Source organism: Amblyomma mixtum, chromosome 3, assembly GCF_055824585.1.
Source record: "Amblyomma mixtum isolate Tamu chromosome 3, ASM5582458v1, whole genome shotgun sequence".
Classification (NCBI taxonomy): domain Eukaryota; kingdom Metazoa; phylum Arthropoda; class Arachnida; order Ixodida; family Ixodidae; genus Amblyomma; species Amblyomma mixtum.
Genome location: NC_143014.1, coordinates 106,514,624 through 106,586,156, shown reverse-complemented (window position 1 = coordinate 106,586,156; position 71,533 = coordinate 106,514,624). Strand labels below are relative to the sequence as shown.

At 50.9% G+C, this 71,533-nt stretch overlaps 1 protein-coding gene across 1 annotated transcript; it reads left to right on the top strand.

Moving 5' to 3' along the window:
• The first annotated feature begins 32,229 nt into the window (after positions 1-32,229).
• Positions 32,230-66,571, top strand: LOC149351270 (uncharacterized). The gene is made up of 9 exons (XM_089580557.1): positions 32,230-33,774; positions 35,189-35,440; positions 36,571-36,754; positions 37,538-37,795; positions 38,075-38,245; positions 58,956-59,102; positions 63,045-63,169; positions 63,392-64,663; positions 66,323-66,571. Exons 1-9 carry the CDS (start codon positions 32,230-32,232, stop codon positions 66,569-66,571), a joined length of 4,203 nt encoding a protein of 1,400 aa, XP_089436683.1.
• Positions 66,572-71,533: the final 4,962 nt, after the last annotated feature.

Sequence of the window (71,533 nt, the reverse complement as noted above, 5' to 3'; positions counted from 1 at the left end):
ACTGCGAGGGGACGAGGTCGCCCAAGGCTGCGTCAGGGCCACCAGAGCGGGCGCGCGGACCCCGTGTGGTTTGCAGGAGAGTCGCGCGAAGTGATTGCTTCGGGCGGCACACTGCCCGGCGGACCAGATACGCCGGAGACGAGCCGCGAGGGCTGAAGGCGCGGACGGCGGGTCGCGTGGTGCCCGACTGCGAGGTTTGCGTTCCCTGTGTTTCGGGTGTCGTTTTGTGTGTTTGTATCTGTGTGCCGAGTGGAAATGCGCACGTCTTCGTGGAATTTGCGCGGTGCTCTCCAGTAAACAACCTCGTGGGCACCGGCGTGCTATTGGCTGCTTCTGTTTTAAAGAAATCCTTCTCATTGGCTCCGACAGCAGCATTTCCGATTGGCTACTAAAAGTGTCCCCAGAATCATGGGCAAACGTATTTAAGAGCGAGTTTTGGCGCGAAGAGAGGGGAGGAACGGCTGCGGTCCTGCTGCTCGGGACCACTGCTCGGAAGATGTTGCGCGCCCCCTTGGTATGACTGCCCACGTTATTATTTACTCTTGTGTATCAGTGTGTTCAGTTTAAATGATGTTTTAGACCCATTTTAAATAAAGCGACTTAAGTCATGCTACCCATCTACACCTGCGGGTCAACTTCTTCGAGGCGGTGGAGCCACCGGTCCGTCCCGACTTACGCTTCGTTACAAGTGGTGGAGGTTGCGTGGTAGCGACGACCCCGCTCTACTCGAAATGCGCCCCAATCTGAGAAGTGAGCAACGCCTGACGCCCGCAGACATCGCCACGATGACGAGCCACCAACCGAGACCATCTATCGCCCCGCCTGTCTTCAAGGGAACCCCGGAGGAGTCAGTGGCGGAGTGGCTGACCTGCTACGAGCACGTCGCTTCGCTCAACTCATGGGACAACGACACAAAGGTGAAATTCCTCTATATTTCTTTGGACGGCGATGCGAAAAAATGGTACACTACGGAACTACTGACTGGTGCGCCAAGTTCATGGATCGAATGGGTGGCGAAGCTCAAAACTTGCTTCAGCAGCCGCTATGCTGCGGAAATCGCCTACTTGCGCCTGCAAAATCGAGTGCACCTGCCGTCAGAGTCTCCGGAGCAGTATTTTTATGACATTCTGCAGCTGTGTGCGAGGTTGGACGCCAAGATGCCAGAAGTGGATCGACTGCGTCATTTGCTGCGGGGCCTCCAACCGGCGAGCATGGAGAAGATGATAATCGTCAACCCGAGCACATGCGCAGACTTTTTGCAGACACTGCAGCGCCTCAGCCAAGCTGCGCTGATGGGATTCACTGCTGGAGGGCTGTCGACCCAAGCTCACGCCGCCTACCTGACGACCGAGTATAACGCTCACAGATTGGCCATCCCTGCGTCACACACCGCTGCTACCTGCCAGCCAAGTCCTGCATCACTTGTCTCCGGAGAGCCTCACCTTCTGCCATCCTTCACAGCATCATCCCACGGCCAACAACAAGCGGACGCAGGTGAGAGGAGATTTGAGTCAATTGCCGCCTCCTTGGAGTCGTTATCCGCGCGGTTAACGACGATCGAGGAAGAACTCTTTCGTGGCCGTGCCCCGTGGCCCCCGAGAATGTCACATGCTGCGGACGGAAGAACACGGTGCAGCTACTGCAATCGAAGTGGCCACATAGCTCGTAACTGTCGCCTGCGATGGAGAGACGAAGACCGCGAGCAAAGAAATGTGCGCGCCGATCAAGCCCCCAGTTCGGGAAACGGGAACGGCCGGGCCTAGGTGGTCAGCCCAGCCGGTCAGTATGTGCGATGAATAAGGAACAGCTTCTCACAGTCCCAGTCGAGGTTAATAACTCGAAGACCACCCACTTGATTGACACCGGCTCCGACAACATTAGACCAGATCCGGAGAAAATAGCCGCGATCGAAGAGCTCCCAGCCCCGAAAAACGAGAAAGGAGTTCAGAGTTTCCTGCGAATCTGCAATTATTACAGACGCTTCATCAAAGACTTTGCTCTAATTTGCCGGCCTTTGACTAACTTGACCAGAAAGAATGTTCCGTTTGAGTGGGATGCGGCTTGCGAGGCGGCAATGCAAACGCTCAAAGAAAAACTGACTTCGTCGCCAGTTTTACGCCAATTCGAGCCCGGCAAGCCCGTCGAGATCCATACCGATGCCTGCGACTACGGCATTGGTGCTGTGCTGGTCCAGAGGGAAGACGGTCGAGAGCATGTTGTCGCGTACGCCAGCCGTCATCTTAACAAGGCAGAGACCAACTACAGCACAACAGAAAAGGAAGGCCTGGCTGTCGTCTATGCCTGCAAGCAGTTCCGCCCGTACATTTTTGGAAGCCAATTCACCGTGGTCACCAATCAAGCCAGCCTGTCATGGCTGATGAATGTCAAGAATCCGAACGGACGCCTCATGAGATGGTCCCTGCTATTACAGGAGTTCGACATGACGCTGAAACACCGCCCTGGTGTGAAAAATGCAAATGCCGACACCCTTTCTCGCCTGCCACATGAACCGGCACCGGTTAGTGAAGAAAACTTTGCACCGCTGCTTGTGCTGGGTCGCGTGGATTTAGGTAGGAAGCAGAGGGAAGACCCTTGGATGAAGGAGATGATTCAACACCTCGAGAACCCGGATTCACCCGTTGTCAGAACACTGAGAAGAGCGGCACGGTGTTTTCGAATAATCGATGGTGTGTTGCACAGGAGGGCGAAAGGATTCGAGGAAGACTACGACGCAATGGTCATTCCAAAAAGCTTGCGAGCTGAAATATTAAGAAGCTGCCACGATGATCTCACAGCAGGCCACCTCGGAGTCAAGCGCACCTGGGAGAAAATACGTAGGCGCTACTTCTGGCCTAAGATGTTCGCATAGGTGACGAACTACATGCTCTCTTGCCCTAACTGCCAGACGCAGAAAGCCCCACCTGGCAGGCCGATCGAGTTTCTCCAGCCTATTCCTCCGACAGAGCGGCTTCACCAGGCGCGCGAAGTAGTCGCTCAGCGCGAGAAGCAGCGGCAGCAGAAGAACAAAAAGGCGTACGACTCGAGGCGACGTAATGCTGCTTTCTATCCGGGAGACCTCGTGTACGTGTGGACGCCCTCTCGGTCGAAAGGGAAGACCACCAAATTGCTCCACAGGTATCACGGGCCGTTTCGTCTACTTTGGCAAGTGGCAGAGAACAACTGGGAGGTCGTCAATCGCACCGGTCGCAAGCGAGATGTCGTCAACGTCGGCCGTCTGAAGCGCTGCCACACTCGTCTGGATTCAGAAGAGGACGCCGACGACGAGTCACTAGACAGTGATTGTGATGATGGTTGTCGTGAGTTCGCGCGCAGTGTTGATGTGTCTGGAAAACCAAAAAGTGCACTGTCCCCTACAGTGCAACCCAGCCATAACGAAACGTCGGATGACAGTGCGACTGAGACGTACTCTTACAGCCGGTCGTCCCCTGATTGTGGCCGAGCGGGGGCTGACACCGAGCCCAAAGTGGTCAAGACGCATGGGTATGAAAGTGACACCGAGGAGTACTACAGTGCAGATGAAGGAACAAACTGAAGTAACTGTTGGACTGCGCCTTCCCACAGACAACTTGTGTTTTGTGCCAATCTGTACATACGGACATTTTGAGAGTGCAATGTAAAGTTTTCGATTGCATTGTTAAATGTATATGTTTCTGCGTCCTGCCTATATCATGCTTATCTAAGTAATTTACGCGTTCGTTTTTCCATGCCTTGTATAGTGCAGCAGATGTATTTATTGTATTGAGTTTAGTCTTGTTGTGCGTTACTGTCTAGTGGATTTTCTTATTTTATTGCTTTGTATCAAGTGTGCACGCCTTTCCTATGTATTCGATTCTTGTAAACGAGTGGGACACTCTTTTTCGTAGGGGGGAGGTGTCGCGTAGCGAGCTTCGCAGGCTTCGCGCGCCAGTTTCTCTAACAAGCTGAATGTGTTCTTCTCCACGCGGTGCGACTGTTGCTGTCCGTGTGCTCGCTGCTGTGCGGGGAGCCATTAGAGGGGCTCACACTCCGGCATTTGGCAGAGCCGTTTTCTCTGGGGCTCTTTGTACGCAGGCATTGTGCGGCTCCCTCCCCGGCCTTGTGTGAATGTTTAGTTAGAGTAAAACGCGGTAAACTGCGAGGGGACGAGGTCGCCCAAGGCTGCGTCAGGGCCACCAGAGCGGGCGCGCGGACCCCGTGTGGTTTGCAGGAGAGTCGCGCGAAGTGATTGCTTCGGGCGGCACACTGCCCGGCGGACCAGATACGCCGGAGACGAGCCGCGAGGGCTGAAGGCGCGGACGGCGGGTCGCGTGGTGCCCGACTGCGAGGTTTGCGTTCCCTGTGTTTCGGGTGTCGTTTTGTGTGTTTGTATCTGTGTGCCGAGTGGAAATGCGCAAGTCTTCGTGGAATTTGCGCGGTGCTCTCCAGTAAACAACCTCGTGGGCACCGGCGTGCTATTGGCTGCTTCTGTTTTAAAGAAATCCTTCTCATTGGCTCCGACAGCAGCATTTCCGATTGGCTACTAAAAGTGTCCCCAGAATCATGGGCAAACGTATTTAAGAGCGAGTTTTGGCGCGAAGAGAGGGGAGGAACGGCTGCGGTCCTGCTGCTCGGGACCACTGCTCGGAAGATGTTGCGCGCCCCCTTGGTATGACTGCCCACGTTATTATTTACTCTTGTGTATCAGTGTGTTCAGTTTAAATGATGTTTTAGACCCATTTTAAATAAAGCGACTTAAGTCATGCTACCCATCTACACCTGCGGGTCAACTTCTTCGAGGCGGTGGAGCCACCGGTCCGTCCCGACTTACGCTTCGTTACAAGTGGTGGAGGTTGCGTGGTAGCGACGACCCCGCTCTACTCGAAATGCGCCCCAATCTGAGAAGTGAGCAACGCCTGACGCCCGCAGACATCGCCACGATGACGAGCCACCAACCGAGGCCATCTATCGCCCCGCCTGTCTTCAAGGGAACCCCGGAGGAGTCAGTGGCGGAGTAGCTATAGCCGCCGCGGCCGGGATCGAACCCAACTCGAAAGACGCGGGTTCGATCCCGGCCGCGGCGGCTAGAATTTCTTTGGAGGAGAAATTCTAGAGGCCCGTGTACTGTGCGATGTCAGTGCACGTTAAAGAACCCCAGGTGGTCGAAATTTCCGGAGCCCTCCACTACGGCGTCTCTCATAGCCTTAGTCGCTTTGGGACGTTAAACCCCATAAAACCAAACCATTGAAAAAATTAACGCATATATACTTAGTGATGACTTTGAAAAGAAAAACCAGGACCTGAAATTTGCATAGATGTTCAAGGGGCAGGACATGTAGTGAATGGAACAAACAGACAACTTGTTATTACATCTGACAACTTGTTATTTTTCACACATTTTCCTTCAGGAAACACTCCACAAACAGTTCTTGATTGTCATGAAGGAAGCTTTGTGGTCGGTCGGAGAAATAGATGGATATATGCTGGGCTTGCTGCACCAATGCTTGGTTCTCAAAGACGGGGTCTACGCAAGTATTTTGCGAGGTTGTCACAACCGTGGGAGGCGTTACGAGCGAAAGGAACGGGATGTTCTCCCGCATAAGTGGTAAGAAATTCCTGTTTGTCTTTATATGTGCGTTAAAGTCCCCGCCCACCTTGTCACCCTGGCAGGTGGCAGTTAACGGTTGATCGCGAGAGTTCGCTCACCGTCGTCAGTGCTAACGCATGCAGCTCACATATCTCTCTCATTACCCCATGTACCTATAAGCGCGATTCAGGCGTCCGCTGACCCAGGGAGCCAGTTATGCGCACTTCCTTTCCTTAAAATGATCAGAGTGTAAAACGTCAACGCCAATGCCAATGAACACAATGAACGCCGACGCCTAAGGCCTCAGCGCCGCTTTTAAAACGTTGTTAATGCCTGCAGCCCACATCTCTCTCTCATCGCACCACGTACCTATAAGCGCGATTCAGGCGTCCACTGACCCAGGGAGCCAGTTATGTGCACTTCCTTTCTTTAAAATGACCGGGGTGTGAAACGTTGTCAACGCCAATGAACGCCGACGACCTATGGCTTCAGCGCCGCGTTCTGGCACAACGTTGTCAATGCCTGCAGCCCACAACTCTCTCTCATCAACCCACGCACCTATAAGCGCGATTAAGGCGTCCACTGACCCAGGGAGCCAGTTATAGCCACTTCCTTTCATTAAAATGGCACAACGTTGTCAATGCCAACGCATGCAGCGCACATATACAACCCCAGGTTGTAGAAATTTCTGTAGCCCTTCACTACGGCGTCTCTAAGCCTGAGTCGCTTTGGGACGTTAACCCCATAAACCAAACCAAAAAATTACGAGGAACTTTAGCGGCTAAAGTGGTGAAAGGCGAAAGCCTGAGTGCTGCATTCTGCTGCGCGATTCACTTCACATTCTGTTGGTGCATTAATTAACTGCCAAATAATGACGCTTAACCTTTGCCTTTAGGAGTGGAACGCGACAGCGTGTTGTAGCGCTGCCAGGGAGTCCACGGAACGCCACCACCCGTTCGGCGCGATGCGTCGCCCTTTGAACGCAACGCTTTTTAAGGAAAGGAAATGGCGCTGTAATTCTCTGTCATCTCGGTGGACACCTGAACCACACCGTACAGGAAGGGAGGAAGTGGAGTGAAAGAAGAAAGAGGGGACGTAATGAAGAAAATGAAAATTGTATTTGAGGAAAGAAAATTGCGCAGTACCTGTATCCCTAACCTTCGTCATACACTTTATGCCGATGACATCACGCTATGGACCACCCATGGCAGTGATGGATACATAGAAAATACTCTACAATCGGCAGCTAACCTCATCCAAACACATGCGCGGAGTATCGGACTCTCCTGCTGTCCAGAGAGGTCGGAGCTTCTTATCATCCGCCCCACAACCCGAAACTGCCCCACAGCCCCCATCATAGTGACACTGGAAAACCGGCACATCCCGGAGGTAAACACTCTCAGGGTACTGGGCCTCCACGTCCAGAACAACGGGAAAAACACACTCACCATACGGAAACTCAAGCAGACGACGGTGTCGATATCCCACCCAATCCGCCGCGTTTCTGCACACCACCGGGGCATGAAGGAGCATGACCTATGCCGTCTCATTCATGCCTTCGTCCTCAGCCGCTTTCTCTTCACGCTCTCCTACCTGAAACTCCAGGCCGGGGAAATCTCCACCCTGGATGCCATGATCCGAACAGCATTTAAGACAGCACTACACCTACCCCTAAATACCTCACCGAAAAACTCCTCCAACTAGGCCTGCGCACAATACGGTAGGGGAGCTTATCGAGGCCCACCGACAGGCACAATACATACGTCTCGCGAAAACCACCACCGGCAGACACATCCTACACACCCTCGGTATCCGCCTACCAGCCACGGATCCCACACAGCTCCAGGTCCCCCGCCACATTCACCGCGAATTATTTATTAAACCTCTCCCCAAAAATATGCACCCTACATACCACGAACCCCGACTGTGGTCTCCAATGTGCTCCCGCCAAATCAGAGCTTCTACACGTCAGGACAAACCACAAGGACAACACGTCTCTACACATATCTTGTCGGGCGGTCCCATCACAGAAGTGGCAGAGCTCCGGATCCTGGTGTGTTCATCAATAACAAACTTAAGCCGGACTCTACTATAGCGAAACTCAAGAGCATAGGTGAACAGGTAGGGCGCATGATCCACCGTGTTTCCAATAAGCGGGGTGGTCTGCGGGGCAGGGACGCGCTACGGCTCGCCCATGCTTTCGTGACCAGCGGATCCTCTACGCCGTGCCGTACCTACGCACCACCAAACAACAAGACGAGCGCATTGACGCCATCATCAGGAAGGCAACAAAGCGAGCATTGGACCTCCCGGTGGCTACCTCCAACGCCAAACTGAAGGCGTTGGGAGTGGTAAACTCCTAACAGGAGTTGCGGGAGGCCCACCTCGTGAACCAATATACGCGGCTATCGCAGACGGTTCCTGGGCGCCGCCTGCTAAACCGCTTACACATCCAGCACACATGCATACCAGAGGGGACGGAGAACATCCCGGTGCTGTGGCGCCACATGCTCTTGGTCGCTCCGCTCCCTCGTAACATGGACATGGCTTCACATGAAGGCAGACAACAAGCGCGGGTTCGCACGCTTGAGAGGCAGTATGGATATAAAGAGGGCGTCTACTACGTGGACATCACAGGGACGTCGCCCACGGGATTCTTCACGGCTGCCGCAGTCCACCGGGGAATGAATGTCGATGGGCTATCTTTTCGGGCCACAAATTCAACACAAGCGGAGGAAGTCGCAATAGCTCTGGCTGCCGCCGATCCAAAATCGAGATCAGTTATCACAGACTCTCGCCGGGCCTGTGAACATTATCTTGCAGGCGAAATATCCCCTCTTGCCTCCCAAATTCTAAGACGCGCTCCCGCCGATCCAACTTGCACAAAAGTGATCTGGGCTCCTGGCCACCAGGGTCTACGAGGCAATGAGGCCGCTGATGCGGCCGCCCGAGCGCTCACACACCGGGCTCCTCATCCTAGCTCTCCTGGCTGAGAAGCTCATAAACCGCTTCTGCGGTTCCGCGAAATCCTAATTCATTATTGCGACAGCCACCGTCTCTACCCAGTACCTGCCAAGGGGCTGAGTAAGGCGGAGGAGCGAACTCTGCGGCGCCTGCAGACAGGAACTCTTCTCTGTCCTGCCATAGCAAAACACTTCGATCCGAACACAGATGGGCGCTGCCCGCACTGTGGAGAGATCTGCGATATCTTTCACATGGTGTGGGCATGTACTCAGAATCCTCACCTTCCCCCTTCCCCCACCCCCACCCGAGAGGCATGGGAGACTGCCCTCCTCAACTGCTCCACACTGGAGTCTCAAAGGGCTCTAGTAAAGCGGGCGCGAGACGGGGCCTCGTCGTGCGGTGTCCCGGACTAAGGATACCGACCATGTAGCAGGGTGTTTTGACCCTCAAACTCTCTTTGCATATTAAAGTTTTTCACCACCACCACCGCAGAACTCGCGCACGGGCACTCCACAAACACTATGGCACGGAACCGTATGCCGTTTGGGTGGATGCCGCATGCACGGGCGAGGACGCGGTTGTAGCCATCACGAACCCTTCCCTCCAACCGATTGCCACCCTTCACATAACCCTACTGCCACTTCGGAGGAGGCCGAAGAGGCCGCCATTGCCCTGGCCATCACACGCACGCAGGCCCGATATATTCTTTCCGACTCTAAAACTGCCATACTAAATTTTGCTCGCGGGAGAGTTCACGTCCCTGCATTTCGTATACTGAACTCCCTCGCCGCACGCCCACCCCGCCACATGGAGTTAATATGGGTGCCTGCCCACTCCGGGAATCCCGGAAACGAGGCCGCCAACGCTTTAGCCCAAGGTTCTCTTAACCGGGCACCGGCGGCCTCCGACCTGGGTTCTCGCGGGAGCGCATGTACTCATTCAGTGAAATGACGCAGGCCTGCAAACAAAGCCGAGCGTCGGCTCTACCCTCCACCCCATCCCTCCCTCGACCATTATCATCAGACACTTTGGAGGCGGCTTCAAACCCGCACCTTACCCTCCCCTTATATACGCTCGCGCTATCACCAAGTCTTCACAAACCCCTCCTGTACCCTCTGCCACCACCCCAAAGCCACTCTAGACCATATCCTTTTCCTCTGGCCGGCGGATTCTCCCCCGCGGGGCCTGGAGCACCTTACCACTTGGGAGGCTTGGGAGACCCTACTGCGTTCTGAGGACCCGGCCAAGCAAGCCATCGCCACCGGCCGGGCTGCCAGCGTCATGAGCCTCCGGGACATGAACGTTTGAGTGCAGTGGGGCCGTGCGGGGGCCCACGGACCTGTGTGTCACAAACTCCCCTGGTGTAAATAAAGTTTTCACCACCACCATCTCACATTATTGCGGTGGACACCCGTCAAAATTCATGCGCAGTGACGTCACGACCATTTCGACCAATCTGAAACGCGGACAAATTTGCTAACACGTCTTGGTCATGACAGTATGAGCAATTAAAGGCTCTCGCCTTACAAGATGTTTCGATGGAGGCGAAACGGAAGAGGCGCCCGTGTGCTGTGCGATGTCAGTGCACGTTAAAGATCCCCAGGTGGTCGAAATTATTCCGGAGACCTCCACTACGGCACCTCTTTCTCGCTTTCTTCTTTCAATCCTACCTTCCTCACCTCCCTTACGGCGCGGTTCAGGTGCCCGCCGATATATGTGACAGATACTGCGCCATTTCCTATCCTCAAAAAACAATTTACCAATGAAGAAAGAAGATAGCAAGTGTAAAAAAAACGCAGCATAACAAAAGAGGTGCGGACGAACGCCATTGGTGCAACTGCAGAGGTGACGTCATCAAAAGGTGATACATACACGGCTTTTCTGCAGGCGATTCATTGACTGATTACCCGTTTCTTTTTGTTCTTTCTGTTGACTTTTCTCTTCCCCAGCATTCTGTTATTTCTATTTATTACTTAATTTATTTATTTATTTTCCCAAGAAAAAAAATCATCACAAAAACTCTCTATGCACCCCTCCTTTTGGCCGATCCCCCTGTGTGGGTATGCGCCATTCTAAGAGGTGAACAGCAACCAGCAACCATCAGCGAGGCTGCAGTTCTAAGAAGGTGAATGCACCGCGCACACCAGTTGGAAGCGATTTTGGTTGGTTGGTTTATGGGTTTAACGTCCCAAAGCGACTCACGCTATGAGAGACGCCGTAGTGAAGGGCTCCAGAAATTTCGACCACCTGGGGTTCTTTAACGTGCACTGACATCGCGCAGTACACGGGCCTCTAGAATTTCGCCTCCATCGAAATTCGGCCGGCGGTTAGTAACGGCAGCCTACAGCGCCAGAACGGAAGTGTAGGTGTTGAGGGACGCCGTAGTAGAGGACCCCGATCTTTTTCGACGCATACGGGGTCGCCTGGGCTAGGTGATGGCTTTGTTCGAGCTATGGATATTAACTCTGACTAGTTTACTGTACGGTTTGGTGTCCAAGTGTTGGTGTCAGCGTTGGCAGCGGTAAGCAGGCGCTTCGTAAAACCGTGATAAACAGTGGAAGAATGCACGCTAGAAAGACACGCTTCTAGCTTTTGCCTTCCTGTACGTATTTTACTAGCGCGGTGCACGGGCTTGAAAATATGGGTCGTTTTTGCGACCGGTGAAGCAATTGCGCTCGAAATGGTCGAGAGTGCATAAAGGAGGTATTCACTGAGGCCGCGCTACCAGACGGCGCGAGCGTCGTCGCGGCAAGCGCGCCATGTTTGCGGTCGTTTCAGGCCAGCTCGCGCATTGTCACGGTGCGCCGTGAGGTGCCCGGCCTAACTGTTAGTGATCCGTAACATATTTGTACGTTGTGGAATACGTCAGCGACCACTTATCTTTGTGGAGCGCGTACTGTGCATGAAGTTTGCAGCAGAATTCTTCTGCGCCGTGATATACCCGAGCTGCCTCAACTCGTCAAAACTCGCTGGCTGAGCTGCACGCAAGAATGTACTACACGACTTGCAGCTTTTAATATCAGTTGATAACTGTCGGCGAGCCATGCATGCAGGGCACATCGTGGATAAACTGAACGACTAATTACCGAAATTACAAAACTGCCGCCGCAGAAATTGATAATTCAAGCGCCTGTAGTCCGCGAACTGCTGACGCTTCTCAGACGGTCTTTCAGCAGAAAGGCAAAGCGTCATAGCTGCCTTATTTACACGACGGAACGTTGAAACAAATACTGCCATGCGCTGGCAGCACGAACGGCAGACACTGCGAGAATGTTTTGCGGTTTTGATTGTAGCTACGTAGCGCTGCTTCGTAAGCACAAGACGACGTCTCGCGCTTTCGCAGCTACGCAATGTGCAGCCATTCCGCTAGATTCAGTAGCAACACGTCACTTTCAGCAGATAGAGATGACAAGTTAAGCTACAGCTAAGTGAACAGACCCTTCGAATTACTCACCTCTTCAAAAACGGCACTTCGGCCGTCGGCACCGCGGACGTCAGCACCCTCAGCACGGCTCTTGGACTCACCCGCTTGTCAAGTAATTACACCCTCTCATAGGTTTATATCCTTTAATTCCTTGGCCTGCCAGCAAACTTAAGCCGTGCACAAGGTTGGCCTCGATACCGGTGAATTCAACGCGGGGCAGCAGTCCTGTACGTCTCACACTGCGCCGGCGCCTCCGCTTTCTTACGCGCCGACCTTTTCACAAAGTGGAACCTTTTGAGCGTGGCCGCTCTTTTCTGCTTCGCGCAGTTCACGGAACACCCTCTCAGTAACGCGGTGTTACGGGCTGGACAGTAATTATCTATGGCGAGACGCGAAATACACTCACATTTCACACATCACCGGCTATTTAACGCTGCGGCTGACTGCGGCGGCCGCGCGCACGACCACCAACATGGCGAATGCCGCGCCGGCCGCTAGCGCCCCTTGCGGATGACGTCATGTGAATACCTCCTATAATTATACGACGGGTAGCGCAGTGTGGAATCCCTCGCATCGCGCTTCTTAGAGCCTCTCGAGCCCTTCAGCGCTGCTTAGGCCACGAGCACGCTGGGCATTCAGCGAATCCCAGGGCTGCCACGCAAAACGTCAGTGCTCGCAGTGTCGCTTGTACACGTCGTCTTTTTTTCGCTGTTGCCATCACTCGCCAACTTCCCGTCGTGTGGAGGGTCGTGTAGCGCGCTACTGACTACGCGTAAAACGCTTCGCCCTCGTGTTCCGGTTTCGTTGGGCTGTAATGGTTACCACTAGTGCTGTACGGTGAATCGAACGCGCCGCCCGCTCTCGCCTTGTGTCGCGATCGGACGAACGACGACCAAGGCAATGCACCATGGCCCTCGTTTTTGCACATCTATATCGTATAAGGGTTACGAACAGCGCCCTGAGCAAGCGCCACTGATGCGCCCTACATCGCATCGCATCGTAGATTAGGTTCGTATGACCTAAAAAACAACGAACTTCGCTACCTGCAGTTGTGGAAGTTGCCGCATTATTTTCAGGACCTCCTTGCTTCAGTGTTCAGGCCAGTTTTCGAACTCTCATCTCCATTGCCTGGACGATCCCTTGCATGTCCGTCTTCTGTCCCACCTACCACGACCTCAAGAAAATTCACTGCGCCGCCCGTGGCTTGTCGTTCCGTTCACGAACCGATACTCGTTTTCAATCGGCATTGCTGATAGCCCTGCCTGCGCGAGCTACAGATATGAAAAGACTGTACGACACCTCCCTTACAAAAATTTCTACCTAATTTTAGTTAAATACTTATTAAGTCTCGGCAATAAATTCTTTTGCAATTTAATTCAGAGCTTACACTTTTTGTGTTATTTCAATTTAAAATTGGCCACTGTATTCCGATTGGCTGTTTATTAACTCAACTATATAAATCCAAATTAAGATTTCAGCGACTGTCAATGCGTATTTAACTCTGTTTATAAATGTGCAGTTCACATTTAATTGCATTCTATTAACACTCAATTCATATTAATAGCCCATAAGTTGGAATCGTCTTTTCTTGGGCTAGTTGGTTTTTCATGCTGTAGGTGTTTGCAGCGCACACGAAACACGGACGGACTGAAAAGGGAACGAAACACAGCGCTGACTCATCCCAACTGCATTCTGGAAAGCTACGGAGCCAAATTTGTCGATGCTATTTTCAAGGTATGAAAGTAACTCCTTCTGCGGATGAGAGTAATACAAGTCCTTAATATCTATAGAACATGCTTGCATGTTCTTGTGATTCTGGCCTTCCAGAAACCCTAAGACATCTACCGAGCTCTTAATCTGGAAAGGATCATCAAAAGGGATGGTCTTCAGCTTGTCTTGCAGAAATTGGGAAATCGCTTTCTGCCATGAACCTGTTTCTGACACGATTACTCTGAAAGGGCAACCGAGCTTGTGCGTCTTAGCGGAAAACATGAAATGAAGGCTATTGATTTCGGAGCTGTCAATACTTTGGACTAAACGGGACAGGTTCAGCCTCTCACACAATTTTTTGGCTGTTTGTTTCAATTTTGGTAAGCGTACCTTAGAATCTTCACGGAACACTCCTCTGATGGCGTCAAGGGCTTTCAGTCCGAACATTTCCCTGGAGCACACAACAAGGCCACCTTCCTTATCCTCAGGAAGAACACGCAGCTGGTTTTCGCATAAGGATGTCACCTGCCGCACAGGTAGATGTTTTCTTGTCGAATCCCGACGAAGCACGTCCACTCCTTCCGAAACGCATCTGCTCCGTTCACTGTCTGGAGCCTTCCTCGCGACCTGATGGACCATGGCAAGCAACTCCGGTGCCGTCTTCCAAGGTTCTACCGCGAACTTAGGGCCCAATGCCAGGACATTCTTCACGTGCTCAGGTAGGTGGACATCTCCAATAGTAGTGACGTCCCTTCGAACCGTACGAGGCTTCTCCGGAGCTGTGTTCCGAAGATACTGCAACGCTTGCTGCCACAGGAACTCTGTCGTTTGTGAGGCGATGCGAAGGTATGCCTGGAAATACCTCTTGGCTTGACATTCTGGTGTGGTGGTGCGTAGCAACACATACAGGTCATTTTTGTAGATCCTTGCTTGTCTTCGCCACTCAGAGCAAAGTATCTTCATGAGGCGTATCCCATGGCCTGATGCGGGGGCGAACCCTCCTAGAATCACCTTGACGTCATGCGGGAGGAACTTGTGCCTGAGGCAGAACGAAAGAGATCGTGATTTGCAGATGGCGACGGCAGCGGGACTAACCAAGACAGAAGGATGGGGAAGAGAAGAGACAGAGCCCGATGTACTTGAAATATAGGTCAGAATCGTCTTTTCTTGGGCTAGTTGGTTTTTCATGCTGCAGGTGTTTGCAGCGCACACGAAACACGGACGGACAGAAAAGGGAAGGAAAGGAAAAGGAAGGGAAGGAAAAGAATTTATTGCCAGCTGCGTGTTCTTCCGGAGGATAAGAAAGGTGGCCTTGTTGTGTGCTCCAGGGAAATGTTTGGACTGAAAGCCCTTGACGCCATCAGAGGAGTGTTCCGTGAAGATTCTAAGGTACGCTTACCAAAATTGAAACAAACATTCAAAAAATTGTGTGAGGTGCTGAACCTGTCCCGTTTAGTCCAAAGTATTGACAGCTCCGAAATCAATAGCCTTCATTTCATGTTTTCCGCTAAGACGCACAAGCTCGGTTGCCCTTTCAGAGTAATTGTGTCAGAAACAGGTTCATGGCAGAAAGCGATTTCCCAATTTCTACAAGACAAGCTGAAGACCATCCCTTTTGATGATCCTTTCCAGATTAAGAGCTCGGTAGATGTCATAGGGTTTCTGGAAGGCCAGAATCACAAGAACATGCAAGCATGTTCTATAGATATTAAGGACTTGTATTACTCTCTTCCGCAGAAGGAGTTACTTTCATACTTTGAAAATAGCATCGACAAATTTGGCTCTGTAGCTTTCCAGAATGCAGTTGGGATGAGTCAGCGCTGTGTTTCGTTCCCTTTTCTGTCCGTCCGTGTTTCGTGTGCGCTGCAAACACCTACCCATAAGTTGACATTTAATTGCCAGTTTATTGTGACTTTTATTTAATTGATCCGCAGTTCACATTTAACTGACTGTTTATTGAAAGCTCTAAATACATCCAGTCAGGAGTTTTGGTTATTACCTTGCCACAGTGTTCAGATAGTGCATCCACTATGTGCACGTGGTAAATTCAAAATTACAACACCGTGGTACACTTGCACAAAAGAAGTGTCAAATTATCGTGTCTGGTGCTGCCAGACCAGGGTTTCAGAAGTGGGTTCTATGACATGGTGTGGTGTGATCTCATCTGGTGTGACCCGGCCATCTGATACTAGCTCTGGCATGCTTTGGTGTAGTTTTCTCGTGTGGTTGGTGTACCATACCGGGATGATGTCAAAGGAAGGAAGCATCCAGAAAGAAACTTGCTACCTAGCATGTCTTCATAGTGGTGCTCAATACTTGGACATACTATCATGAGCTAAATTAAGAGACCGCTGCAAGTGCATGCTGAAACGTGCCAAATTGCATGTGGGTGTTGGTCTCGACGACAGGATTGCTTTGTCAGGCGGCACCTGCATGCAGTTTGGCACACACTCGCAGGGGCCTCTTAACTTTGAGCATGATAGTACAGAGCAGCATGCACATAATTACGTGATTCGTGTTCTTGCCAAGCATGAAGAGCAAGCACGTATTGAAAAAAGAAAAAACTCATATTTGCCCAAGAGCATCATTAGCTTTATTGGTAGACGAAGGCAGCGATTAAGTCACGCTGGAGTCCCCTTGCACCATAGTGTGCATCTTTTCTGAAAAAGTCGAATATCTTTCATTGCCTTGATGGCAGCTTGAATCCAGCTGTATGTAGCCACAATGCCTGAAGATTAAGGGACAAAAGTTATGTTTATTATGACACACTCTACTACAATGACCATAATGCAAAGGCAACTTGAAAATGTTGCCATTTGCATTAAAGGAGGATGGCCAATGTGACAACACCCATGAATGCCTATACTGAATCAGAATCCCGTATGCCTCAACACTTCTAAAATCCCGAGCTTCACAGCACATGACTGCCAAGTACCACCAGCCTTCTTGCTAAAGCATTACAGCTAAGCACTCATGAAAAGTTAATTTCTGGCTAATTCCACTTCTCATGCACTTCCCCACTGCTCTCGGAGCCTCGTCATTTAAGCTGTGTATATTATCCCTCATAAGAGCTAGTAACTGTGCCCATCAATTAACTACCTGTGCATAAACCTTCAAATGATGACATACAACGAATTGGTCACTAGCTCCCAATCCTGAATGTTTATCATTATCCTTTGTTTTGTGCTTTCTAATAAACCACTAACAAATCCTGAATTGCAGTTCTCAAATACACTGACGGAGTGAATATATACTACTGTGCTAAAACCAGTAATTGCCTGTGAATGCATCCATTTTTCACTTGAGTGACTGCCTTTAGCAGAGCCTTTTCCTTGCCTTCCAGAGTCACCTTCCCGTGCAGTTGCCAATAACACTGTGCTGTGCCACTGCTTCTCTTGACCGTCTTGAGAAACACTGCATCTTTTTGGATTCCGTCCAGGGTGTGTACATAGCCTTCTCCATCTCGAAACAATAAATGAATGCACCTGCACGAAACAGAACATAGGCATAAAATTTTGATGCTATATTCACAGCCAGGAATGAAACGTTAATTGCTTTTGTTGACTGCATAGTGTCATATGGCACTATACTTTAATGCTTGTTGAAGTCAGAAATGATTTAGTAGTTTAAAATAAACACAAAACTTAGACCTTGACACTGATGGTGTCATGCAGTAGTAGTAGATTCTGGTATAAGAGAGAAGTACAAAAGGTAATTATGTAGTACTTTGCCTTTTTACATTTGCAAGTTTAACTGTACAAATCATTTACAAAAATGACTTCATGCTTATGAAGATCACAGATTATACCAAACACTCAAAAATAAAAACAGTATGCAACAGCAGGAGCACTGCATGTGTTTCACACAAGAGGCTGGGCCTGCTAAGAGCAATACTGTAATTCCAGCTCTTTCAGATGCCCTTATCAAGGAAGGCACTAATGCTGCTTAACCTACAGTGATGTAATATGTCCCCAAAATGCTAGCCACTTCTGCATATTTCTTGCAGTCCAAAGTGAATGGAACTTTATGTGACAACATTGAGCTATCGACACAAGCTAACAACCTGGTGCTTCCTTGAGCAAAAGCAAAAAGACAGTCAATTTAAAACTAATTCCATTTAGGCACACGTATGTAGGATTGCTCACATTTATGCTTCCTGTTACTTGCATTTGGCACACACCCTTCTGCACAGACAAGATTTGTTTACAACGAACAGCACACAAGCACAGACGCTGGAGTCGCAACTGTTTCCTTGTATGAAACGACAACGGAGTGCATAGCCTGTGCTGTTCATGGCCAGAAATATAAAACAAACAAAATTGAAGCACAAAGAAAAATGAGACAAGTTCTACTTTAACACCTTATCTGACACTAAAGAGTACATGCCATAATGAAGTACTTAAAATAGTAACTTTGCAATTGAAAGTCATCACCAAAGTAACTTGCATATTCAATGCTCCTTTTCTTTACACAAAAGGCTTTGAGCAGCTGTAGTGCACCTTAGTCTATTGTTATGCACAGCACCTTTACATGAGAGAAATTGGTAACAAGTCCAAGATCCGCAACATAGTAATAAGGGTGTTTCAGTAGATCTTACACACCTTCCCGTATAACCCTGCATGATTTTCTGCAAGAGCATATTTGTTTGTTGGTTGGGTTTTATGGCATATAGGCAACAGGCCATCATGCGCCAAGCTCAGGGTATGAGAGAATTGTCCTGTGCAGAATTTTATAGGAATATTAGCATAATTTTGCAGACACTGTTCGACATTTCGTGAAGAAGCTGGCATGCCTTTTCCTTATTTCCTCACTGAGGGTGAAGTAGAGCAAGTTTGACTGGAGGCAAAAACACAAATTCAACCCAACAGCTAAAAAAAACCTTCAAGTGGTGCATAACAGTGTGCATGTAAAAAGACCACTTCAGGTGTCAGTGCCTGTTAAAGTTACCTTCAGTATCTCAGCTTTGGCGTGCTCATAAAGTAAAGGTGGTGTGCTCAGTTTTAACAACTAATTGTCATGACAGATACAATGTGCTACTCTACTTCAATGGTGAAGGCTGTGGCTGAGAGTATCCTCCAAAATATGACATCTGGCACAAAAGCCAAAAAGGAAAGGAAGGAGCAGTGACCTGAAATGGCTCTCCATCTACACAGTTGTGCACATTGTAGAGAAAGCTGAGAAATGGTATGAAGTTATACTGGCACAAAATCTGAGAAGCAAAAAAAGGACCACTGAGAACTGAAATGGTCTTCTACCTGCACAACTGTGCACACTGCAAAGAAAGCTGACAAATGGCATGAAGTTCTACTTGTATGTTGGCCCCAGATGCTCACTCAATGTGAGCCCCAGTGTCCTACCTAAAGCAATGAAAAAGATATGCCTGCGGAAGAAAGCATAATAAGCCCTCTGAATTACTCATCTGTAGTAAGACAAAAAGTTAGACTTAAGTTGGACTTCCTTGCAATAATACATGTCAACCAAGAAGGTCATTGTGTCAGTCACCAATCATGCACAAACTGCACAGAAACCCACAATGTGCACTTATGATAGTAAAGCATGTCCTGCACTTGTGAACCGAATTTATGTGAAGGTGAGACTCATGGCAAAAGTAGGCATCACCATTCATGGCAGCTGCTAAAAAATGAAGCGAGCTCCTAGATGATGCTGTACAACTCGAAATTCAACCTTCAGTAAAATATATTTCATTTAGTAACATGAACACAGGTGGAGGAGGAACCAAAAAAAAGAAGCTAGTTTTTGTCATCAGGCCTGCTACAGAAAAAAAAAAATAGGGAGAAGGGACACAGAAATGAAAAAGCAGAATGGTGCACTATGCGACAGAATACAAAAAAAAACATGAAACAGGACACAAACAATGCATTAAAAGTGAACATCATAAAGACAGCTAGCAGCACTAAGCACTGCTACTATTATAAATTGATAACACCGAAATGTGCAATACCTAAAAAAATTTTAATCTGATAAAGCAGGAAGTGAAACTCAAACTGACAACACACTAGTAGACAGGGGAAGTAGAAATAGTAATGCAATATCCAGCACTACAACTCACTGGCCTTAGAATAAAAAACGTCAAGATGCAGAGCCATGCAAGACAAGGCAGTTTCTTAGTGTGGCACAAGCACACCTACACTCTAGTACTAATTTCTAAAAAGGTGTGCATGTTTCAAGCCAAATGCTACTTTATTGCTATGCCACTTTTCACTACGACCATTGCCGCTAGGTGCATGAGAAAAGGCAACATTTTTGCTTGTTACCTCTTTGCTGTTTGATTTGCTTTTCTTTGTACATGGCTCTTTTCTATTTCAGAGTATGTACAAAAAAACCCATATATTGTGGAAAACTGATAATGTAAACAGTTTTGAGTGCAGCATGCATTCATGTCTTATATGCTGTTCTTTTCGAGTTGTTTAACCGTGCCATCAGGTAGCAAGCCAAAAAGCTGAGTCAACCAGGCCACTACAAGTTCCTAGTCTAATATATGTGTACTAGAGCAAGTATACTCACTGAAATGGCAAAAAAAGCACCAAACCTCACTGAGAGAGCGTTTTGTGGTGAACATGCAGAGTGATGCAAATATGGCTACTTAGCATGCACCACTTTCCATTCATCCCTTTCAGCTTTTTTGTGCACAGACTGTGTGAACAGTAGACTACTTATTTAGCCGTCGGATCTGGGGGCAGTAAAAATATTGCAAATACAGTGAGAGACGATACATAGTGGCCAGAATAAAATGCCTCCTTACAAGAGAAGTTGTCAGCAAATCAGGTCTGAGTAAGGCTTACAGTTCAATTACTATTTCAGCTGCACTATAATGCCTTTCATACTTTGCTCCTCAAGTGAAATCAGATGCCTTAATTCGAAAGGTCTCTAAGGAATGCCATGTGACACTGGTGTTACAGTAGAAGGATGACAGTTATCCTACTGCTACAACTGTTTATGAGGAGTGCTATGTGACACAGGTATTAGAGTAGAAGGATAACAAGGTTGTCCTCCTGCTGCAATATCACCTTAAAATGTTGCTCTGTAGCCAGTCACTTCATATTCAGCATCAAGGGTGCAGTATTTGATGATGCCCTATTGAGAAGAAACGCACACATATTATTTCAAAGGGAAATGCCAACATATGCCATCAACACTCTGGTTCAAAGCAGACTAGTGCAACACACTGACCTCAACACTGAAGTCTAGACTTTAGAGAACTCAATACATACATGTGTTCTGCAACACATGCTGAACGGACACAGGCAAGGAGAATGGCCCCACATTTGGACAAGACACCCTTTTCAGTGACAGCTCTTTGCAGACCTCTTCACTATTGGACACCAGGCACTTCGCCTGCATAACATAATTTCAGTTTCAATCTGTGCATTCTATGGAAGAAGAAGTACCCACAATGATCGGGCTAACGGGTAAGGATTTGTATTTGCTGGTTTCACACAAACACAAGGCAGAGTTTAAACAGACAAAAGTTCACTTGCTCACACTTGAATCCACGATAAGGTCTGCACAGTTTTGAGTTCGTAAAAAATATTTAACCTGAAAGGGCTGTGTGAAAAGGCTACAAAACGCTCCTATCTTCGGGCTGGTTGTTCTTCAACATCCAACAATGATTTTTTTCTTCACGGTCGCCTGCCACTAAAAGCATTTTACAGTTTTCTCGTTGGGGAAGCCGCCCTGTTACTGGCTGTGGCTTTTTGAGCGTGTAAGACACCACTGCGAGACGATTGCACCGACTGTTCAGCCTTTGGGGTCAATGTTTGTCTGCTTTTGATTCGCACGCGACTAACCGCCCGCCACAGTGGCCAGTAGCGCGTGCCGCTTGCTCTGGTGTCGCACAACCCGCTGCAGCGAACACGTGTCGATGTCTTATCGAGCAGAGTACGTAGTACATCGGATGTCCTGCCCTGACGCGTACTCGCGTAGGGGATTATTCAGTGCCAGAGACCGAATGGCGCGCGCTACCGGCAACCAAGGCGGGCGGTTAGCTATGGGCATAGCCCTTTGCTATGGGTTAGCTGCGTCGAATGCAGAGCGAACACAGCATACCGCCAGAGCTTGACAGCCGGTTTAATCGTCTCGCACAGGTGAATTCAAAGCTCACGAAGCCGCACCAAGAAACTAACGCTGGACAGGCGAAGCGGCGTGCGCTATCGGCAAACAGCTGCGAGCGGATAGAGACGAAAACATGCGTGTAGGCAGCAGTGCACAACCACGTCGAACAATGATTTTAGGTTATTTTCACGGCGTTCGCGTCGCAACGGATACACTGTGAACACAGACAGACAGGCCAGCTAGTTAGCGACTCAATGGACAGCGCATTCTGCCACCGCAGAAATAACCGTGCACAATGTCGGGGGGTAACAAACGCGGCAGCGCCTCATCATTTCCATTTCTTCTCGCCTGTGCTAGCTGGTTAATTCGCGCGGTGGCAAATTGCGCGTATTCCTGCGCAGCATTACGGGTCTTACCTGAAAACGAAGACCAGTAACCGCATTCTTCTTTTGTGATGCGGTTCCGGTAAGACGCAGCATCTTCCACCGTCGAAGTCCAACGTGCTGTCAAGATGAAAAGCCAGCAGGCTTCCCGGCACGGTCACTTTTTCACGAAGACAACGAAGGGCTGGGAATTGTACTAAAAGCGGTGCAAAAGACTACGAACACTGGTCAACCCAAACACGAGTTTGAAGCAGTAATTTTGAAATCAATGCCCGAACGACCGAACACAAAATGCAACACGCAGTGATGCCAACTCAGGTAAACGTTTTGTCCCTAAATTGAACCCCAAAAATCCCTAGATTAAAGAAAAATCTCTAGCCTATAATTGTTTAATTGTTAATGCGACCATTTCAGCTTGAGTAGTAATTAGCATTTCTCAGTTTTTTTCTTCCAAGCGCAAAATAATCAGATACACCTGCCATTAAGCCGCTTAGAGTAGCAATTCTACGGCCTCTCAAAATTCCTAGATTTCACAAAAAAGACGTTAGATCCCTGAAGCAAAGAAAAAACCTTTAGATCTAGGGATAAATCTCTAGGTTGCCACCACTGGCAACACGCCACAAGCCACCGGAAGCAACGTTGACCGGAAGTAAGCGGTCTTGTCCCAGAAGTCAACCGTTGGCGGTACACAAAATTTTTCAGTTTCAGTTTTGGTTTTGCACTCAGCATTTCGTCTTTTCGCCGTTCTTGTACTTTTCCATCACAATGCCTACCTGCTGTGCCGTCAACTGAGCGAGGAAAACTGCAAAGTCTTCGGGAAAGACGTTTCAAAAATAAGGGTCCATTGCATCGTAATGGGACGACACTAGCAGACGACAGAACGTCAAATGGAGCCTCGTCTGCTCAACTCGTCCCGTTCCGCTGGCGTCGCCGCACGTTCGCACGCTCCGCCCAAGGTAAGCTATCAATAATGAATAAATTCAAGAAAAAATAGGTGGAAGCCTTCACCATGCAGCTGACTTCGCAGTGACCATTTTAGCGAACTATGTTTAGATCGAACCGGAGTGAAGGCGAGGCTTCTATCTGGTGAGTTGCCGGCGATGTTCGGTTGGTTCACATTAGCACCTCCAAAAGGTATGGTACTGCTTTTTGGACAGAATGTGTCATTACTGTTTCGTACTGTAGCAAGTTATGTCTGAATGGGCTTTTATTCGTGATGCTTGGTGCAGTTGACTTCCTACAGCGCTTCTCACGCGCGCTGCAGCATTCGTCTTTCTCGTCCGTCGTTTCTCTCGTGCTGTTCAGCTGGAACGGGGCTGTGCTTTGAAGTTAGGTTAAATACACGTCTGGAAGGTAAATGACACCCTAAAGCGATAAACATCATCCGCCACCAACTCGAAACTGAAACTGCGGCCGCTGTATAACGAGTAGCTTTTCGAGTGTAAGGATATACGCGCCATCGTTCGCCTTTTTTTTTTTGCTACACGAAAATTCGGTTTTAAGATGACCAAGCCTCATTGTCATTCCACTACTTCTCCTTAGAACAGTGTTTAATGCACGTGCCCCTCTGAGCGGCAGGATGAGACCTACATGCCTGTTGTATTTATTTATTTATTTATTTATTTATTTATTTATTTATTTATTTATTTATTTATTTATTACCTGCATCGCCTGTTTCAGGCATTACAGCAGGGGGGACATCGTAACAAAAATTGCATCGAAATCACATGCGCGAAACAATGATCACTTTTCTCGCGTTCGGCTTGCTTGTTCCTTTCATATAACAGCAGACATTACACTAGAACAACGCAAAAACTGAGAACGAAAGGGCGAAAGACGCGACTTTTTCCATTGATATTATTGAAATACACAACAGACACCCGACTTCCGGGACAAGCCGTCCGACTTCCGGTGGCTTCACTCGCGCTCGTCTCGGGAAGCGGGAATGCGGCATCTAGCCACCTACCTAGTGTTCGGTCATAGAGTTTAGTAAGAAACTCTATGTGTTCGGTAAAGGGTAGTGTTCGGGTTCGGGCGCCGATGCGCCATCCAGCCCCCTAGTGGAGATCAGTGGCCAAAACCATAGTCCTTCAATGCTTTTATTTATCTGTGTCAGGACTATACTCTTTCTCTATGTTTTATTTATGTTATCTATGTTTTTTATTTGTGCCAGGACTATGCCAGAACGGACGGCGTGGTTGCGCGGTGCCCGGATGTGATTCGTCTTGTCACGTGGCCTGCCAGCCTGCTTGCTTGTAAACGGCGTTGGGAAGTCCATGAGGCGCGGGGCACTGTACATGTTACTATAGGTATGCTGAAAAAAAATTGGCGGGGGCTTAGCTTTGGTTAAGCCTGGGTAGGTTGTGAAAGCAGGTGTTTTATATTGCACATGCAGCGCCTCTAGTGGGAAGAGCGCGGCGCGCCGTGGCAAGCGGCCGCCGTTACCCGACGAGCCGAGTTGGTAGCCCGTCTCTCGCTCCTGGTATAACGTCACACCATAACGTCACTAACGCCTCTAGCGGGAGGAGCGCGGCGTGCCTGGCAAGCGGCCGCCGTTACCCAACGAGCCGAGTTGGTAGCCCGTATCTCGCTCCTGGTATAACGTCACACCATAACGTCACTAGCGCCTCTAGCGGGAGGAGCGCGGCGTGCCTGGCAAGCGGCCGCCGTTACCCAACGAGCCGAGTTGGTAGCCCGTATCTCGCTCCTGGTATAACGTCACACCATAACGTCACTAGCGCCTCTAGCGGGAGGAGCGCGGCGTGCCTGGCAAGCGGCCGCCGTTACCCAACGAGCCGAGTTGGTAGCCCGTATCTCGCTCCTGGTATAACGTCACACCATAACGTCACTAGCGCCTCTAGCGGGAGGAGTGCGGCGTGCCTGGCAAGCGGCCGCCGTTACCCGACGAGCCGAGTTGGTAGCACGCCTCTCGCTCCTGGTATGACGTCACGCTGTGACGTCACTGGTAGCATGGTATGGCGTCAGGGGTCATTCTAAAGGTCAAACGTGGCAAGTGGCCGCCGCTACGCGAAAGGCCGTTCTTCGGAGTAGTATTGCTTTCGCAGTAATATTAAGGCAAAAGCCTTTAATGCCTCATACTGTCGTTAGCAGCCTCTTTGGCAGATTTGTCCGTGTTTTGAAGTCACTACTTAAAAAGGAACTGCGTCGAGGCTGGGAATCGAACCAGGGCCTTCGGCATTAGAAGCGGAGGCGCTACCACACCGCCACGAAGGCGCAAGTTTTGAGCATGAATAAAGGCGCATGTAGTGAATGCATGGGTTTCATAAATAACAAAAGGAATAAAAATTAAGAAAAGAAACATAAAAGCAACAAAGATAAGAAAATAAAAAAAAATAAAAAATAAAACAATAAAAATAAGAAAAGAAACGAAAGTAAAAAATCAAATGAAAAAAATATGAAACATGAAGCAAATAAATAAAAAACAAACAGTGCGCCAGGAAACGCTTGCCTTGCAGCACTTTAGAGAGCCAAAGTGCCCCCTGAATTTTGGTCTCTTAATAGGTGTGTTGAACATTCGTCTCACAAGGCATTTTAACAGCTTGCACATTTATACTCCATGCATCAATCAAGATGATGCCATTTTATTTCGTGTGCTTGCCTCCTTTTTGTTGTCATTGGTTACCCTTGGGTACATATGTGTGAATGCAGCCTATATGAGAAAATGTATACGGACCGTTATAACCCACTCCTTTAAAAATCCCTAATGGGATTGACAGTATCTCCAAATAAAATAAATACCAGGTTTTTCAGGGAAGACTTTCAAAGTTTGTCCAAACTAGGCTTTTGGGGGTAAAAATATGGCTTTCGCGGCATATTATTTACCAGTGTCGGTGGACACCGGAAGCCGCTCAGTTGTGTTAAGTAGTAAGCTGGTAAACTAATTTCTAACTTTTTAACTATCAGAGATAGGCAACTGGTTGCAATTAGAGATTTGTAGATGATCGTTAGTAGTAGCCATATCAGCTCTTAGAATTTCGAAAACACTACACTCGCCGCTGTGGCTCGACATAATCTGGCTGCATCGTACAAAAACACATGCACTTCCGAAAGCATGCAGGCAAAGCGAGCCCTCCAGTGCACGTAACTAGTCGAAAAAGCCAAATTTTGTCGATCCGCAGCGCCAAGGATAATCGCGTTTTCGAAATTCTAAAAACTGATATGGCTATTTCTAACGACCGGCTACAAATCTCTAATTGCAGCTAGGCGTCTAACTCTACTGATTAAAAAGTTATTTATTTAAAATTAGTAAACCAGCCTACTACTTAATCCGCCAACACTGGTAATACTATGCCGCACAAGCCATATTTTTGCCCCAAAAGCCTATTTTTGAAAATTTTTGAAAGTGTTTGCTGAAACATCCGGTGTGCAGGGCTGCTACCTCCACAGCATTTACTGTCACATTTATGAAATAGTAATATAAGCTATCTCTCTGCTACGTTGTGCAATTTAATTCCAACCCGATGAGAAAGTTTCATACCTCAGTTCTCTCTTGGTACCAAAAAAGAATATTGTGTTCAGCTATACGTTAAACTTTACATTGCCAAGCGACCTGATGAGCAGTTTTTCAAGTCACAACCTACAACCAACTTCAACATTGTGACCTCTCCCATATGAATGAAAGCTATTCAGTTGAAATGGGAATCGTTTGAGCTGTGTTTGCGGTTGGTTCCATAATCAGTGAGAAATCGGCTGTAAATTAAATTTTTGTTGCTTGAGTTTTAATGCACTTGTACTAAATTTGGCAACTGACAAAGGACAGGGTTAATTGGAGAGACATGGGAGAGGCCTTTGCCCTGCAGTGGGTGTAGTCAGGCTGATGATGATGATGATGAAATTAAATTTATATTGGGTCATATCATTCAAGAACTCATTGGGTTTTTAATGAAAGAGTGAGAAATCGACTCTAAATAGACTTTTGTTGCTTGAGTTTTAATTCACTTGTAGTGAATTAAATTTATATTGGGTGATATCAGTCAAGAACATATTGACTTTTTATAGACCAAACTCATTAGTATTTGAGTATTAACAGACTTTTTATTCACTCATAAATACTCTATAAACAGTTAATTGCATCTCAGGGGTGGCGTAGGCAGAAATATTTTTCGGGCGAAAAAATCTCGGCAATCTGAAATATTTTCATATGATATACAACAACACAAAAGTTTTGTAACAATGTTAGCAAGTGCGAACGAATGGCATTTGCCAAAACTTATACCCCATGCATGTGAACCGGCGCCCAGCCGCAGAGGCGCTTAAGAAAAAAGTACTTTTTTATTTTAGCGATAGTTTATGATCATTTGAGGACAATGCAGATGATAAAAAAGTAGGTTGACGTGAAAAGGTATGTTTAATCGGGTGAACTGGGCCTGCAATTAAAAGGAGTGCCATATTTCGTGCGGTAGCGAAGACGTGTGACTCATTGCAAAAATAAGTTCCGCTTCCGCTTATAGTGCCGCGACAACCTATATCAATCTGCTCAAGAATAACCGACACTCTTCTTATTTTCGTTTTTTTTTTTACATTTTAATACAGCGATGCGGTGTGTAAATAGCATCGGTGAAAAAAAAGGCAGAAAGAAGTCGGGGAGTGGGAGATGCAGCGTTCAGAAAATTTCGAGGGAGGGGGGAGGGGGGTTGTTATGCCTGACCTCGGAGGCCATGCCTCATACGTAGCTCTCGCCCGTCTGATGCACCGAGATGTGGCGCTAATTTATTATCTTGCGTTATGATGAGCAAACAGTACTTTTCTTATGCGCATGATGTGGTAATGATAAATTTAATGCACTGACTTTGTGTTGTGACTCCCCTCTTGCGAATAAGTGTCGAGTCTGCTAACAGGCTGTTCCTCGCGATTGCGCATTGAATATCCGCGCAAGTAGAGATTATTCGTAAAAATATTTTATTCGTATTCGATTCGGAAGCAAAGATATACCCTTACTGTTCTATTCGGTATGGAAAAAAAAAACGTTATTCGCTCACGCTAGTTATGCGGTCCGTTCCTGCTGCGGGATGAGCGTTCCGGCTCTGTCGCCAACGCTCTTTATTCAGTGGCAGAGCCGGCGCACGCGACCCAAAGCGGCCCATGAAGCGGTCCCTGACCCATGGACTGCTGCCAAGCTTCGCATGCGCAGTGTGTGATCGACTCACTGCCGCTATCACAACATTGCGGGACGTGGGAAAGCGTGACAAAACTGCATTCTGTGCCACCTAACGGCGCACACCCTCTCGTTTTTCCTTCGCAGGCATCTTTGTACCCTAGTCCACGTTACGCGTCGCGGACGTAGACCGGAACCGGCACTAGGTGCCGCTTCGATATCCGGATAGCGTCTGCCCCAACCGCTGTGATGGGTGCAGCAGATAGCTGCCGACATCGGCTTTGCACCAAGAGGAGGGGGCTCCGCAATGACGGGTTCATTGCTTTACTGCGTTAGCAGTACGAGTGACATTTCCCCCAAACGGCGACTTGTAAAGCCTCCAACCCCTCGGCAGATCAACTGCCACCAATAAGCGCCATCGACCCAAAGTTCACTGGGTATTAACATCGCATAATGCTGGACATGCGGAACACATCTCAGAGAATTGTCTGCTTATACATTTTCTTTCTTGCGCAAAATAAATTGCACATTTATTTTTTTTTCTATCTCTAGCCTAACCGCAGTTTCTGAGGAGGGCTTCGTATACCATGGGCAGTTGGTCATCCTGGCATTCGGAACCCTGTTCGTTCAACACTTGCGCACTGAAAATTGTCACGCCTGCTAGGAGCACGAGAATAAACATGCTCCCTCTCCCTTACCAGGAGTCGCTGGGACGCGAAAGGCTACACGCGATCTGCTTCACCCATCAGCGGCTCAGGCAGATGCTTGCCACATATCAAAGTGGCACCTGGCGCCAGCTCCGACCTATGTACGGCGCGCGTAAGGTAGGAGTGACGGCACAGATGTCTGCAAGGGGTGAAAGAGCGGGGGTACGCCGTTAGGTGGCACAGAACGCAGTTTTGCCACGCTTTCCCACGTCCCGCAATATTGGGATGGCGCCGCTACGTCCGCAACGCATTTCCTTCCTTATTTAGCTCTTCAATCTAGCTTGCATTTTTTTCGTTTTCCTTTATGTCCCCTCTCTTTTCTTTCAGTGCAGTGTAGAAAAGCAGTACCTTCTCTTGGTTAACCTGCCCACTTTTCTTTCTCCCTTCTTTCATTGCTGTCGCAGGTATTAGGCATGTGTGAACACCATTAAGAGTTCTCATTCGCAGCTGTGGTTGAGCCTGGACGTGTGTATACGCGCTGTCTGGGTGCCAGAATCGCAGGACTGAGCGAATACGGCCATTCTTTTCATGTTGGCCCGGACCAACGAAAGAGAACATAATGGCTACCCACATACATTTCCACTGCCGCGACTCATGACTATACTCCGTTTCATACATAGCTGTCAACGCTGCCAAAGGTACGAAAGTAGTCCGCTGCAAAAAACAAGCAAAATGTATCCGTCCGCCTCGCGTCGTGGCTGAGTGGTACGAAGCGCGCGCCTTTCTGTTCATTTTACAAAGGGCCTAGGTTCGACTCCCGGCTCGGGTGGTTTTTTTTATTATTTTTTTTTATTTTTCTTAAAAGATTCATTAGGTAGAAACTCGAAACTGTCAAACTCTAATACCTACTTTGAAAAACACAGCGCTGTTTACTTGTCTCGAAGGGAAAAGGCAGTGTAGTGTATTGGCGACGGACGTGATTGCGAAGTGCTTTTCTCGGGTACTGAACGACTTTTTAGCATGCGGCACACAATGAATCATTGTGTGGTGATAGAATTCAGTGTGGCGTCGATTATTCGGAGCAGCCTCGGAGCGGCAACCTTGTATTGATCGGTGTACTCGGCGGCTTTAAAGTGAGGAGCGTCTGACTCGGGTCTCCTCTTTGAGCTGTTGTCACAAGGACAATTCTTTGAAGTCCTTCCGGTCGTAGTAATGTTTTGTATTAGATGTCGGATTCGGTGTGTTATGGGAGTGAGCTAGTGCGGCGAGATGGGGATTGTTGAAAGCTCTGCATTTTTAGGCCCTGAGCAGAGATTCCGCTGCACAGGCCATCGAACGCTTCGTCCTCAATGGATGCCTTTAGCGAAAGAGACCTGCATGACGCCAAAAGAGCCAGAGTAGAGGGCGTGGATTTTTTTTTTTTTTTGTGGAAGGAAAGAACTAGCGGGCTTTGGTTTCTTGAACCTCGCAACTGTCCGAGGGCTCACCCCGGTCATCTCGCCCACAGTTTCGAGAACTTCGCGCACAGTCTTCTCCGGGATGCGCTTCCTTACGCTAGAGTAAACGTTGACAATAACCTGCTTGGAGTCTTTCGAAAATTTCGGAGACTTCAGCTTGGAGAACAGGCGAGCAGGAGATGTTTTTGAAGCCGCAGTGGGCGAAGAAAACAAGCGAGTAGGCGATAGCGTTGCCATTTTCTCCATACTCGGAAACCGAAAGACGAACGCGGAAGACATCACCGGCCGGCCTAGCTGCGAAAACCTGATACAGGAGGAGCCGAAAAAACCCCAGAAAACTAAGGCACTCTGTTTTGAAGAACATTAAAGAAAAAGCAATCTTTTTGCAAAATAAAACACCATTATTATTATGCTGCAATATTAACCAAAAATAACTTTAATTTTGAGTTCATTACTCTTGTCACTTTCGACGCACTACATTACGATGCGGACGAGGAGCGCGAACAGGCGCCGTAGCCTTGGCTGCGTTGACAGCTATGTATGAAACGGAGTATACGGTTGCACACAGTAAAAAAAGTTGAACCCTTAAGGGTGCATTTCCGTGTCTATAGCTTACACACTTGTACCCTCCCAAAAGGGTGCAAAGTATGCTCGTCGCACCCATAGTAAGGGTGGGATCGTTAGAGTAGCACCCTTTTTCCGACTGCTTTACAGTTTCATAAGTTTTGATTGCTTTAAAAGGCGCTGATCAATTTTTTTTTCGGGTGCACTCTTGAAGGGAAGCTGAACATTTCCAACTAAGAGCTGCCGATGGCCTGTCTAACATTGCCCTACAGTTACGGCATCTCCAACTATAATTACAATATACAGATATGTTTTTTGCGGTTTTTCTGAACCTCCTTGCTGTGGAGTCACATTTGTGACGTCTGCATGATGTTAACGGCGTTATTTTTCTGAACATATTAAAAAAAGAGAGCAAAAGGGCTTGCTAAAGGAGGTGAACTTTCAGCAAACCCGCTCGCACAGTAACACGGTGCTATAATGTGGCACATATTTTTTTCCAAAGGAATATAAACAGGTATGAGCTTAACTGCAATGAGTCATACTTGGGGGACAAATTCAACACAGAAGACACCATTGGTGCGCTCTATACCTACTTGTCATAACGCGCATGTTTTCTCCAAGTTTATATATGCCTTTTCAGCGAGCCCCTGTTTGGAGTCAGTGATGCTTAGCACTCAGCTAAAATAATTCAGTTATCACATTATGGGGGCGCAAATCGCAGTCATAGCAGTTCGCATCAAGGCTGCAGCTGTCTTTTAATGGAAAGCTCGAATAGCTCACATCGTTTTAAAAGCACGCTTTATTGGACTACTGGAATGTTGTTCGACAAGTCAAAGAACAACCGTACACCCTCACACACCCTTGCACCCGAAGGAGCTATAACAGCTTTGCACCCGTGCGCCCGTGCGTCGCAGCAGTGGAAATGTGCTCGGGTAGTTCCAGTTGCACGAGCGAACTGTCGGTATTTTGCTTGGACTGCTCGCCTCAATTCAAATCAGGAGTCGTATACATGCTTGACCTATTGCAAACGCGAGGAGTAGTGCGTGCTGCCAAGTTTAATTGTGCCCAAAATGAATTTCCAGACATAGTAAACAAACGTTCGACTTGCAGCTAGGCTGCGCAGAGTTTGTTACCCCGCGGGAATCTCGAAATATATGCTATGGCTTTGGGCAGGTCAACATGCGTCTAGTTGCCTGTTCGTTTCTCTGGCTGTTTGGTCATGCGGGACATAACAGTACTGAGTCGCGTTTTACGCTTCGTCACAAGCACGCGAATATGCCAAAGCACCTCCGTAACAGCCTGAAATCCTTCTCTTTCAGGCTTTACGAGATGGCGGACAGCCTCACCTTTCTTGCTGTATGGAAAGAGCAAAGCGGAGCGATCGACCAGTATGTCTCGCTGCTTCGGAGATTTTTTACAACTCTCGACATCTCGTGGCCTGCACTCTTTCACATGAGCGATGTCGTCCAGCATGTGAGCACACACACGGATGAGAGGTATTACCAGGCCGCGTGCACCCTCACGTTTCCAGAGACAGGCGGCAGAGCTGTTCCGCTCCAGACCATACGCTCCAAGATAACGCAGCAGTGGTGCCTCCTGGGCAGAATCATGCCGTTCAAGGGCCATCTCCAGTGGCTGGTCCCGGAGCAGGAGTACGGGCTCTGGCGCGGTTGGGTGCCACACGATACCAGCATTCCGCTTATATCTCTCTCATTTGGCACCTTCGCTGGGCTCCGCCTTTTCACCCAGAGCTACGTCCTTTATTCACAGTCAGGCGCCCCCGGCTTTACGCTGAGTTGCGATTTCAAGCACGACGAACGGCTATTGGAAGTGATGCTCACGCTAGTCCACAAAGTCCCCTGCAGGCACACCCACAGCTCGTACAAGTTGGAGATACCTTATTACAGCATTTTCAGAGTCGTTATGAATGAGGCTGAAGCTCACCATGACACGGTGGACATCTACCTTCAACTCGACACTGTTCCGTTGTTGTATCGAGGTGCGAATAACATGAACGACAGGGAAGCGTCCACAGCAGATGGCATAGGGTATGACCGAACTTTCAAACTGGGGTGTAATTGCGGGTGGTTTTTGCTCAGCTCCGACATTGGCGGGAGCTCAGTCGTCAAGCTGACTCTCAAGAACAAGCTCAAAGCGCAACAAGCGGTAAGTCGCCTCATTGCGCGCTGCAAGCCAGAGACCACCCTTCAGTACAGCCCCATGTTTACGGCGAAGGTTGGTGCCCAGCTGAAAGAGATCAAGAAGCGATGCAGCAGCAAGATTAGCCCGAATCTTTGCTTTCCAACGTGCTACGCCTTTAGCGCTGTCCTGCAGCAAGGTCACAACGGATTCGCTCAAATGGCTTTACTTGCTCGAGAGGAGCTGGAAGAGTTCGAAGAGAAGTTGATAAGACTTCACCACACAAGTGCCCCTGCCCTCGAGTTGGCCCTCTACGCGATTCGAAGCGCCATAGAAAAGCACGAGGTCGTCGACATCATTGCGTGCCTGCCAAAGCTGTTCGCAAAGTTCTACACCGCAGCCCCCGCTCTGCCGAAGACTCCCGCTGGCACTTGCCTTGTTCGACGCTGCATCGTCACTCCGTCGAAGGTCATCCTGCTTCCTCCGCAGACCCACTGCGATAACAGAATTCTTCGCAAGTTTGACCCGGAGCACTCGCTGCGCGTCTCCTTTCGCGACGACAACTTGCAGAATCTGTCCTATTCGCACATGTCCTTCCACTGTCGGCACATGACCGTCGAGCGGGTTGTCGCAAGAACACTCCGCGATGGTCTGATCGCCGGAAACAGGCAGTTCAGGCTCCTGGCCGCTTCGTGCAGCCAGCTTCGAGATCACGGGGCCTGGCTTTACGCAACGGTGAGTTGGCAGCTCTCAATTCCCAGGCTTGTTACGCTCGTGCCCTGGCAAGTACAAAGGCTTGGCTTGCACCGCTTCTTGCTGAAGCCAATAAGGTGCCTTTGTGGTAACGATAGCGGAAGTGTAGTGTTCAATTTTCTTTAGCCTTGCAGTGGAGATAAAAAAGTAGTTTTTAGCACCTTATTCGTATTTGACTGGGAGCAGCTTTAGCGAATAGTTTCCGTTTAACAACAGACTTTGTTCGTGCCACGGCTGAGTGATTTCAAGAGGCTTGTGAAGAGAACCAAGCCCTACAAAAGTGGTGAAGGTGATACTACAACGGACCATCAGAAAAAAGGGACTCTTAAAACAGACGATATCTTCAGTTTTCGCCATAAGGCGTAAGGGAATATGTCCAATGTGTGCGCCGCCTCTGCGTAACCATAGCATGCGATTCAAAACTAATTTTACTAGACTTTCAATTATCCCCTGGTTTTCAAACGAACGCTTCACTACGCTAGGTAAAGCCACAGCCACCGTGTCTGGAGATTCACCTTCATTTGACCTTCAGATTAAGCAGAGGAAGGGAAAGGTGCATAACTGGCCCCCTGGGTGAGTGGACACCTTAGTCGCGCTTTAAGCTAAGAAACCGATGACGAGCGGGAGCTCCGAAAGCAAGGGAAGGCGCATAACTGGCTCCCTGGTTTTACCAAACATTTTAAACTAGAGAGGAGAACTTTTCCCCCTCCGGACAAAAGCCCTACTAAAGAACAAGAGGTTACGTGGCGTCGTCTACAGACGAGATCGATACGTACCCCATCGCTCCTGGCGCACATTTATCCTCATCTATACAACCTGAACTAAACACGGCGGCCAACGAGCCAACTACGATCATATCCTATGGGATTGCAAAATAGAGCCGCCACCTTACCGCTCCCTCTCTCGAGCGGTGGGAGACCGTGCCGGCTAGCTCTGACCCCAGAACGCAAGTTCTGGCGGTGGAGTGGGCTGACAAAGTCGTTGAGGGCTATGTACTCTCGACCAATTTACGTGGCCTCTTACCTTAAGCTCTTTCCGACGAACAAAATGTTTTTCAATCAATGGCTCCATGGTTCAGTGGATGCCTGAATCGCCCTTTGAGGTACGTGGGCTGGTGAGAGATGTGGGCTGCATGCGTTAGAGCTGACAACGTTGTGGGAGACACGCGGCACTGCAGCAATAGGTCGCAGCGTTCATTGCGCCAGCAAACTCGCGCGAGCCGCAATTAACTGCCACTTGCTAGGGTGGCTGGGTGGGCTCGCTGCCTATCCAGTGTCCGGAACGCACTCAACGTTAGACGCCAAGTTGCCCCATACGCCATAGCTTTCGCTCCGTAACCCTGGTTCAATAGTAGTTGAACTGCAGCTCATTTTTTTTACGCTTTTTTTTTTCTTAGGACGAAAAGGGCTACTCCTGTGACATGATTCGCTACTGGATGGGGGTCTTCAGTGATATAGCAAGCACTGCCAAAAAGATGGCACGCATGGGACAGTGTTTCACGTCCACAGAAGAATCGGTACAGGTTCCCTTGCGCAGCAACTCTGTGCATGAAGCCCCCGACATCTTGGGAGGAAAACATCCAATCACTGATGAACACTACATATTCTCTGACGGCGTCGGCATGATTTCGCCCGAGCTCCTCAAAGAGGTAAGCCATATTTTTATAACGTCCGCCACCGAGCTGTCAAGGTGATGGGCGAAGTTGTTGTGACAATTACGTGCTTAAACTGGTGCTTCTGGTAAACGCCCTAATTGTTACAAACTAGCGCAGTATTCGCATCGACGCCCGACTGTCGAATCGCCTTGTAAGTTCCACGAGTCATTTTTCCTGCGAGTGTCACTGCGGTTACTTAGCGCATATACAGCGATCGGCTGCTGAGGGCAGAGTTGCAGGTTGCCCCCAGCGGCTAAAGCAAAAAAAAAGGTCTTGTACCGAATTTAACGAACACGCCGGAGCCCTCAACGTGGTCGAAATTTTGAGCGCATTCCACTATCACCTGCCTGAAAGCACATTGGTGTTGCTTTGGCGTGCAAGGATCAGACATCCTGCAATTGTCGATCGCTTCATTATGCCGAAATTTTATTTTCACGCACCTTACAGCTATTTGTAATCTCCAGGAAAGGTTCCAGACATAATGGCAACCATTAAAGTGAACGTAAATCATAAGTGAAGACTCAAATCTTATACAAATTTCTTGTAGTTGGAAACTAGAAAGGTTCAACGAAAGCAGCTCATTTTTTGCTGTTTTTTTTAGCTCTTACGAGCTGCAGGGGAGAGGCACATTGCCATAGCATTTGCGCCTCTCCTCGTTGCTGCGAACACACGCCTCATTCATGCAGCTTTAATTATAGTGTAATGGGCTGCCCTTCCGAGTCATTCGTCGCTTTCGGAACATTTAAACGTTGCCTTGTGGCTAATGCACTAAGTTCAACCTGAAAAACTATCTCCCGTGTCTTTCACCTGATTTCATTGCGGCGATTTCGCCTGTTCAGTTAGGGCTCGTTCAGAAACAAGCTTCCGACATCCCACTAGAAAGGTATGGAACATTGCGGTTGATTTCCTGTGCAAATGAGTTTCATTTTTGTGTGAGGCTCCAGAAGGTACTTAGTCTTTCGCGCTGCTGGCTTTGCATGGGAAATCGCCGCGTAATGTAAAGGCAGGCTTGCCTTCTTGCACTGATTAATACTCTCACGCATGTGTCGAATGCTTGCGGAAGCTGCAGACACGTGCCACATCAATCCCCATGGTGCGGGCTATGACCTGTTTTTCTCCACTAGGTGACCAATAAGATCGGCGTGCCTGTCGTCCCGTCTGCCATCCAAATTCGCTATGCTGGCTACAAAGGCATGCTCTGCGTCAACCCAGGGCTCATCGGAAACCAGCTAGTCCTGAGGACGAGCATGCGCAAATTCCACTGCCTCAACTCTGAGTGCATTGAGGTCATCAAAATTTCAGCTCCACGTAAGTGCACAACATGCCGTTTCTCCATATTTCATTCCGCACACACAATTTCCGTCGTGCACAACGGAAATTCTTGCTTCAAGTGATGTTAATGGAGCGCACGGTTTATGCGATGCGCCCCAACAGGAGGTATTCTCAGGTCATGAGTAAACAGTATCACCTAAGAGGAAATTGTGCGCTAGCTGTATCTTGCCAGCACTCGCTTGTGGGGCATAAACTTGGCGTCTAACGAAAAGCGTTGAAATTAAATTAAGCGCAGCGCAGCGAGGTACGGAAAGGAACATGATACGCGCAACGTTAAAAGACGAATAGAGCAGAGCGGTTCAAGAAATACACGCGAGTTCATTATTTCCCGTTTGAAACCAAGAAATAAGTACGGCATGTAATGCGCAGACAACCGGTGATCCTTTGGAATAACGCGTGGATTCGATGAAAAGGCATACGTAGCAGGTGCGCCTGAATCAGTCAGGTGGGCTGATGAGATTAGGAAGTTTGCGCGGCTAAGGTCATCGCAGGTCCCGCAGGAGGTGGTTGATCGAGGTTAGTGGGAGAGGGCTTTGTCCTGCAGTGGACCTAGTTAGGCTGATGTTTCTACAATTCGGCAGGCGCGCATGTCCTCTTTTTTTTTCCCGCTACTCTGATCTAATCCAAAGCACCCACACGGAACTTTCGATGTGCGCAAGCTACGTCAGGCTTGGTTGTCATATGAGCCGTCCCAGCGTACTCTGCAACCCTCCAATGTCAATCACATTCGGGGGTTGGCCATCTGCGCCGTTCTGCCAGGTCCCGTGTTCCTGAACCGGCAGCTGATCACGCTGCTCGAGCAGCTGGGCGTCCCCAGCCGGGTGTTCTTCTGCCTGCAGCAGCGCATGGTGACCCTCCTCACCGAGGCCCTGGTCAGCGACAGCGTCGCGCTGCAGGTGCTCGAGACGTACGTGGGCCCCGCGCTCCCTTTCAGTCAGATGCAGCGCCACGGATTCTCTCTCACGCGGGACCCCTTCGTGCGCTCAATGCTGCTCGCCGTCTACAGGACATCCATGGGTGAGCCGGCCATCCTTGCTGCCGCCTCACCAACAGTGGGGCCTTCGGCAGCGATAGTTCTAAGAATCGTAGTGTCGAGCTGCGATTGATTTCACGCACTAGCAGTTGTACAGCGTGCACTAACATGCTTTTTTTTCAAACGCAGCGGGCGTTACACAGATTTTACTTCATACAGTACAGTTTCTAAGCAGTTTTTCCGGTAATGAATTCGCGTATACAGAAGTTCTGGAATCGATATGTTAATGTTTTTTAATGTGAGCTTCATTTTGTTTGTTACAGAGTCTCTCCTGTCCAAGTCCCGCATCGCTTTGCCGCACAGTATGGGCCGAAACATGTTCGGTGTGCTCGATGAGACCAGGACGCTAAAGTACGGCCAGGTGTTCGTGCAGTTCTCTTCCCTTGGTTCGCCCACTCGACAAGCAAATGACCTGGAGGTTTCCATCCTGTCAGGTACCCGTCTCGGTATCTTTAGCTACACCATTCTATAGCACACGAAGGCGCTGGGTCCACGTTTAAATGTGGGCGACCCGCGAAATTACCAGATGTGTAAAAAAATACTGCAATAATGCCGTGGGGACGGTGAGTCTCGAAGGCCCCAGATTATGGGGCCCAAAGTCCCGGGTTCGAACCCGGCTTCAGTCGCTGCATTTCGACGGAGGAGAGATGCCAGAACACGTTCAGAAAGCCCGAGTGGACCAAATAAATCCGGAGCCCTCCACTACGGAGTATCCCATAGCCCATGCGCTCCTTCGAAACGTTAGGTTCTACACTATGCCATTATCTCGGGTGCCTTCGGACGCCGGGTATTCTTGAAAGGTTTGTAAACTTCAGTTACAATAGTTATTCCCTATACTTCCTGAACTTTTTGCGTAGTTATACGCATATTACTACTAAAGCCCTCTACGCCCGCGTCATCGGATTGTCCAGTGATTCTGTCTTATTTCACGCTACATCATAAGGAGCCAGTCCTGCTGAAAACCCGGCGTCAGCCGTCTTCCTGCATCAGTAGGGGGGAAAAACACAGAAGTTTCAAATGAAAAAAAAAAAGAAAAAACTAGCCGGCACTTCCGCTCGAACCCAGGCCCTCAGCGTACCGCGGGGATAGCAGCGCACAGGACATGAAGGGTCCTTGGTTCTAGTGTGTAAAAGGGGGCACCAAGTGAACGCGTTGTGCTGTGTGACATAGTAACGTGTGTTTGGGATGTGTACTGATATTATAGCAATTAAAAAAATTAATACGCTAACTGGGCGTCAGAAATTACGCGGAATGAAAAGGCGTTGTTATCGTGCTTCATTGCACTGAAACAAATGGTGTGTATCAGTGTCACCACTTCGCGCACTTATGCGTGCGTTCCCAGACACCCTTAGAGCGTAGGGTGGGGGTAGTGGTCTCGGACAAAATGGAGATGCCCTCGAGTCAGCATGGCAAGCTCAGCGGAGACCAGTGTCGCGACGTCGGACGTTGGGCCCGAGTCGAGGGTAGCGAAGACCAGCGAGGCGTCGAGGAACCACGGAGGTGAGGAGCTCTCGTAGGCGAATTAGAATTTATTTACATCTTTACAGATGGAGATTTCAGAGAATTCTGCCCCCCACGAGGCGGAAACACCGGGTTTTAAGCCTTGTAATGTCCCTAGGTCCCTAGGCAGGGAATTTGTTGTCCTTGGGCACGCACCAATCGAAGAGCACAAATTGCCATTCTTTTCACACGGCACCATAAAGGCCCGCCCTCGAATTCCTGCACGTAAGCCACAGCACGTGAGCACACACACCACCAGCCTTCCGCAGGCAACCGCTGTTTCTCACGCTGCGAACTTGGAAGATCGTGTTCTCGGCGTGTCCGCTCGTCCTCCTGTAGGCTTGCTTCTCGACGATGTGTACGTTTCTCCAAACGGCGGGTTTCGGTAAACCGACCCCGGCGCGAAGCCAGCGTTGCTTGTGTTATGCCCACGCCATTGCACCTGGGCGAGGTCGCCGTTCTCGGGTAGCCTTGTATATCTTCTGCCTCATCCGGACACTCGAAACGATGCGAACTTGAGCTCCGTTTACGGCCACGCTCTACGGCAACCCTCGTCGACGAGTGCTTGTTTCCAGGCCATGGTTGCTATCCGCCTTTATGCGCTCCACGGTATACTTGTCATCAATGAGACGCACCGGCGCCTTCGCAGACAGTTGAGACATTACAGCTCCTCCGCCGACGTGATGATCTCGGACGGCGAGGAGTGTCGGCTGCTCGACGTAAGAGATCTGCACCACCGTCCGGTTGATGGACACTCCTGAAGGGCAAAGACTAGCGCCACAGAGCAAGCAAGCGCCAGCAAAAGCTTCCTGGCAACCAGGCTGTTGCATGATAAGAAAGGTCCTGCCCAATATCGTATTTCGCGGTCATTGTCACACTGTACTGTGGTCTTTTTCTTTAGCAGAACAAGAAAGAAAAAATCACTAGGTTACATAAGCTGCTAAAAGAAAGAATCACTGCAACAATACTTAGCATAAACACTTAAAAGAGCAATGAATATTTCCCTTGTTCCTGTAGGCGGTTAAAAGGCACGGCTCAAGCCATCGACATTCGCGTTCGCCTTTCCTCTTTTATACCGCACAAGAAAACTCAAATCTTGAAGCGCAAGGCTCCATCTCAGCAATCGGGGGTTTTTGCCTGACATTTGCGATAGCCATGTCAGCGGGCAGTGATCCGTCACAAAGACGAACGGGGTTCCGTAGAGGTAGCATGCCAGTTTTTGGGATGCCCAAACGAGGCATGCACACTCTTTCTCACATGCACTATAGGCCTCCTCTCTCGCTATTAGCTTCCTGCTTGCGAAGAGCACTGGATGTTCATTCCCGTTTTCGTCTTCTTGACAGAGAATAACCCCTAACCCACGGTTACTTGCGTCGCATTGAACGACAAAGGGTCTATCATATCTCGGTGCACGCAGTACAGGAGAACTGGACAGGGCTGTTTTCAGCGCCTGAAAAGCACTGTCCATTTCTTTGTTCCACCGTACTCTCTCTGGCGCGTTTTTTCTCAGTGCGTCTGTCAATGGAGCGGCAAGTTCAGAGTAACGGGGTATGTATCTTTGATAATAACCCGTAAGCCCTAGAAACGCTCTTATTCCGGACTTGTTTTGTGGTTGCGGAAATTCAACCACTGCCTCGACTTTCAAATCATCTGGTCTCCTTCTGCCTTGCCCCACGACGTGCCCCAAATACCTCACTTCTGCTCGTGCCATTTGGCACTTTGCGGGCTTCACAGTTAGACCTGCGTTCATCAGACGATTGAATATGTCTCGCAGGTGACAAAGGTGCTCTTCCCATGTAGCCGAAAATATAGCTATATCATCCAAATAGGGCAGAGCGTAAGTCTCCGCGCCTTTCAACACTCGGTCCATGAGGCTGGAAAAGCAAAATGGCGCATTCTTTAGACCGAAACTCAAGGCAAGGGGTCTAAAGGTGCCCGTAGGTGTTACAAAAGCGGCGTACTGGCTAGCTCGTTCGGTCATAGGTACCTGCCAGTAGCCCCTGACTAAATCCAAGGTAGATACGTAGTTTGACGAACTCACTTTCTCTACGCGCTCTTCTACGTTCGGAATAGGGTAGATCTGATCTTTGGTTATTGCATTTAACTTCCGATAATCTACGCAAGGTCGAGGGTCTTTGCCCGGAACTTCCACAAGTATCATAGGAGACGCGTAGGCACTCTCGCACGGTTCAATAACTCCAAGCTCGAGCATGCGTTCTACCTCCTCCTTCAGTATTTCCTGCTGACGTGGAGCCATTCTGTAAGGCCGTAACTTGATCGGTACATCAGACGTCAGCTCGATATCGCGAGCAACAAGCGCTGTCCGCCCTGGTCTCTCGGAGAAGAGACCGTCGTACTCGGAGATTAAACTGCGCAAGTCAGCCCACTGCGTTTCGGTCAGGCCTTCAGCAGGCGCTGCTACTCTCATAACCTCCTCAGCCCCAATGCTTTGTTTAGAGCCTTTCAGCTGAGGAATCTCCGTGTTTAGTTCCTCACTGACGTTAAGAGCCATGTTGATTGTCTCTACCTCTGCGACATATCGTTTCATGAGGTTGTGGTGATAAATCATGATCTCTCGGCGCTTTCCTTTCCGTTCGATAGCATAGTTCGTATCGGAAAGCTTTTTCACAACTCTGAACGGTCCTTCCCATTGAACCTCGAGCTTGTTCATTCGCGAGGGTCGCAGAACAAGCACTCTGTCTCCTTCTTGATACGATCGAAGTTTCGCATTTCGGTCATAATAACTTTTCGCCCTAGTCTGCGCCTCTTTCATGTTTGCTTCTGCGATTTCTCGGCATCGATGAAGCCTACCTAGCAAGTCCAATATATATTCGACCACAGTAGGGTCTGTGCCTTTTTCCTCCCAAGATTCCCTTAGTAGGCGTAACGGTGAACGTAAGGTCCGCCCGTACGCTAGCTCTGCTGGACTGAATCCAGTCGCCTCATGAGTGACTGTCCGCAAAGCAAATAGCATAGCGGGAACACATGCGTCCCACTGGCGTTTCTTTTCAAAGATAAGTGCCCTCAGTATGTGCTTCATTACTGAGTGGCACCGTTCAACGCTGTTCGACTGCGGGTGATAAACAGAGCTATGAATTAGTTTGACCCCGCACCTCTCCAGAAAACCGGATGTGAGGACACTCGTGAACATCGTACCCTGATCGCACTGAATCTCTTGAGGAAATCCTATTCTTGAGAATATGGACAGTAGTGCGTTGACTACTTCCACAGAACTCTTTTCTTTAATGGGGATGGCCTCTGGAAACTTTGTGGCTGGACAAACAGCAGTCAGCAAGTATCGATGCCCTGATTTTGTCACTGGGAGCGGTCCCACGATATCTATTACCAACCGCTGAAAGGGCTCCGAAATCAGGGGTACTAGTTTGAGCGGAGCCTTCGTCTTATCGTGCGGTTTCCCCACTCTTTGGCAAGTGTCGCATGCCCTGACATAGTTTTCGACGTCCTTGAAGCAGCCGGGCCAATAAAATTCAGACAGCAAACGGTTTTTCGTCTTACGGACCCCTAAATGTCCCGACCAACCTGCTCCGTGACAAAGGGACAAAATGTCGGCCCGATACCTGGCCGGCACTACCAGCTGGTCGAACATACGGCCTTTGGCGCAGCTGTAGTGTCGATACAATATTCCATCTTTCACTAGGAAGCGCACATTCTTACGAGCTATTCCTTCCTTAGCCGTTTCCCTCATATCTTTGAGCGTCGGATCTTCTGACTGCTCCTTAATAAGAGTGTCCCTGGTCACCCTTCCAAGAATTAGGTCAAGTGAATCTGACGATGGAAGCACAAACAATCCCTCACAATCCAGTACTGCGCTTTCTGATTGCCCTGACCGGTTTGAATTGTCTCCTTCCACCTCCATCACCGATTCATCCGAAGGTACTGTGGACGGTTGCTCTTCAGTGTCATTCTGTGTGTCTGACTTCTCACCTTCGCTCTCTTTGTTGCCGCCCATCTGCAATGTTGGAGGCTGTGCACTAGTGCCATGGCTTTCTGTCGCATCCTCATCCGAGTTAGGCACCGTCGTCTCCAACCTAGCAGCGAGAGCACGCGCTTTAGCTCTTGTCAGAGCCTGAACAGTTCCTTCTGTCAAGGTTATTCCTTCACCTTTCAGAAGTCGGTCAGTTCGGTTAGAAAACAAGTACGGGTACTGTGGGGGTAGCTTGTCTGAAACCGCCGCCTCAGTATGAACTTCCCCGAACGGCCCGCTTATGACCACGTCTGCTACTGGAAGGCAAACGCTGGCTTCTTCCAGTATAGGTTTTATCCAGGCGCATTTGCCGTTGTACTGCGTTTGTTCAACGTAGTCTGGATGTACAAGGTCAATTGTCGCTCCACTGTCTCTGAGCACCCGACATGTCTTTCCATTCACAGTAAGATTAAACAAGTATGGGCTCAGCAGCTCCTCATTTGAGGCTGAATCGCAAGCGTAAGCAAACGTTACTTTTGGTGTGCGACATCCTGCAGCGATGTGCCCAGTTTCCTGACAGTTATAGCATGTGAGCGGCCTGCGCGCTTCAAAATTTTTTTTCTTTGAGCGGTCATCATCTCCCTTTTTCTCTCGCTCACTTTGCGTGTTCTCCACTTTAGTAGGCTTTATCGTAGCCTCTGGTGTCTCAAGCTTCGGCTTTGGTGCCGCTCTCCACTGGCGCTCTGTCCAGCTCTTCCCCCTATCAGCCGGCCTGGCGGAAGAAAACTCCTCTCGTACCCCTCGGCGGGAGACATACTCGTTCGCCAGTTCGGCCGCTGCCTGCACCGAGCTGACAGTCGCCCTGTCTTGAATCCAAAGTTTCATCGACTCTGGAACTTTCGAAAGAAACTGCTCGATGGCGATAATTTCTAGAGCCTTACTAAACTCATCATTAGCTTTGGCGCCTTTCATCCATTCCACTAGGTTTGCCTTCAACTCATAGGCAAACTCTGCGTAGCTAGCGCCCTGCTTCTTTGTTAGGCTCCGAAACCTATGCCTGAATGCCTCTGGCGATAAGCGAAATCGCTTAAGAAGGCTTTCTTTCACTTTGTCATAATTGTCCGAGTCCTCAGCAGAGAGTCTAGCGATCACATCCGCTGCTTCGCAAGGTAGCAAGCTCAACAACCGTCGCGGCCAAGAGCTGCGACTAAACTGCGCTTTTTCGCAAGCTCTCTCGAAATTAACGAGATAGAGGCCTATGTCTTGCCCAGTCTTGAAGGGCTGCAGCAGTTTCGATAGATCATATAGATCTGGCCGGGCCACTGCCTCTACGCCTTGAACACTGCTCGTCTTTCTGAGATCAACTTCTAGGCGAAGTTTCTCTACTTCCAGCTCTAAATGCTTTTGTTCTGCCGCTTGGCATCTCTGCATCTCTTTCCATGCTTCTTCTACTTGCCCGCTCTCGGCATCCAAACTTTCTATTGCAACGATGATATCAGACTTTGTCATCTCCGAACCGACCTTAATGCCTAGCTCCTCACTCAGACTCACGAGCTGAGTCTTGAGTAGCCGCTTGAAATCCATGACTGACAGCAGTGCGACAATGCCGTGGCCTCCACCCAGAAGTACTTTAATCCACGCTTCTGCGGCTGGCCTCACCAGGGAGAAGATTACACCTCTATCTTATCAGCCTGGCAACCAAAAGCAATGCCGGCACTCACCACTCTGCAACTGCCAGTCTCTACGATCTCTGCGTGCTGTCCTCCGTCAGTCAGCCAGGCTCGATCCCACCACGCTGCCACCAGTTGTCGCGACGCCGGACGTTGGGCCCGAGTCGAGGGTAGCGAAGACCAGCGAGGCGTCGAGGAACCACGGAGGCGAGGAGCTCTCGTAGGCGAATTAGAATTTATTTACATCTTTACAGATGGAGATTTCAGAGAATTCTGCCCCTACGAGGCGGAAACACCGGGTTTTAAGCCTTGTAATGTCCCTAGGTCCCTAGGCAGGGAATTTGTTGTCCTTGGGCACGCACCAATCGAAGAGCACAAATTGCCATTCTTTTCACACGGCACCATAAAGGCCCGCCCTCGAATTCCTGCACGTAAGCCACAGCACGTGAGCACACACACCACCAGCCTTCCGCAGGCAACCGCTGTTTCTCACGCTGCGAACTTGGAAGATCGTGTTCTCGGCGTGTCCGCTCGTCCTCCTGTAGGCTTGCTTCTCGACGATGTGTACGTTTCTCCAAACGGCGGGTTTCGGTAAACCGACCCCGGCGCGAAGCCAGCGTTGCTTGTGTTATGCCCACGCCATTGCACCTGGGCGAGGTCGCCGTTCTCGGGTAGCCTTGTATATCTTCTGCCTCATCCGGACACTCGAAACGATGCGAACTTGAGCTCCGTTTACGGCCACGCTCTACGGCAACCCTCGTCGACGAGTGCTTGTTTCCAGGCCATGGTTGCTATCCGCCTTTATGCGCTCCACGGTATACTTGTCATCAATGAGACGCACCGGCGCCTTCGCAGACAGTTGAGACATTACACCAGCTACCAAGTGACAAGAGGTTGGGTCGTTTGGTGCCCAGCATTCGCCGGTCGCAAGCCAGAGAATGGGTCGGAGCCAAAGGTTCACAAACAAAACAAACTTTAAACAGCAATCAGACAATACAGAGGATTTCACAATCACTCGTACGAGCACATACAAAGTGATTAACAAGACAATGCAACTCGTGCAAAGTTACACTCGAGAGAGATATCAATACAAATGAATTATTGCACCTAAAGTGCACTAACACAAGAGGGAGGTAAGCAAACAAAACGCAATTTGTTCACCGGGCACTGCGACAGTCCGACTACCAGAGGTTCACGACGGTGCCGTCCCGCAGACCGGAGCGCGCTGCTTCGTTGGACCGTGGCTGGGCGAGTGGTGTTGTCCCGGGAGTCGAGCGGGCGCGCTTCTCTGAAGCTTAAACGGCGGCTCGGGCTCACAGACAGCAGTCAACGCCCTTCATTTATCGCCGCGCTCCACGTCTGTTTGTTCTTCGCGCCAAGGCAGGCGCGCACGTACACACAGTATCGGCCGTGCAGTCTCCTCCTTCTCTCGCCGAGGGCGCGTCCCCATTGGTCAGGCGCTGAGACTGGCTTCGAGCATGGAGGAAGGAAAAAACTAGGAGGGAGCATGACGTCACGCGCTCAGCCCCTGCAAGCCATTCTCCTCTGACGCCGCTGCCAAGGGCCCTTTTGCGCACTGACTCATGGGAAATAGGCCCTCCACAGTTACCAGGCTGCCAACCAACGGTGCTTTTTAGTGAACGTCCGTGCTCTGATCATAGAGTTTCTTACTATTACCTAGAGGGAAAGCTGGCAGCCCGTCTATGGGAGTTTGCATGGCGACCCCTCGAGACCACTTCAGCCATCATGGGCGCTCAAAGCATCATGGGGCGGTGAGCTACTTGTTGCGGAACTGCAACTTTTGGCCAAAAAATAATAGAAAAATAAAGCTGTTTGATAACTACAAACGTCCTAACATTCAATATTTTGTCTAATGATTGCAACAAACGAGCAGAAAAGCATTTAAGCGCAAAATTTGCCCAAAATAAGAGACGACTCGCTCTCCTATTGGCCAAGTAGTGAACACTATAAAAACTAATATTTCGTAATTAACAGGCGCACTTTTAAAAGTAAATATGTTTTCAAAAACGATGTTGTTGCTTAAATACTATAAGAGGTTTTTTTAATGGCATTTCGGAAAAGTGAAACCTTTTATTGGCGTCGTGTGTCGTCGCGGTTTCACTACTATGGGTTTTGTCCACTGCGTTCGCGCGAAAGTCGTCTGCGCACACACGAACAGCGTTTACGGAATGAAACATCTTAGTAGTGCCACTCCAAGTTCCCAAAAAATTACGACTGTGCCGCAACAAGTAGCTCACCGCCCCATGATGCTTTGGGCGTCCATGGTGACTGAAGTGCAGCGCCGCCAGCTTTCCCTCTAGGTAATAGTAAGAAACTCTATGGCTCTGATGTAGCGCAGAAGCGCAGCGCCCGTCTTGCAGCTTTGGCTGAATGCGTACCGAGCTCGAGGTTGTCCGAAGGCTCCGCGTCTCAACACTTCTGTTGATTACACTCGAGTTTTTGGGTGCACTGTACAAAACTGCGGGTAAACATTTCATCAAAGGGTTTGTCGGTGGGCACTGCGCATTTGAACTAACGTCACTGTACGCTATACGTGTACGGTACTCCAGTACCGACATGAAGAGGCGTTTTCACGGTCTTGCTAGAAATACAAATTGCTCATGCCCGCTTTGAATGTCGCTAGAATTCAAATTTTTCCCAGCGGCGTGCGGCCGCGACCTCGTCACTGTCAACTGTGGTTCATAAAGAGAATGGAAAGGAATTCCTTTCGTCGTTATGCACCACTGATCTCCATTACGGGGCTGGATGGCGCATTGAGCGCCCGAAAGTGAAGCCACCGGAAGTAAGCGGCCTTGTCCCGGACGTCAGCCTTTGGCAGTGCACGAAATCGCACCTCAGAACGGTTTTTCAGTTCCAGTTTTGTTTTTCCACTTAGCATTTTGTCTTTTCGCCGTTCTCGTCCTTTTCCATGACAATGCCTACCTGTTGCGCCGTCAACTGAGCGAGGAGACTAGCGAAGTCTTCGGGAAAGACGTTTAAAAAATAAGGTCCCATTGCATCGAAATGGGGCGACACTAGCAGACGACAGGACGTCGCTACACACAGCAAGTATGGAACCTCGTCTGCTCAGCTCTGTGTCGTCCCGTCGCTGCCGTAGCCAACACCGCTCTTTATTGTGATGCATTTTCCCGCGCTCAAGGCCAAGTTATGTTATCAATGGGGGATAAATTTAAGAAAGAATAGATGGAAACCTTCACCAGGCAGCTGACTTTGCAGTGACCATTTTACCGTATTACGTTTAGACAAAACCGGAGCGAGGGCTAGGCTACTATCTTGTGAGGTGTCGACGGTGTTTGGTTGGTTCGCATTAGCGCCTCCAAAAGCTATGGTAATGCTTTTTCGACGGAGCGTGTCATGTCCTGTTTCGTATTGTAGCAAGTTAAGCCTGAATGCGCTTTAATTCGTGGTGCTTGATGCAGTTGACTTCTAAGAGTGCTTCTCACGCGCACTGCACCATTCGTCTTTCTTGTAAGTCGTTCCTCTCGCGCTGTGCCTTTTCTTTGCTGCACGAAAATTCGGTTTTAAGATGACCTAGCCTCATCGTCGTTCCACTACTTCTTCACGCTCGAAAGGCAAGAACCAGACAAGAACATAGTGTTTAATGCACGTACTCCTTTGCCACGGCAGGGTGAGACCTGCATGCCTGTTTTCTTCGGTTTCTCTGAAATTACAGGGTTCTGCACACAATGCTCACATTTCTCGCTTTCAGCTTGCTTGTTCCTTTCATATAACAGCAGACATTACACGAGAACAGCGCAAAAACCTGAGAACAAAAGGGCGAAAGACGTGACTTTTTGCATTGAAATACACAGCAGACACCCGACTTCCGGGACAAGCCATCTAACTTCCGGTGGCTTCACTCGCGCTCGTCTTGGAAAGCGGGAATGCGGCATCCAGCCACCTAGTAAAGATCAGTGTTATGCACACGTACAGAGCGTTTATTTCAGCGCATGCTATAAGCGGAGAACTCGAGAATAGGCGAAGAAAAAGAGCCCCTAACAAAAGGAGGCAGTGGCTTCCATAGCGCTCACGGCGGACGGACGTGTTTAACGAGCGCTCCGGCGCGCTGCGCAAGTTTCTATTTCTTGGGAAGGCGGACTTCGGGCCGCCCATTAGTGCCATTAATGACAGTAGCAAGAGTTTTCTGTTTGTGATTGTGATGAGGCCCCCGAGAAGGCGTTCTTCCGTACGGATCCTGCATCCCGGCACGCAGTATTTCATTGCGCAGCTCAGACGACCCAGCTGCGCTTCGCGAAACACACGGGCGCACTGAGGCACCGGCCTCTCGGCACACAGAAATCTCCAAGCTCCATGGCCTGTGTGCGCTTCTCAAATTTCGAGCGCAGCTGTGTTGGTCGTCTGACACAACACAGCGAGAGAGCGAAACCGAAACAGAAATCCGGCTAAGAGCTACCGCTGCCTTGTCACGTGAGGGCCTATTTCCCATGATGCTTTCCACTATATCTTTTATGACTAGGCTTCAAGATTTTGACGTCACGCTCTCTCCTAGTTTTTCTTCCTCCATGGCTTGGAGTTGCTTCGAGATCTTCTTGGTCTTGCACCGCCGACGCGCGAGAGAAGGGGGAGAGGGCATCACTTAGCACACTCAAGGCTACGCCCTCTCCGTCAGCATAGCATCGAGTAGAAACGACACCGACATTCTAGAAGGTTCGACGTCAGTGGCTGACGCAATTCCTTGGCGCCGCGCCGGCGAGTGATGGCGGAGAGGGCCGCAAATGGCGCTTTCCAGGATTTCCTTCTCTCCTGTTCGAACGCGCGCTGGCGCGACCGTGTCCGCGCGGCGCTGGTTCTTTTTTTTTCAAAAATGCGCCTAATTTTGTGACAATGAATATGTAGTGGAGTACCATGCCGTGCAGTGTAGCCCACATAATGAGCGGTGATTGGTAATCGATAATTGTGATAGTAATCGGTGAACGTGATCGGTAATATTAATTGGTAATCAGTGAGACATAAAAAGAATACAGAGAAAAAAAGGGCCATGGCGTTCCTCTAAAGACGAAGCTTAAGCGTCCTCGTAATTTCTTTAAGCATCGCTCGTTAGCCAAACCTCCCGGGAAAAGTAGACAAGGCGGAGGCCACTTCTGAATGTTCTCCGAAAAGCCATCATACCCTACGCTTAACAAACCCGTCCTCGTTCCACTGCCCCTGCATTCTCAAGCCTACCCTGTGAATTTGCTTCTAGACTTACTTTTAGAACGGTCCTCCTCACTTGAATTCAATCCTCACGTTTTTAATCTATTCAGCGGTTGCAAAACTGGTGCTATGAACTCGCGCATGGCGTCTGATATCTATTCACTGCGCCTCGTACGAAGATTTCACGTACGTCAGTCTTTATATCCAGGCAGTTGATCTAAGGTTGTGCTCATTGATATGCTTGCAAAAGCACGTGCGATGCGAACACCGTTGCATGTTTACTTGACGCTAGTTCGTGCGTGCAAGGGAAAGTGATATATCGCGGGCTTGGTACGCCACTTTACGCAGAGGCTGTCACCTTGCGGCGGCACTGCTTGTCACCCGACGTTTATCTTGACTTGACTTGAATTACCATGAGGTATTCTTGGGGGGGGGGGGATACTGGTCCTGACGTATGTTGGCCAGTTGGTAGCATCACTCTTGGGGACCAGGGGAAGAGGTAGAGGGATGTAGGGGAAGGGGAAAGGGAGGAGGGATGGTCGTCGCCGCGACGGGAGCGGTCCGTGTCCTCGCAGGGGGAGGGGTCTTGAAGTCGCGCCGCCGCCACAACAACACCTCGATGAGGGGAAGCCTCGGTGCACTGGGATTGTGTGTTGTGTGCAAGCACCGGGCTGGGCGGGGGGGGGGGGGGGGAGCCACGATGCACTGGGAAGGTGTGCAAGCATCGGGCAGGGGAAAGGCAGTCTCCTAGACCTTCATGTGGCTGGGGGGAGCCGAAGGGGTCCAGGGGCTGCAGGTCCAGGTGGCCGCAGGCCTCGAGCTGTTGGTCTAGGCTCCGCGAGGCTAGAGGAGGATGTCAAGGCCCGTCTCCTTGAGGTAGGCCAGCAGGATCCGGCAGGCGGATAGGAGGTTCCGGGCCGGGAACAGTAGCTGGTCCTCCGTGTCTGCTGGCAGGCCGAGGGCACGGTAACCTGCAATGAGACGGCTACGGGGCAGATCAAAAGTTGGACATGCACTCAACAGGTGTACCAGGGTACCTGCATCCCCGCACGATGGACAGGCAGGGGAGGAGGCCCTTCCAACTACAAACTTTCGTGTCGGCGTCCATGAACATCCGATCCGAAATCGCAGCAGGAGGGCACATTCCCTGCGGGGGATCTTGTCTGGGAGCCGGTGGAAGAGCTTGCATGCAGCGATACGCCTGTCAGGATGCTTTGTCCTTACCGCCTGCCTCAGAAGCTTCCGGGCAAAGAGTCATGCGGGGCCACTTTGGTGGTCACTGGCGACCCATCGTTGTGGGCCGCCTTGGCGAGGGAGTCGGCGTCCTCGTTGCCCTGGATGCCAGTGTTGCCAGGGACCCAATGAAGGGACACCTGGTAGCCAGCATTCTCTAGGGCGTGCAGATGGGCGCGCAGGACACTCGTCGATGTCTGAGAGATGTGAGGCCTGCTCAGGAGCTGGAGGGCAGGCCGGGAGTCACACAAGACAGCGACGGGGCCAGGCGGTGCGGTGGATCCGATGAAGTCCGCTGCCAGGTGGAGTCCCGCCAGCTCAGCTGCCGTGGAGCTGTCCGGGAAAGACAGTCTGCATGACCGGGTCTGTGGCAGTTGGGGCACTGCCAGAGCAGCTGCTGCCTGCCCTGTGGCTGGCAGGACCGAGCCATCGGTAAAGATGAGGGTGGTCCCTTTGCACTCTTCCATGAAGGCTGCAGTGGTCTGGCGGAGTGCTGCAGCAGGGAAGTGACGTTTCGTCACTCCGTCAAGGCCCAGGGTGACCTGCAGAGGAGGTCGGGTTGGGAGGGGGGGGGGAGAACTGGGAGACCCTGGGGAGGGCCAAGTGTCTCCACGTAGAGAGCGTGGAGCTTCCCCATCTTGGAGTTGGCGTTGGCCTGCAGACGAGCATGGAGGGCCCCGCCATCACGAACGTGGGCGAGCCGGTCCGCGTGGGTCAGGCCCCTCTGCAGGAGCAAGAGGTTCAGCGGGTAGACGCCCGTCTCTGCCAGCGTGGCCGGGACCTGCGATCGCAGTGGAACACCCAGGAAACGGCGGATCCATTTCCTGCGAGAGAGTTCCATGCGATTAATGCGGGTGCTCCGGAGCGTGACTAGGGGGAGGGCGTAGAGGATGGCTGATGTCGCCGCTGCCTCGAAGAGTCGGATGGCCCAGGTGGGGGTGCAGCCGTTGCCTCGGGCGAGGATGGATAGGACTGCTCGGCCGACTCGGTCCATGTGGGACAGGAGGGCCTTGTCAGGAGGAGTCCAGGAGAGCCGGTGGTCGATGGTGAGACAAGGTACTTCACCTGTGATTTCCAAGGGAGGTTAGTGCCGTCAATCTTGAGGGTAGCAATCCGAGCCGTGTCTCGTGCTCCCCTCGGATGGAAAAACAAAGCCTCTGATTTCGTGGCTGAGAGAGACAGCCCCTTGGTCGCCAGGAACTGCTGCACCCCGTTGAGGGCACGCTGGAGGGCCTGTCTGGCAGAGGTAATCTGCCTCCTAGGAGCTCGGACCCAGAGGGCGACATCGTCCGCATACACAAAGCAAAGGACTCTGTGGCGGCGGTCCCGCTGGATGGAGCGAGGGAGGCCTGCCATGACCAGGTTGAAGAGGAAAGGGCTGAGGACCGAGCCCTGAGGGACCCCGGTGGTGGTGGGGCGAGGACTGCTCAGGGTGCGGCCAACCCGAACCTGCATAGAACGGTTGGACAGGAAGGAGGTTATAAACCGTCGGAGGTTACCTGTCACCCCCAGCTCGTCCAAGGCCATCTCGATGGTGCTGTGGGGCAAGCCGTCGAAGGCCGACTGGACGTCCAGGAGGACAAGGATGGCAACGTCTCCTTGGTACTTCGCTTCCTCGAGGGATGACACCACGTCCGCGATGGAGTCTGCGGTGCAGCGGTGCCTGCGAAAACGCGTCTGGTTCTCGGGGAGGAAGTTGGTGGCCTCAGCGATCCAGGTGAGGCGCGGGAGTGCCACCGACTCCATGGTCTTGCAGGCAGCTGAGGTCAACGATACAGGTCTGTAGGATGACAGCTCCCTGGAGGGCTTGCGGGGTTGGAGAATAGGGACCACGATGGCTGTGGTCCAGCTCTCCGGAAGTATGCCGCTCGACCAGATGTCGTTAAACACGGTCAGCAGGAGGGCCTTTTCCGGGGCATCCAAGTTCCGCAGCATCTGCAATTTGAGCCCGTCCACCCCAGGAGCGCTCTTCTTTTTGGACCGATGGAGGGCCCTGTGGAGCTCGTGGGGGGTGATCGGGTCGCTGCCCAGGGAGGTCGCGCCAACAGAACCTGCAAAGGACAGGAGGACATTGGATTAGACGCTGGGAAGGAGGTCCCAGTTGGGGGCCTGGACCCGGGTGGGCTGCCTTGGTAAGGTGGTCGGCCAGCTCCTCTGCCAGTGCCTGGTACGACACCCCGCGGGCAATGGCGGCACCTAGGACTGGGTATCGGTTGACCGCGACCTGGAGCAGGGACCGCAGGAGCCGCCAGGCTGTCGCCGACTGTCGTGCCGAGCGGATGGATTGGCAGACGCCAGCCCAACCCTCCCGAGCACGGCGGTTCGCCTGGCGACGGCAGACAGCATCAATCCGCCGGTAGGCCGTCCAGTCCTCCGGCAGCGATGTGCTCTCCGCCTTCCGCTCGGCTCGTCTTCTGGCAGCTCGGAGGCCCAGGAGGCGTAGGTCGGGACACGGACACGGTAGCAATTTGTGCACACTTGCCCAGCAGGGTCAGGAAGTCCTCTGCATGGGGGATGTCCTTTGCCACTTAGTGATCTTATACGCTTTTTTCTTCTTACGCCTTCGGGAGGAAGGGTTTAGAAAGATGGGGAAGTGGTCCAAGCCCAGGGAGTCCGGAGCTTTATCCCAGGAGTAGTGGCAGGCATCCGACAGCAAGGCCAGGTCGATGATGGACGAACGACCCGGTCGGATGAAGGTAGGGGCCCTGGGCTGCAGGACCCTGAGACTGGCTGCAGTGATGGCGTCCAAGAACTTCCTGCCTCTGGCGGACGTGGTTCGGCTGCCACAATCCCTGTGGTGAGAGTTGAAATCTCCACAGATTAGAACATCCTTACCTAGACGTGCATGAAGGGCCGTGAGGCGGGAAGGATCCCAAGGCCCACTGGGAGGGAGGTAGACAGAGGCCACTGTGGTGTCCGTGTTTCCCATGCGGACACGCACAGGGCAGATCTCCAGATGACCCAGGTCAGGGTCATCGACTGCCAGGACTGTATGGGGGATCCTATTCCTGACATAGATGGCCGTGCGGGGTCTCTCCTGGGGGTGGGCCTCGTCCAGGCAGGGGGCGTCACTGCAGTCCTGGAGGGAGCAGCAGGAGCGGCCCGAGTACCCAGTGTACCCGGAGAGGCGGGACGTCTCTGCAGGAATCCGAGTCTCCTGGAGAGCCATCACGTCGTAGTCCAGGGAGCCCTGGAGGACAAGGTCTTTAGGTCCACCCGATGGGCACGCAGGGAATTCACATTCCACTGCATGACCCGAGGCCGTGAGGGGGCTGGGTTACGGCGAGCCATGATGTTGGATAGCGGGGCCTTCGGCAGCGAGGGCAGCCATGCACAGCTGGCGCGCCCCCGAGTTAGGGGGCAGCTGCGGCAGGAGGGCCAGCACAGCAAGCCGCAGGGCAGCCGTCACCGTCTGCTGGGCATCCTGTGCTGGTGTCCGGGCTTGGACCTCGGCAGCAGGGCGGGAGGGTCCGGGGCTCCGAGACTGCAGGGCCTTAGCATAGCTGAGCCCCCCGATGACCCTCAAGGGCCCTGGTCCGAGTTCCCTGGGGGCTGCTACTAGTGGCGGATCTGGGCCTTGGCCGCCCGGCGGGCCTTAAGCTCTGCATACCTGCGGAGAGCAGTCGCTACCTTGCTTTGTTTCTTCCAATTGGGACAGGAAGGGTCCTCCGCGCAGTGGCGACCGCCGCAATGAAGACATCGGGGGACGTCAGCTCTGCAAGCCCGGTGGTGGTGGGGGCCCCGCAGAAAGTGCAGCGCTGTGGTCTCGTGCAGGAGGCGGCCACATGGTTGTAGCCCCCACAGTGAGAGCACTGCAAGGGCCGGGCCTTAAAGGGGCGGACCCGGAACAGCATCCCGGCAATCTGGACCTGGTCCGGGGGCTCGGCCGCGAAGCGGACGGTGACGGCGCGGCCACGGCGCCGGATGCCCAGAATGTCGACAGAGGCCTCTATGGTGTCTGCGATGTCCCTGTCAGACACCCCTGGGTCGACACCGAAGACGGCACCGATGAAGCCGTCCGGGCGGGAGGCCTCGAAAGCCCGGTCCGGGGTGGACAGCAGGGAGCTGAGACCCAGGAGGGCTGCCCTGGACTCCGGGGTGGAGACGTCCGCAGCGATGATGTTGCGCCTGCGGTAAATTCTTACCTCCATGACGCCAGGCCGGGAGTACGGGAAGGCACTGAAGTCCTCCTTGACGATGTCCCGGAGAGGGACTTCTGGCGGGGCTAGAAAAGGACGGTGGCAAGACGGGAGAGTGGGTGAGCCGCAGGACGCCTGGCCTTGCGGTTCACCTGGATCCACCCATCTGGCCCCCGTTGGTTCTGGCTGGCTGGAATAGAGGGGGAGGGTGAGGGAGCGAAGGCTCGCCACTTACCTCTGCAGAGCCATGGCCAGAGGGGGAGAGGAGAGACTCCTCAGGGGCGTGGAAAGGTGGAGTTGGGTCCGGGTGCTGGTCCGGGAGAAGGCAGCCTGCGAGTGCTGACTGGCTGCGTTGAGCAGCTTCTCCAGTGCCGGGTACCTCTCGTCTGTGGACCCTGCTGAGGAAGAGACCTCTACGGAGGGGGTTTTTAGAGGAAGAGGCGCCAGCGACGGGCAGTTGAGCAGGCACCGTTGCTCGGGGGATCCCTGCGGGCAAGTCCTCCGGGGCTGTCTCCAGGTGAGGCCTGGGACGTCGGGGTTTCCTGGGCTGTCGCCTGGGACCTGGGGGCAGCTCCGGGTGGGCCCTCAGAAACTGGGCCCTCTGGCGATTGACTGCCGGCGAGGGAGAAAGGCTGCACGCAGGCGAAGAGTGCCTGGAGCTAGCAGGGGTGTTCAGCAGGCTGGCAGTAGCCTGGTCGCTGGTTGCCGGGGGGGGGGGGGGGGGGCTGGAAGCGGTCCGGGAAGTCCGGCGTTTGCAGGACCCGCTGACCCTTGTTGGCCTCCGCCAGAAGGGCTCCCACCCGCAGGCGGAGGTGGCGGAGGAAGAACGCCGGACCAACGGCCAGGCTGGCGGACCGCTGGTGGTGGAGAGTGCGCCTTGAGCTGTGCGGGGAGTGGCTTGTGCCAGGGGCGGGCTCATCGCTCACAGTGTGGTCCCCCATAATGGTATGGGGATCCCCTGCGAGTAAGGAGCGCGGGAAAAGCCAACATAAGGACAAAAGAAAACAAAGACAGAAGGGCGGGGTAAAAGAGAGAGAAAGGCTTAGGAGGAGAGAGATGTGAAAGAAGGGGGGGTAGGGGAGGGAATAAGAGGTGAGCGTGAGAAAGAGACACAAGAGCTACCAGAGCAGATGTGCGCTCTTGCGAGAAAAGACGAGAGAACAAGAAGGAAAGGGAACAAGAACTGCAAGAGCAAAAGTGCGCTCTTGGGAGGGAAAGACGAACGAAGCAGCGAGGGAAAAAGACAAAAACACCAAGAGCAGATGTGTGCTCTTGGGAGAAAGGCGAATGAAGTAGCGATGGGAAAGAGACAGAGGATAACAAGAGCAAATGTGCGCTCTTGCGAGAGGGGACGAGTGAGCAAGAAGGAAAAAGACACAAGAATTACAAGAGCAAATGTGTGCTCTTAGGAGGGAAAGAGTAATGAGGTAGCGAAGGAAAAACGACGAAGAATAACAAGAGCAAATGTGCGCACTTGCGAGAAGAGACGAGTGGGCAAGAAGGAAAAAGACAAGAACTACAAGAGGAAATGTTAGCCCCTGGGGAAGAAAAAGAACGAGTGAACTCGCGATGAAGGGTAGAAAGACTTGGAAGGAAAAGAGAAAATAAAGAGAAAAAGACTAGTGTTGAAGTAAATGAGTTAGGAAAGCTGAGGAGACCAGGTGAGTCCCTCGTGGGTGGGCGAGAAAAGGCTTAGGACACGAGGGAGGTAGAAGAAATAAGGGTAGGGGTATTACAGAGAGATGGTCAGGGAAAAAGACAGAAGAGCGACAAGAGGAAATTTGCGCCCTTGGGGAAAAAAAAAGAGTGAATTCGCGAAGAAGGGTAGAAAGATTTTGAAGGAAAAGAGAAAATAAAGAGAAAAGACTAGTGTTGAAGTAAATGAGTTAGGAAAGCTGAAGTGACGAGGTGAGTCCCACGTGGGTGGGCGAGGAAAAGGCTTAGGACACGAGGGTGGAAGAAATAGGGATAGGGGTGGGACAAAGAGATGGTCAGGGAAAAGACACAAGAACGACAAGAGGAAATGTGCGCCCTTGGGAAAAAGAAACAGGAGTGAACACGCGAAGAAGGGTAGAAGATTTGGAAGAAAAACAGAAAATAGTGAGGAAAGACTGTAGTTGTAAAGTGAGTACGATCAGAAAGAGGCGAAATCAGGAGGCGAGAACCACGTGGGCGGGCGGCAAAAGTCCTAAGAAAAGTGGCAAAAACTTGCTTTTGCGACCGTCAGTCCAGGCTCCTCAAGAGGCTCGAGGAAAACCACGCCAGGTAGTTGGTATGGTGGAAGGGCCGAGGAACACTTGGTTAGGAACGGTAATCCAAACACCAGGGCTCCAGGGCACACACGATCACGGTGGGCACAGGATGGCGGAGGGCCGCAAGAGCCGGCGGCACACGCCGTGGCCTCGAGGCGCGTACGAACTCGACGGAGCGAGCGCCGCGCGCGCGACCGGCCGCGTTGACTGCTAGGGCGAGACTGGCACGACCCGGCGAAAACGAGGCAGCGAGGAACAGGGAAGCGAGCGACGCAGGTCCGCTCCCTTCGAAGGCTCCGGGGAGACGATTTATCTGGTCGCTAAGGGAATGTCCAGTGCCCGCGCTGATTTTACGTCTTTTAGAGCGCAGCTCTTTGGCGTCCGTTCCTGGGTTTCGCGTCGTCGTCGGCGTTGTCGTCGGCCTCGTAACCAGCTCCGCCCCCCTTTCATCCCCCCAGCGCTAGCAGCGACCGACTGATACCGCTGGATGCCGCTGACGCCGCTAGAGAGTCAAGATAACGTGACTGCATAGAACACCGTCGCCGCCATGCAGAAAGAGGAGGAAAGGGTCCCCCCTCCCCCTGTTCTTGTGTGGCGGATAGGGTGCTCTTCAGTTGCCGACGCGCCGGTTATTTCACGTAGGCCCCGGCACGTCGACGAATACGTGACCACCTTCCCACGGCTAGACCTGGTTCTTAGCGCTGCGGAAGCGAGGGTATCATATTGTTTGTGTCGGCATCGGCGGCGTTGTCCCTGAAACCAACTCCGCAGCTGGGATTGACTCACTATCGAAAAGGTGAAACAGCTTATTTGCTGCGCTCAAATTTCGCATTAGGAAGTAACGTAATCGTCGGTAATTTTTTGCAAGCCCGCCATGCATGCCTCTTGCTCTGTGCAAGTGGCGTGCGTGCTGTGCCACAGCATTGTAAGCATCGCAATGGTAGCTTCCAGGGTGATTTTTTCTTCCACGTGTACGCTCGTGGTCCCGGTAATCCGTTGGCATTAGGTTCAGATCATGGGCTCAGGGTCCACACTATACGAATGATTCATGATTCACACTCAAGCAGCACACCTGTTGACGTTACTCTTCAAAAAAAGAAGCAAAGAAAGCTACGACTTCGATGTGAACTTGCGTTTGTATATGCGCCAGTTCTACATGCAATGTTTCGCCTCCATTCGCTTGCAGACAACCGTTACGTTGCATTTTCGACGAAGCATGCCTGTTTTTTTTTTGTTTTTTTTTTTTGCAGGAACTGTTCTCGTGACAAAGTGCCCCTGTCTGCACCCCGGCGACGTGAGGAAGTTCACCGCAGTGGACGTCCCGGCCTTGCACCACATCAGAGACTGCGTCGTGTTCCCGGCAGATGGCTACAGGCCACACCCCGACGAAATGGCAGGCAAGCATGCAGCGAACCGCCTTTCTGTGGAAGGCGGTGCGCTTTCTCTGGACGCCTTTAGTTCGGCCGCAGCCGCGCCCTTTCATTACGCGCACAGCACATGGTCAGGGCTTACTCGGTCACCCCGTGATAGACTTTAACTACGGTTACAGTGCTGTCAGCCGCGCCCACTTACGGTCCTCCATAGTCGGCGTCGCATAAGACTATCTCTGGCTGTAGAACTCGGTGCAGCGGAACAGAAAACGCGGCGAGCGTATTTCTTAAGAAGAACTCTAGTTTGGGCTAGTTGGTTCATGATTCAACAGGAAAATGGCGCAAAAGACGTGGACAAAAGAGACAAACACGACAGGACCAGCTGGTCCTGTCGTGTTTGTCTCTTTTGTCCACGTCTTTTGCGCCATTTTCCTGTTGTATTTCTTAAATCCGCGCACCGTCGGCCGCACTCAACAAGCGCGTAATTTTAACAGATTTTTCATTCTCCTCTGGGTAGGGGCTAGTACTGTTGCCCCGAAGGTCTCACTGATTTCATCCTAGAGCTTGTGTATACGTGTACTTTGCGTGTCGACAGCAGCGCCGTAACGCACAGCGTAAACAGAGGGGCAAGCAGTTTCTGGCGCACCCTTAGCGCTTTTCCACGCAGTCTGACAGAGTGCGGCAGCTCGTGGCTATAAGCGCAGGCAAAGCCGCACGTGGCGTGCGTCAGCCATAGAGCCGGGAAGCGCTCTATGGCTGGGCAGGGAGAAAATAAAAAAAGCTTGCTCATTTTTGTACTCTCCGTCGGGAGATGCACGCGTCTTGCGCCCCGAAAAGCGCCCGCTGTCGAGGAACAGAGAGCGGATTAGTTTTATTTCATATGGCAATATACGAGGTGTTCGAGCAAAAACGGGTCTCCAGATGAGCATTGTGTTTGCACTAGGCGTGGGACATACGATAAATGATTTGTTTTGTTTTTTATTCGGGAGGGTAACGAAGTGGGGACGAAAAGACTGCTGCCAGGTTTAAAGCGAAGTGAAGGGGATGGCTGATGCAATGGGGAGCCATCCAGGCGAAGAAAGGAGCGAGAGAGGTAACAGCGGAGATAACGAAAAGGGCAGAAAAAACAAAATTCCCTTCACCCGTTGCTAGCTCTTGAGGCCCCATTGTTTTTATTAGCCGTTTAAATTTTTTCGCTAGCTTAATTCCTGAATGGTTGTATAAAGACCACTCTCTCAAGCCATTGATAACAAAGTTCATTACCACCCTACATATGTTCAATTTCGTGCATATTGGCCTGGATACTGTGACTGCAGCACTCATTTCTGCAGCGGCTTTAAAAGTAGCTTGCTATACTCATATATATTTGTCTTGGTGCTGTACGCGTGGTGTTTCTCTGAAAAAATTGGGGAGTTGCGTAGAGTGAATAAACTAACTTCAAACTTTTTCCACCGCTTGTGAGATCGCATCGTTTTTTTCTGCGATAAGAGCCAAGCGAGCCAACGCGCAAGCAGACGACAGACGACTTTCACCGCTTCTTCGGCATGTCCTTCGGACACCGCCGAGCAGCGTTTTTTTTTTCGCGCGGAAGAAAAAAAAAAGGCACTGATGTAGTCACGTGGGAGCAGCGAGCGCCCGCCCAAACTGGTTTGCCGGTGTCCGGCGCCTCTTTCGATTAGAACACAAATCCGTTCCGTTGCGGCCGCGGTTCCCGGCTCCGTCGCCGCCGCGCCGGAGAGGAGACCGGCTGTGAAAATCAGGCCTGAGAATGTGGCCGGAGCAAGGGAACCAACAGTGGACACCCTTTAAAGGGCAACTGACTAGTGTCAGGACATTTTTGAAAAACAAGCCCACTGCACAGATGAGGCATCGAAGATAACCTCTGCAAAATAATATTATGCCATGCGCGCCCCGAAAAGCTATAAAAATTCAAATTAAACCCCGCTCGTTATTTCCTTCCACAAGCAAACCTCCTCGTCCTCTACTCTGGCTCCCGAGCCTTTGGTTTGACGTCATACGGAAAACTTCCGCTAAAGGCATTCCAATGGTGCGTCGTTCTGACTGACGGGCGAAGGGTGGGCGTAGCCGGGGCGTCGCGTCGTCTGCTTGTTGCGCGCACGCTTTCCGCAGCGCCTTCCGTTTTAGCACACGCCTACGCATGAAGGAAAAAAAAAACTGAGGAGGGAGCGTCCGGCGACAGCCTTGAACCCCAGTCATAAAAAGTAAAAAATAGTAAAACGGAGAGAGTCGGTACCGCCCCCCCGTGATCACGCCACGAGAGCCCTCTGCGTGCGCGCTCCCTCAGTTTTTTTTTCCTCCATGCAATCCCCCCAAAACAAGGTTTTAGTTGCTTGTGCCAGTTCCTGTATGCTTCAGCGTTTTCTGTGCGTATGCCGTGTCGTGTGACTAGGGCGTTTACCTCGCTCGCACACTCGACAGCTCTGCACACACACCGCTTATCGTTCGTGCATCTTGTCTAGACCTTAGTTTCGTTGAACAAGACCGACTCCCGCGCCTCCGGTCGTAAAACGATGGAGAGGCCTTAAAAAATAATGAAAAGGTGGCTTGCTAACTGGGGTTGACAAACAGATGTATGAAAGGATGCGCTCGCTAACAAGTTTAGGTGGTCGAGCCGATCGCGCCTCTTGATCGTTCAGCGTGCGGAGAAAATGCAACGACGCTGTTTCGTCGTTGGATGCGCACGCAGCGACTGGAGTCGAACCACGATCCGGCTCAGATTTCCAGGAGATTATGAGTTGAGTCGTGTCTGGCTCCAACGCATCGGCCTTCCTGACACAACGGTAAAGAATGTGGTGGTTTGCGGAAGACACTTTTCTCCGGACGACTACGTCCACGACCCAAGCAACTGAGGAGAGGAAGGACAAAGGAAAAAACGCGACGAAACACCGCGAGGGGACCCAAAGAGCAAAATAGAGAGGGCTTTGGGAGACCCGCCGCTCTCGCTCTCTCTCCCCCCCCCCCCCCCCTCAAATAGACCCGGTAGCAAAAACCAAGAAAAGAATTCTTTTCAAGGCGGGGCCACGACGTAGACATGTGACGCACTCCACCAGACAGACACCACGCCTCCGGCTAACATCGGAGGAGGAAGGGCGATTTTCCCTTGCGGAGCCTACTCGACGAGGCGCGCGAGAGAAAAATCTCGAGGAGGGAACGGAAGGAGAGGAGCATGGCGAAGTACCTTGATAGCGATGGCTGTAACTACGCTATTAAAGAGCCTTTTAAAAAAATATATGCGGCCGCGCCTTCCGGGGACGACGCCTTGCTACCAGAGAGGTAGAGAATATTTTCGACCAGAGGGTAGTCAGTTGCCCTTTAAGCTGCGAAAGCAATAAAGCGGGAGCTTGGAAAGGAGAAGCCCTTATTAAGAGCTGGAAATTCGTTCCTATAAAATCGTGTACTCAAAGTTATAAAAAATCAAAGCACGCTCCGGCTGCAATAGAATGCACTAATACAAGACCAGGAACAAAACAGTGCTTCACCGAGTTCGCAGACGGGGGTCTTGACGCGACAATACCTTCTTCTGCCCTATTTCTTGAGCGCCCTAATGCCCATGCACCGTGCACCAAGGTTCGCCATTCATTGGCGCTCAGTACATTCGACAGCGAAGCAGTATCGAAGCGGCAACGGTGAACCGTGCGCACTCCCCTTCAGTACGGCCGCGCGGCAAACGAGGCAAAGTGGAGGCGCGCTCCTTCGTACTGACCGTCAGCCGCGAAACAGCTGAATGGCGCACTTGAAGTTCTTCAGACGGCAGAACCATAATCAGATGCTCCGCAGTCTCTCTTCCCAGCTCGTCGCAGGGCTCCGGAGCACAGGTGGTTCGTGATAAGGGATGGAGAGGGAATATGAGAAAACGCCCTTGAGGAAGAGAACTGAAATGCAGGAGCAACCACCTCCATTTCATTAGCTAATTTTGCTGCGTACATATTAAATACAAACTTTTTGCAGGTTCTGACTTGGATGGAGACGAGTACATTGTCATATGGGACCAGAGTCTGCTCTTTCCGGGACCCAACAAAGAGCCCATGATTTACGGGCAAAAGGTTCAACAGCAGCGTTCCGAACTGAGCCTGGTAAATACGGAGACGATGGCTCTCATTTTGCGATGGAAGTAGAATAAAATGCACGGTGCACAGAAGCCAGCTACGACTGCTTTCTACGAGCTCTGATGTTAATTTACATTCAAGTTGCACGGGGTGGATTCCGACATTTAACCGTTCCGGTTCTACTCCTTACCACCTTTCAGAGGCTGAAATTGCTCATTACGATCAACTTTTGTCTTCTACTCCTTCCAGGTTGACGGCATGGCACAATTCATCTCGGACTACATCAAGAACGACAATGTTGGCGTCATGTCCAACGCACACCTAGCAATGGCCGATAAGCTCGAGGACGGCGTGTTTTCGAACGAGTGTGTGTCCATGGCGAGAAAAATCTCCACCTGCCTAGACTTTGCGAAGACGGGGGTGGCCGCCGTGTTGGAGAAGCACGAAATCCCCCAAGAATACCCGGACTTCATGGAGAAGGGATGCCACAGGAACACTTACCGTTCTAACCGGGTTCTTGGCCACCTCTACAGATTCCAAAGGTTCCTGGAGTCCGTTGTCAGCACCAGCTTCAGCAGCCACCTAGTCGACGGCAGAAGCAACAAACCGCTGCTGGCATTCCACGGCTGGATGAGCTACAAGTGCGTTGCGGAGGAATTACTAGCGGCGTACGAGTCCGATATGGACTGCATACTCAAGCAGTACGGCATCAAGACTGAAGCAGAAGTTGTGTCCGGCTTCATCAACGACACCTCCAGCTTCAACAAAAGCCACTACGAAAAGAAGAACGTCGAAGTTCTCGTCAATAGGCAGTACCGTGCCATAGTGGAATCAGCAAGGGAGAGATGTTTTGAAAAAGTTGAGGAGGCGTGTAGCTTGGAAAGCGCTCTCTTTCCGCACGAGAAAAGGAAAATTCTGCTAAGAATGGCATCCGCATGCTTCATGGTGACGTACTCTAATGCGTACAAGACCTGCTGCAGCTTTCCTTGGATATTTTCGGACGTCATTCTCTTGGTCATGGAGAATGCGTCTCTCCGCGACATGCCGTACAGGCAAGGGAACCTTCTGATCACCCGCCTGGACAGTCAGCTGCCTCCTGCTTCACCCCAGTTGTCTGCCAGAAGCATTGCCCTTGAAGTTATACTGAAATGGGCTATAAAGGAGGACTTACTGCTGCAAGATGCTGGTGTTCGCTGCGCCCGCATCTGTCGACTTTGTTTGGAGACGCTCTTCATCAAGTCTGCAGGAGCTGAAGACGCTAGAGCTAGTGGCAAGGGGGCGCCCTCTGCTGGCGAGTATGTGACATCCTTTCTCCGTTACGTTAGCAGTACTTCTGTCGTCTTCCCCCAATGCGACGCCTGCAGTTGGTCATCGCAAACACACACGCTCACAATGGCCGCGCTCAGGACATACAGCATGCTATCAATCTTCTGCGATCTGTGCCATCTGGGCCTCCCTTGCGATGCCAGACTGCATGAGCCTGTGCAGGTGATTCAAGAAGGCAACCCCGTGCGCATCAAGGTGAGCCCTCTCGACCTCGTTCGTTTTGTCCACTTACTGGCGCACCTTGCAAGATGTTCGATTATATGTTTTACGTGTAGAAATCATGAAATTGCGTGCACGGTCGTCGCTACTGTCTCACCGGCAGGCGTTGGAGAGTTTCATAATACACATATTACGCGTTTCACTGAGGCTATACTTATACTTGTGTTAGTGCTTGTGTTTATACTTAGTTTTTCTTAACAAATAAATAATCGTCCAACTCAAGAGATGAAGCGTTTAAATTGACGGCGTGTTTCTTGCGTGGCCTCTTGGAACTTTCCTCATGCAATCGCTTTCACATGGGTCCATTTCGGTCAAAGCCCAACTTAAAATTGCTCATACAGCAAATTTCGTTCAATATATTTACCTGACATGCTAAAATGTGTAATACTCCATTGTGTTGCACATCAAAAATCGTCACGAAGTTCAAAATCCCAATACAGAAGTTCATTGCTCTTTCGAAGTTCTGGAATCGTTATGGGAAGTGTCTTAAACAAAACAGACTGTGCGAATGTGTGTAGTACCAGTATATTTCGAGTATACAACCTTTGCAGCATCGTGTCCTGCATTTTCAGCCAAATGTTTTGAATATTGAAAAATTGCAAGGTAGTGTTACGGAAATATTGAAGGTAACGGTGCATTCTTCCGATATGTAGCAAAATCTTTAAAAAAGTTTTTTTCATCGCTCGCATGAAGCAGTTAAGACTGCCATGGAAACCAATAGGGAACGTTTTTGGCGATCGCAAAAACCGTTAATGGCAAAAAAATGCACTCCTGTTGACGGCAGATCTGCAATATATTGATTTCATGGTGAAATCTTGCAATATATGAAAAAATTGCGTTCATAAACTCTTTCGCGTTCAAAAAAACTTTTGTCCAGAATTGTTGGGTATTGTTGTTGACTTGTGAAACAATAGATTCTCTACATTTCTGACCACCGTCAAGGTCAAGACAGTGTTCAGTGTTCTATCCCGTGCACCGTGTGCACGTCTGACAATAACTGCATGCCCTCTTCTCTTTCCTTCACATCCTCTCCTTACCTTTCTCTGACCGTCAACGTCGTGCGTCTCCGAAAGCAACATGGGTAAGCAGCCCGGTACGCAACAATTTACGTTTAATACTGTAAGTTGCATAGATATCCAATAGGTACTCTACGCTCCGATATATACCGGAACTGATAAGAACAGATCGATATAGATACGCTCCGGCAAAAGAGAAACCGAACTTCCCATTCGTTTTTGAAACTTCTCTGGCCCTCTAGCCGCAGGTTGCCTAACGCAAAACGTAGTACGCCCGTTCAGTTCTACTCAGCATTCATGTACGCCCTCTTGAACGAGTACCTTTTTTTATTTTTCTTACTTAAAGCCAAAATTTTTCGCCATCCTCTCAGCCCGGTCCTTCAGCTACGTAGTGGCCTTACAGCTGGGCACATCTTTCAGCATTCGGTAGCGCCGACGGCTCCTACATTCTAAGGAGGCCCGTACCCGGTTGGCAGCATGTACCCTCAACTCATCCATTGCCGATAGCATTACGGTTGGTTGTTACCGCTACTCAACAAAACGATAGCACGTCCTTTCCTTTGTTCTGGGAAGAGTCTGCCGCGGCGGCTGCTGCAAGAGACTGCTCGCTGCGCCGCAGGTGACCAGTCCGGGCTTCCAGGACATGTTGCTGCACAGTGAAGACGAGGTGATCGGCCTGCTAGCAGTCTGGTCTGGCGTGCACGAAGTTCGCATTCGGCGCGGCGTGGACCGCGGAGGCGGCCGCTACATCGTCGTGTCCTCGGTCGGTCGGGACTGGCAGCGCTGGTTCCTCGAGGAGCTCCTGCTCCAGCCCTGGCTCGCCACCGCCATCGAGAGGCGCAGCCTCGAACAATTCATTAGCGCCTGACTTGTCCTTCTCGCCTGCCGCCGCCTGGGCGCGATGCTGGTGCCGCGCCAGACTGTAAGTTTTTCATTAAACATTCACCTAACCCTTTTTAACCTTTGACAGGCTAAGCGACAAATTTTGCAATTTTTAGCTTTAATATAAAGAACCTTGGGGGGCTTGAAAGGGGTGGGGGGAGAACTCTTGGGTAATTAACCCATTGACTATGGCCTCGCTGCAGTTCCTACTTGTGTATTTCTGTTTCTTCTGTTTGTGTTTTTATTGTAGCAGAAGCTAGGTGTACTCTTGTCGATTTAGCCGGTGCCAACTTAGCGGTGGGCACAATATTTCAGAACGCCGCTGCCGCGCGAAAATTTTATTTTTTTAGCCGCATGGACTCAGCTTGAAATAGTGTGTTGCAGTCATCTGTACGAACAAGTGCTGATTAGAACCTCTGAATTCTTTGATTCATGCCTGGCGGCTGTATTCTTCACTCCGAAAGATTGTGCGGACACCTGTACTTTTCTGTCTTAAAGTTCCTGTCTTCTCCAGTGTGTCTGTAATAAATGCTCTGTTATCTTTTCGCATTGAATCTCGTTCTAATGTGCCAAAACTTTTTCCCTATTGTCTCGTCGAATCGTTCGCCTCCATACCCGAGCCGGCAACTGTTGTTTCAGTGTGCCGCAATTTCAGTCACAATTCCTCCGAAATAGAATCCCCGCACAGTGGCCTCCACCACGATGAGGATATCCGAGACCCTTGTTGGGTTTGGATGCCCCCCCCCCCCTGCCTTGTGGATTAAGGCAGCTCGCGGTTCCCCTGCTGCCTAAGTGGATTAGGCAGCGACCTTCCAGGACCGTGGGACCATGGTGGCAGCGGCGAAGTCAAAGACCGCCGAAGGCCGAAGATGCGGCGACGATGGCGGCGTTCCGTGGCCGAGTCGACCCTCGGGTCAACGAACAGAGTGGTGGTGTGCTGAGTGAAAGACAGCAGTGTTTAATTACTGAGCCTCTACCCTTTCCCACCGACCGAGCTGCGACAGTGCCCCCACGGCCCAGCGCCGCCCCTGCCGTGGGCGGTATCAACAGTATCCACAACGGTCCGCCTGATTGGACACGTCATTCTTCGAACTAACTATTCCCCAGACAGACATTTACCACATGGTGTGGGCCTGCCCCTCCAACCCTGCTATCCCCCCTCACCCCAACCCAACCCGGGAGGACTGGGAGGCGACCCTGCTCGGCTGCTCTGACCTGCAGGCCCAACGGGCCTTGGTCGCGCGAGCCCGGGCGGCGGCCGACGCCACTGGGGTCCCGAACTAGGGACCTCCACCTAGTACTTGTAAGGGCTGGCCCCCTCTGGGTCAGCTCATGCAATACCTCCAGTAGTGCATGTGTAAATAAATGTTTTCCACCACCACCATCCCCAGACAGGGATCTGGGGAATCCGTGCGTTATTTAACGGGAGTTGTTTTGAGGACTCGAGAGCACTCCTGTTGATTCCTGAAGACGTTCTCTTTCACTGAGGTTCATTCTCAGTTGCTCTCTTTTTGTAAATAATGTAAATATTCCTGCATAAACTTCTTCCTTCCTTGTTTTCTACTCGTAACCCCGTCTCCCGCCTTCCTCGTCCCTTCTCCGGCCCGACCACGCTCACCCGATCCTAATAACTGGTTGCCAGCGGTGAGATAGAATCTGCACCCAACAACCCGATCGCTCGATGAGATGTCCATGTCAAGTCACCGGCTCCAACGGACCCCGGCAGCTACGTGATTGATGGCATCAGCTACGCTTCCGAAGACCGAGAAATGGACGCGTCAGGTCACCGGCTCCAACGGACCCCGGCAGCTACGGGACTGACGGCGTCAGCTGTATCTCGGCAGGGTGAGTGCCCGATGTTTGCCATTCGTTTCGCCGGACCGCACTAGCACAGGCAGATGTTAGTAGTTGGAATTTGTGTTATCTGGGAAATGAAAATTTGGCAGTTTTGTGTTTTGTTCGCTTCAAGCTGAGGCTTTTGGTTTTAGAGGGGATTCGCGGCACGAAGTGCGTTCCGCGATGGAGAAGTTCAAGGTAGAGGACCTCCTTGAAATTTTGGAAGAACTGGGCATATCAGTAGGCCCCGCTAAAACGAGAGAGGCGATTCTGGATGTGATACGGGCGGAGGAGGTGACAGTCGAGGAGGCAGACGAGACGTGGGAGACGATTGTGGAGCGAAAATCGGAGAGAGAAATGCGAAGGCTTCTCCAGGAGAGAGAGAAGCGAGAGGAGCAGGAAAAGCGAAAACTCCGTGAGGAGAACGAGAAGAGAGAACTGCTTCAGCAGCAGTAACGGCGAAGGCTCCGAGAGGAGCAAGAAAGAGAATGGCAGGAGCAGTGTCGTAAGAGACGCGCTGAGCTCGACGAACTGCGTAAACGAGAGCAGCAGGAGCTAGTGCGTAAGACTCAGTTTCTCAGATGGCGAAGGGCCCGAGATCGTCTGAGGAGATACCGAAGAGGCGAGAGCTTCAGGACGTTCCTCGAAAATTTTGAGCAGATATGCACAGAAGAGGAGCTCGATAAGGGCGAATGGTCGATGATGTTGGTGGCCGTTCTCCCTGGTGACGTTGGCGGCGTATTAGCGCGCCTGTCCGACGAGGAAGTAGACCACTACGAGATAGCAAAGAGTGCCCTATTTCGCTTCTTCGGCATCAGTGTTGAGGTCGACTGTAAAGGTCGCAATGATGGCAGCGGGCAGCACTGCCATCGGAGTGTCAGTGACCAGGCAACGAACCCCGCTTGGTCAGTTATGGACACAATAGTTGCTCACAAGAGCAGTGACGGGACAGCATCAAGCTCAGAAATAACTGCCAGCTTGGCAGGAGCAGGGACCGAAAGTATAGGTCTAAAGGCAGACAAAAAGAGTAACAACGCCGCCAGTCATAGCAAAAGCACCAAGAGTGTTTTGGTAGCAACTGCAGACAGTCAGAAAGAGAGTGACATGGCTGGTTCTAGCGCTGAGACAGTTGCCGCTATGGCAAATGAGGCGGAGGTTCGGCGGAAGAAATACGGTACTGAGCTTGTATGCCGCCGCAATGAAAGACAGCTTTCCGGGAAAGAGCGCCACGGAGAGTTACCAGATATCAACGTTGAAGCGCCAAGTCAGAGCGCAGCGTTAGATATAAAGAGCGATGCCAGTGAGATTGTCGCTGGAGTCCAGAATGTTGATGACGCCGCCCCAAAACGCCAAATTCGGGACAGCGAGCTGTTGGGCTCAGAGGAAACAGCAGAGGTCACGGGAGCGAGCGGTTGTGCAGGTGAGCTGTCGTCTGGCGCTCTTTGCAAAGCGCAATTGGATTCGCTGCGCGGCGAGAAAAATCGCAAACACGTTGGGCCTGCGGGAATTGATGGCACGACTAAGGCGAGGGCCGGCAGCTTAGCACCTATTGGCCACGCGCGAACTTTCGACAGGAAGCGAAAGTCAACGGGTGAGGTTTCCGGAAGACGGCCACGCGTGAAGACAGCTGGTCCGAACACCTCTGCAAGAACGCAAAAAGCGCGGGTCAGGCTTTTGCATTTGAGGACCCGGCGTAATTTGTCGAAATTGCCACCGCGGCGCTCAAAAGTTCGCAAGCGTTGCAATATAGCCCAGCAGACTACGCGTGCGCATGCAGGGCGTAAACGACCTGCTCCATCGAGAGACAGCACAGGGGATTGCAAGGCATGTGACGCGGGCGGCGAGCTAGGGAGAAGAGTGCACGGTCGCCGCACAAAAGAGCGCCACAGAGGACCCGCGAGTCGGAGGGGGACGCAGCATGCAGGGTACCAAGAGAGGGGGAAGCGCCGTTCTAGCACAGGCGGAACTAATCAGCCCCGCAGGTTTTTGGAAACCTTAACTGGAAGCCCGGCCGTCCGACCACGACCGCGCAGGGCGCGGCTGAAGAAAAGGAAGCAATGGATTCCTTGAATCACATGACGGTTTCCAGGTGCATTCCAGCACTAAGCACTTTTGTATTTACTGTTTGCTTTTCCTTGTATCCATTTAATCAACTGTAAAAAGAAAAATGAAAGCAAACCAAGTTGTCAAGTTTTATGCCTGAGTGCATTGTGCATTTTTTGTTAATTTTCATTGTAGTCATGTAACCCTAACGACGCTTATTTTTAAGTAATCTTTGTATGGCGCAGTTCTTTGTAGCGCGAACGAGTTTTGTGAGATGAGGTCTCATCCGCGCGTTTATTCTGCCATGTTTGTTCTTTGACGGCATCACTCAGTTGAGGTTTGATGCGAATTGCCGTGCAGCAGGCGTTTGTACATAAGTTTAGCTGCGCTGCGAATTGTGATAGTGCCCGCTGAGGCACGAAGGTACAGCGAAGTAACTCATGGGCGAATGTGGCGTAGTCCCTCGCGTAGGTGCTGCGAGATTACTTCGAGCTGTAATTTTGTTGGGTCGGTTTCGTGATTTGGCACGTGAGCTTAAACTGCTCCGATTATTGCGTGCTAGTGTCCGCTGACACTCAAGCACGAGCGAGGCCACTTTTGGCCATCAAAGTAGATGGCATGAGCTCCCAGAGAGGCTACCTTTTCAGCCGAATTTAGCTTTGCAGTACAGTTTCACTTCTGCAGGTTTGTTGTGCAAGTTTCGCACATTTACGACGTGTCTGCTGCGATGCAGAACGCAACGAAGACGACATGGGCAGCTGTAGCAGCTGCGAATAGGAATTAGCTTGGGGCAAAATTGCAAGCCTCTGTCTGACTTCTCGGCTGATTCCTGCCTGCCCGGGTGACATCGAGAATCGTTTCAATTTGTCCGACCGATTCTAGACCCATTCTAATTTTCCTTCTGTTTCTTGAAGTGTCATGCATTATGACAACACTTTGAAGAGGTCCGAACACTTGAACCGTGCACTGGCTACGCACTTCGTATTCGTTCAGGAAAATTTTGTTTCATTTAAGATTTTACTTAGAGGGAAGTCTGATTAATCAGTTTTCTTTTGTTTTGGTCTGGCGG

Excerpts from the sequence above, each read along its gene's own strand:
- LOC149351270 (XM_089580557.1), top strand. The coding sequence starts at position 32,230 with ATGGCGGACAGCCTCACCTTTCTTGCTGTATGGAAAGAGCAAAGCGGA. Across the intron at positions 33,775-35,188 it reads GGGCCTGGCTTTACGCAACG|GACGAAAAGGGCTACTCCTG; the intron begins GTGAGTTGGCAG and ends TTTTTTTCTTAG. Across the intron at positions 35,441-36,570 it reads CGCCCGAGCTCCTCAAAGAG|GTGACCAATAAGATCGGCGT; the intron begins GTAAGCCATATT and ends TTTCTCCACTAG.